At 41.7% G+C, this 71498-nt stretch overlaps 5 protein-coding genes across 8 annotated transcripts; 3 read left to right on the forward strand and 2 right to left on the reverse strand.

The window, feature by feature from the left end:
* The first annotated feature begins 5730 nt into the window (after positions 1-5730).
* On the forward strand, positions 5731-22878 carry pcgf6 (polycomb group ring finger 6). 2 transcript variants are annotated; one of them, XM_083695036.1, is made up of 10 exons: positions 5731-6249; positions 7365-7464; positions 7587-7683; positions 17301-17356; positions 17466-17525; positions 19338-19455; positions 20078-20105; positions 20329-20435; positions 21697-21783; positions 22142-22878. In XM_083695036.1, the coding sequence occupies exons 1-9, from the start codon at positions 6055-6057 to the stop codon at positions 21743-21745; spliced, it is 810 nt and encodes a 269-aa protein (XP_083551162.1). In that variant the 5' UTR covers positions 5731-6054; the 3' UTR covers positions 21746-21783; positions 22142-22878. The 2 variants fall into 2 exon arrangements, with proteins under 2 accessions (XP_083551162.1, XP_083551161.1); XM_083695035.1 differs by having other exon boundaries at positions 20329-20427.
* An 875-nt stretch (positions 22879-23753) lies between these two features.
* inaa (internexin neuronal intermediate filament protein, alpha a) lies at positions 23754-26937 on the reverse strand (the record flags this gene model as incomplete). Its single annotated transcript, XM_083696174.1, has 3 exons — positions 23754-23973; positions 24633-24757; positions 25870-26937. 3 exons carry the CDS (start codon positions 26935-26937, stop codon positions 23754-23756), a joined length of 1413 nt encoding a protein of 470 aa, XP_083552300.1.
* nt5c2a (5'-nucleotidase, cytosolic IIa) lies at positions 25124-51623 on the forward strand. Of its 3 annotated transcripts, XM_083695032.1 has the most exons (19): positions 29644-29662; positions 38120-38241; positions 39536-39574; positions 41214-41287; positions 41779-41896; positions 42453-42548; positions 43304-43395; positions 43739-43796; positions 43926-44019; positions 44380-44433; positions 44904-44987; positions 45088-45129; positions 45239-45346; positions 45447-45513; positions 45700-45870; positions 46031-46082; positions 48545-48605; positions 48797-48973; positions 49275-51623. In XM_083695032.1, exons 2-19 carry the CDS (start codon positions 38141-38143, stop codon positions 49512-49514), a joined length of 1728 nt encoding a protein of 575 aa, XP_083551158.1. In that variant the 5' UTR covers positions 29644-29662; positions 38120-38140; the 3' UTR covers positions 49515-51623. The 3 variants fall into 3 exon arrangements, with proteins under 3 accessions (XP_083551159.1, XP_083551158.1, XP_083551160.1); XM_083695033.1 differs by lacking the exons at positions 29644-29662; positions 39536-39574 and adding an exon at positions 25124-25174; XM_083695034.1 differs by lacking the exon at positions 39536-39574.
* Positions 51624-61309: 9686 nt separating this feature from the next.
* Positions 61310-63574, reverse strand: borcs7 (BLOC-1 related complex subunit 7; the record flags this gene model as incomplete). Its single annotated transcript, XM_083695040.1, has 5 exons — positions 61310-61778; positions 61899-61919; positions 62062-62105; positions 62431-62493; positions 63431-63574. 5 exons carry the CDS (start codon positions 63572-63574, stop codon positions 61727-61729), a joined length of 324 nt encoding a protein of 107 aa, XP_083551166.1. The 3' UTR covers positions 61310-61726.
* Positions 63575-65028: 1454 nt separating this feature from the next.
* cyp17a1 (cytochrome P450, family 17, subfamily A, polypeptide 1) lies at positions 65029-68549 on the forward strand (the record flags this gene model as incomplete). The annotated part of the gene is made up of 8 exons (XM_083696175.1): positions 65029-65340; positions 65549-65687; positions 66015-66247; positions 66698-66784; positions 67159-67377; positions 67589-67758; positions 68076-68179; positions 68269-68549. 8 exons carry the CDS (start codon positions 65029-65031, stop codon positions 68547-68549), a joined length of 1545 nt encoding a protein of 514 aa, XP_083552301.1.
* Positions 68550-71498: the final 2949 nt, after the last annotated feature.

A 71498-nucleotide genomic window follows, 5' to 3' on the forward strand; every position in this document is an offset into this window, starting at 1 on the left:
CACAGCAGCACTACAAGTATGTCTCCTACAGGAGAAGGGAGGTGGAGAATAATACATTCGCCACATCTCACATGTAGTACGTTAGATAACATGAAAACTAAACTAACTATTCAGGTATGGCACTGACCATCAGGTAGAGCTGTAGGCTGTCACTCACTGAGCCTCCAGGCACCAGATCCAAGAACAGCTGGGAGTAGTCCTCCTGTTTATAGGAATTCATACCACAGCTGTAGAAAAGTGGGAGAAACACACACATGCATGCACACACACATCACAAGTTACAGACACGCATCACAAAGTCACAAATATACTATTTAAACAGTGTACAGCTGAATATGCGGTTGTGTGTTTGTTGTATATGAACATTCCTATTCCTGTGTGTGTGTGTGTGTGTGTGTGTGTGTGTGTGTGTGTGTGTGTGTGTGTGTGTGTGTGTGTGTGTGTATCACCTGCAGCAGGTTCTGGTGCTCTTCATCTGAAAGCCCAGGTGACTTTCAACAGGGTCTCAGGAATAGGTCCCACCCACAGCCAATGCTGTAGCCTGCAGTACTGGGGCCAGAGCTGACAGCTGGGACAGAAGACAGCTGACAAACTTGTGGGCATCCTAAACACACACACCACACACACACACACACACACACACACACACACACACATATACAAACACATACTGTAGCACCAACAATTGGAAAGAGTATTGCTCCTAGTCTCGTTGAGACTAGGCTTTCCTAGTTGGGAAAGCCTGGTGAAATCTAAAGTTAGCCCTGTGCAGTGTTGGGGAAGCTACTCTGAAAATGTATTTAACTAGATTACCAATTACTTTACAAGGAAAGAAGTTGAACTACACTAAAGCTTCTCTTGAGAGAAATATAGTTTGTAAAACTAAAGCTACTTTGAAAAGTAGATAATTACATCGAAACTACCTTATCCAACACACAACAGTCAGTTACTGAAAGATGAACAGTCCATGTGGCAGAAACCGTGTGACTGAAATCACTGGGACAGAAAGAAATGGTGAGGTGGAATGCGTGTGTGTGTGCCCGTGCATACATGTGTGGAACTGATGATGTTGATGGAGGGGTCCAGAGTCCACACTCGGTGCTGTCTGCAGAGGTCCTTGCAGAAGCTCATCAGGCTGAACAGACACTGGAGCGTGGAGTTCAGGTCTGTGCCAGTTTTGGTAACCTGGGACGGAAAAACAATGTGTGAGGAGAGAGACAAAGCTCATGTCTGAAATTGAGTTGATTACACACATATACTTTGGCTGACCACATCATTTCATTCTGGTGTGTATTGTTTAGATATTATTCACACACTACTTACCCTAAGCAGATGAGCTATTGGACGGTCAGTCTGGCAGCAGGGGCGAGGCGTTTGTGTCCCTCCTCCATCTGGCCTCCTGGCACCTTGATTCTGGCCTAGTCTAGCTGAGGCATAGTGGTCACCAACCAGTGCCAGGGCCCATTGTGGTCCTGTTAGGATGAGAGTTTAAAAAAGGATTCACTTGATGGTGAATTAGGGGAGCAGGAGGACATATGTTACATGTACTTATATTTTAAATATTGTACCTATTTATCATGGTATGTTAAATTATTAAATAATAAGATTATTTAAAGTCAGAAGATGGGGGGTGGAGGTGGTGGAAAGTGTCAGGATAGTGTCAATGCAATAGAATGAATGGTATGGACACAAGGTATGGACACAACACACATAACATGCAATGAAGACATAATAGCAAAATGACAGAGAAATGCACTGCCACACACCTTCCTGGGCCCAGCATTTCAAAACGTTTAATCTGGATCAGACTGTAAAGGCCTCTATATTGCTATCTAACTGAGCGAGGTGTTACAGCATTTTGTTTATCCAAAAACACATGAGTGAACTACCTGAAGAAAGGTAGCGAAGACAAAAAAAAAGACAGCTTGCATGTCGCTTGTAAGTAAATGTATTCACTCATCTGCATAACTCATAATATAACACATTGACCAAATTCAACATGTGACTGGATAACTCAAACAAAATTAAATACTATAACGAACCTGTATTTAACATGCATATTTTTTCCCCAACATCTCCATAGCCTATTCATATTTTATTGGTTATGCATTAGTGACTTTCACCTTCAGAATTCACCCAGATTCACCCTTCCAGTGGGATCAAGATGATTTTTTTGGCATCAAAACTATCCTAATCATTAGCTACCTTTGACTCGAATGATTAGAATCAAATGTTTATGGTTTGAAATACCGAATTCGACGATTTAATCTAATCCAATTGCTGAATTGGGATTGAAACATTTTGAAAATACTGGGCCCAGGGATATTAAAATTAGCCAGGAATTTAACAAAATCTTATCCTATCTTTTACATCTTTTACATATTTAAAAATACATTTGTTTCTCAAAATCTATAGTCAGTACTTATTCAGACATCCACAATAGTTGTTCTCAAAATGTTGTGAAACCCAATGAAGAGACAGCCAGGATTGGCAAAGGAGTGCTTATCTTATCTATTATTACTGTTGTTAGTTTTTTAAATGACAATAGTATCAGTATCAGAAAGCTTTTATCTGGGTTGATGATGATTTTCTAGTAGATGGAAAGATGAGAAAGGAGAGATATAGAAAGATCAAAACATTGAAGAGGTTAATTAGGATGGGTTATACTGAGTGAAACAGTAGTGACTTGTGAAGGATGATGGCCAGGTAGTTGTTAGATAGATATAAGGTTGGAAGCATAGAACGATAGATAGATGGGATGAGCCACTCCAATGGCTCATGGAGTGGGTAAAGAGTTGGTTAGTTGAGTGGTTGAGAGTGATAGAGTTGGTTGGTTAACCGGATGAGAGTTTTTGGAGTTACAAAAAGCTTAATAGGTATCAGAAAGTTTTTTCATCTGGGTTGATGATGATTTTCTGGGCAGTTGAAAGAAAGTGAGATAGGTTGGTTGGTTGTTTGGTTGATTGGATGGATGAATGGATAGATGCAAGAGAGGATGGATGGATGAGAGAGGGGAGGTATAGAAAGACCAACACAATTAATAAGTTAATCAGTATGGGTTATACTGGGTGAAGCAGTAGTGACTGGTGAAAGGAAGAAAGGATGATGCTAGGTAGTTGAAAGGTTAGATAGATAGAAAGTTAGATAGACAGTATGTTAGAAGGTCATAGATAAATAGATAGGATGAGCCTTGGGTAGTTCAGTGGAGTTGGTAGAGGGTTGGTTGGTGGAGAGTGGTAGAGTTAGTTGGTTAAGGGGTTGAGAATGGTTTTAGTGGGGTAGAACTGGTAGCCAAGAGAGTGCATTGTTGTGTAATCATTCTAAGAATTTGTTCTGCAGGTCTCCTGTTGTTTTTATTTCAGGGTTGTGAAAGTTCCATAGCAGTTGCAGTAACAATGGGGCTCTCAGAATGCTGGCCCAAATCAACTTTCCACCATGTTAAAAGATAGGGTTAATAATGGGTTGTTCAACCCAACTCGAACTCCGAGTGGGAAATTTCCACTTGAACGGCTTTCCAACTGGTAACTACAAGTGGGAAACTTGGGGATCATCCTTGTGCTCCGAGTTTCCGACCTGCAGTTCTCTGACACCATGTCAACAAGAAAGTAACTGCGAGCATGGAAGCATTTTCAGAAGCTTACGCTAAGTGAAGTGGAAATATAACAACAATGTTTTTCTAAGCTGTTGAATGCACCCTGTAGTTTTTGTAAAATGGCTCTTTACTGGGGCAATACAGTTCAAAGCCGAATAGAGTGGTACCAGAGATTAACTGATTAACTTAATTTGTACATACAGTGCCTATAGAAAGTCATCATACCCCTTTGAAATAGTTACTATATTTATTGTACAGCCTGAAATCAAAACCCATTAAAAAAAACCTTTTTCCAGCTTTATGTACAGATTTAGCCATACAACATCAAACTAATGAAAAAAAAGGCAACAGTTCTGAAAATTTATAAAAAAATTAAAAACAAGAATAACAAGGTTGGAAAAGTCATCAGTCCCCTGATTTAATACTTTGTAGAGCCACCTTTTGCTGCAATTACAGCCGTCAATCTGTTTGGATACTACTAGCTTTGCACTACATCAGTCTGTTTGGTCTCTACTAGCTTTGCACACCTAGATTGGAGAATATTTGCCCATTCTTCCTTGCAGAATTGTTCGAGTTCAGTCAAATTCTGTGGTGAGCGGCGATGGACTGCTCTCTTCAAGTCCATCCACAGATTTTCTATCGGATTTAAGTCAAGACTTGGCCACTCAAGGACATTCACCTTTCTATCCTTAAACCACTGCGTTGTTCTTTTGGCGGTATGTTTAGGATCATTGTCGTGTTGGAAGGTGAATGACCTGCCCATCTTCAGCTGTCTAGCAGAGGGACGCAGGTTGTCCTCAAGAATTTGGGTGTACTTGGCAGCATCCATTTTCCCTTCAATCCTGACCAATTGCCCAGTCCCCGCTGAAGAGAAACATCCCCACAACATAATGTTGCCACCACCATGCTTCACAGTAGGTATGGTGTGTTTTCAGTGGTGTGCTGTGTTTGGTTTTTGCCAAACATAGCGCTTGGAGTTCAGTCCAAAAAGTTCAATCTTATTCTCATCTGACCATAAAACCTTTTTCCACATGGCAACAGAATCTTCCAGGTGTCTGACTGTGGCACTTTTTCAGAAAAGGCTTCTTTCTTGCTACCCTGCCATACAGGCCAGCTTTGTGTAAAGCTTGTGTGATTGTTGTCACATGCACAGACAGACCAGTCCCAGCCATAAAGACTTGTAAGTCCTTCAAAGTTGCCTTTGGCCTCTTGGTAGCTTCTCTGATCAATGTCCTACTGGCTCGGTCATCCAGTTTGGACGGACGGCCTGATCTAGGCAAGGTGTTGGTGGTGCCATACGCCTTCCACTTCTTAATGATGCTCTGAACGGTACTCAGAGGGATAGCTAAAGCCTTCTAAATCTTTTTGTAGCCTTCACATAACTTGTGCCTTCCTACAACTTTATCCCGGAGGCCTTTTGAAAGTACTTTTCCAACCATGGTGAATTCTTTGCAGAACCATGCACTTCTAGTAGTGGAATCCTCAAGAAACAGCTGGTTTTATTCTGAAGTAATCAAAACCACTACAATTGATGTCAGGTGGGGGGCAATTAGCCTGAGGTTTGATCTGGAAGTTGATTGGTTGCACCTGAGCAGGTTTATAATGGTATACTCTAAGGGGCTGATCACTTAACCAAACCAGGTATTTCACGGTATTTTCACTTTGATGATGAGGGTTATAATGTGTACATACAGCTCAAAAAAGTTAGATTTGATTTATTTTAATTTCCAGGGTGTAATGTGACAAAAGGTAAAGATTTCACAGGGTATGATGACTTTCTATAGGCACTGTATGTGTGCCCGTATGTGTTCTATGAAGTTCAGAATAGTTTTGTACAGTCCATTATACGTGTCCTGCGTGGCCTATTCTGGGGCAATACTCAATTCATCAGGGTATTTGGCATATAAGAACAATTTCAAACCCTTGTGGGACAATACTGTACCAAATATTATATGGTGATATATATATATATATATATATATATATATATATAAAAAAGATAAGTAGCATTATTTGTGGTTCCGTGATACCTATTTACCATGTTTAATAAAGTTTAACTTGGACGGTATTATTTTTAAGAAATCCTCATTTACCTACATTTACATTGACCGGAAGTTCCACTATTGGAGCTCAGAGAAGTCAGATAGTGATACTCGAGGGAAAATTAGCAGCTAACAAAAAGTAATGACGGGTCGGTTAACATTTTGAATAGAAGTCTGTTTCAGGCTGAGAGTAGCTACTTTTCGGTTTAAGGTCGGGGTTTCAGACTAGAGTTTATGATATAGCATAGGGTGTACTTCAATAAAGTGGGACTTTTGTGCTTCTTGAGCTAGCTAGTAGCTGGCTAGCTAGGTGGCTCTCTAACGTTGTTGGCCAGGTAGCTAGCTAAGGACCGGTTAGCACCCTGCTCCAGTCACAGAGGGCGTTTTTTCAATGATCGATTCGAAAGTATTCTTGGTTTGATGAATCCAATTTCCAATATCATCATGGAGGAAAACACTACGGAACTCGAAAGTTGCTTCAGTTTTGGGCACCAGTTAGGAGAGGCAACACCAACTGGTGATAGCCGCCGGAGCAGCGAACTGTACGGTGACAACGGTGGCTCGGATGACCAGGATGGGTCATCAAATAATGCTGATACCGATTCTGAGGATGAGGTATCTAGCTGGCTAACAGTTTATTTGCGTGAATATGGAACATGATGTGATTCATTACTTATACTCCTTTATTCAGTGGTGACATTCATAAGTGGGCAATTGACGTGCGTGACGACGTCATGATATGACATCCAAGCTTACACTGTGATGGACCTCTGATCCAGCAGAAAGATAATAAAAAAATATTGAGGATCATGTTCAGTGTCAAACGGGGTAACCAGTGAAAATGTGATAACATGTTGTTTTTCAATTATTTTATCTTTTATTATAGAGTATTAAGTATAGAGATACATTTCCCCAAAACTGCTCCAAAATATGTTTTAAAATAAGGGCACTTTATCTCCATTTTGTGATTCCCAAACAGGTAAATAGAAATGGGAGGGGAAAGCTGATGTTAAACTGAGGGGCAGTTTAACATCACTTAAGTAATGCACACACTCACTCCAAGTTAACTTATCAGTTTTAATAGATTACCACTTACACTTATGTGGCTATTGTGGATGCATTTTACTTCGGGTAATGGTTAGGGTATGTGTTTTTCAATGGTGTTGGTAAGCTGCAATAGGCTATATTCATCAGCACTTAAATAACATATGTAATGTTTACATATAAACATTACAAATTATTTCAGAATTATTCATAAATAATAATTATTTGAGGAAATCCAAGGCACTGCCTGCATCCCATTTCTCCACCCTTCTCCTGAAGTGTGCACTTTTCCACACAGATTGAAAAACATAATCACAAGTGCACAGGAGAAGGGTGGCGAAATAGGACGCACATGCAATGTCAAATCTGTGTGTAGTAAGAACTAGGCCTAATTCTTAAAAAAAAAAAATCATCCATATTTGTTCCTAGCACAGAATATGCCTTCTAAACTTGTGGTTATCATAGGGGTATGCATGTGTTGTGAATTGCTTCATTAATTCACTATACTATATGCTCTAACATAGTTACTCAAATTTGGATTTGAGATCAAATAATGAAGACTTGGAGTATAGAGCCAAAATTTGAATTTCAGGCAAACTGTCCAGACACTTATGGTACCACTGTAATGTGATACTACCTAACTAATAGTGACTTCATTGTCTAATGATGTTGTCTTCTTTCCACAGTGTAAACTCCCTCTTAATCAGTTCTACCCGTACATCCGCTGTGCTCTCTGCTGCGGGTTTCTCATCGATGCCACCACAATTATAGAGTGCCTGCACACCTGTGAGTTACACAATGACAAACATCAGCTTTGTTCAATCCAGTTTTTCAATCTGAATATTGAATTTACATTTTGGAATGTGACTGTCACAACAATTGCCATGTTATTTTCTCTCTTCCCCCAGTTTGCAAAAGCTGCATAGTGAAGCACTTTTTCTACAGCAACAGGTGTCCGAATTGCAACATTGTGGTCCACCAGACACAACCACTATACAATATAAGGTATGTCTCACATCAAGGCATCGGTAACTGCACATAAATATCAACAAGAACACAGATTCTTGTCTCACCATAATGAAGATCATCAAAATGTATAAAACAGGGTTTAAGACTAATGTGTTGCACACTAATGTGCATACCACATAATCGCAAGGTTCCTGGTTCGATTCCGACCCTTGACATATCATGCATGTCATCCCTCCTCTCTCTCACCCATCCTTCTTGTCAATCTCTACTGTCTCTATCCCAATAAAGCAGAAATGCCCTAAAAAACAATGAAAAAAACAAGACATTCCATGAGGGCCTGTTTCCATGGTCACCCTATCTTTTTTGTGTACACTGTAAAAAAAAATCAGTTGTTTTTACGGAATAATACTGGCAGCTGGGGTTGCCAGAATTATTCTGTAAAAAATATGGCAACACCGTAATCTTCTTTACAGAACAATCTGTAAATATAACAGTTTAAAAATGTATAAAATAACATTTTAAACCAGTAAATTCAACATTGGATTTCTGCTAAATTAGCATAACCATTATGCTATTTAACTAAATCTTTCAGTAAGATTTACATCGAGTTGTTGCTTATTGTACATCAAATCCCATTCAATTTAACTGAAAAAGAACAAACAAACAACATTATTTAACTGTAAAAGCCTCATTATAAGACTGTCATTCAACTGAATTTTCTTGTAAATTCCCCTAAAAAAAGTCTATAATTTACTGTATTTTGATGCAATTATAACAAATGTTTACAGTAAAGGCAACATCCAAATACTGCAATTTCATGTAAAACTAAAGGCATTAAATCTTGTTCTATGACTTCTTTCTAATATAAATCTTAATTTGCATTAGCTGTTAGTGTCACCAGTGTTGCAGGAGAGGGGGGTAATACTCTACTACACCTAAACTAGTAGCCCGCTAACGCTATGGCTACACGAACACTGTCCCCTTAAAAGTTACTATACTGAAATATTTGTAAAAAAATCCAATACAAACTTGTCTTTCCAAGAATTTATTAGCCACAAAGCCGTAGACAAAAACATCTGTCAATTATCAATCATAACAACTTTATAAAAAACAATATGGAGAGAAACTGTAGGAAAGAAAGGCAATGCCTTAAGTAAAAGCTCAATACAAAAGCAATAACACTCTGAATATTGAATATAAACAAAATTGAGAGATGAAACTAATGGTCAAACTGCAGTCAAAAACATCATGAAATCTTACTGCCTTTAGTCAATATTCAGACATCACGCCACTCATGATCAGAAAGATCCTGAATCAAGGTCAGGACTCTGGGGTTCACATGAAAACGGGATGTGCTTGTCCTCTCCACTTTTGTGCCCTTCTCTGGGTTGATAGAGAAGAAACACCTTGGGAAATTGAAGAAAATAGACTGTATTAATAATAAAATAGCTTAATTACAAACACACACACAAAAAAAAACCATAATTATTCTTATTTTAGCTATTATTTTAAAGCCAATGGTAATAGGTGAGATGACAAATCCCCTAAATCACCGTAGCAGCTACTTTATATTAGTTTCAGTTAAATAAAATAATCCAAAAAGACACACCTCTGCAGAAACTCCAGGGTTGACGCCAGCTCTGATGAGTAATGGATGTTGAAGCAATAATAGCTCCCAAACATCATGCACAGGGCAGAAGTGAAGGAGTGGATGTTGTCATGTACAACGGTTCGATCCACACTCAGCATGAAGCGTCTTGAAGAGTAGCAGGATTGTCCTTAAGAAACAAACAGAAACAAAAGAAAACATTTTATCTCAATTAAAAACAGTGCTTGTTTTCATGAGATGTTTCACAAAACAACATAACACAAAAAAAACATTATACAACATGAATTTGTGTCCAAATAAACACAAAACTGAGAAGGAAACAGAAGAAAAAATAGAGATATTCAAAAGATAGAATGAAAGAAAGTCCAAAAAAGGAAAGAAAAGTTAACTTACCACACACAACAATGGTTGGAGTTAAGGGAACTTGGTCGATCTGCACCTCCCCAGCAAGGCATGTGTCCTCCACATAACAGAACATTGCATCTTCTTTCTCATCAAAGTAAGAAAGCAGAAGCAACACCATCTCTTTGATGTTTTCATGGCAACCACTCAGCTCTCCTCTCATAACTTTATTCTTTATCACAGCCTGTAGAAACTTTTTGCTGTTCTTCACACAAACAGTATTCATGTAGTTCAGGAGACGTTTCCCCTTCAGATCCACATTCCGCGTGAATGTTTCTTGCAGCCCAATTCTGGTGAGTTCCTTAAAGTGAACTGCCATGCCAAGTTGGTCAAACCAAAATGGCCACTCTTCCAGGAGGTATTTTATATCTTTCCCCTGGTTGACTTGTTTACGCTGTGTGTAGAAAGTCGACTTCATTAGTCGTTTGACCTCCTCTGGACTTGCATCAGTTTGCTGACACATATTTTTCAGCTTTTCTTTACTCTGCTGCTGGCTCTCTGCAGTCTCTCCAAGGGGCAGGAATTTAAGATCCCAGTTGATGCAACCATAAGTGTCCTGGATGGCTGCTCTCTTCTCTGGAGGAATTTCATCTGTGTCCGAATCATCAGCGCGATGCTTTCGTTTTCTGATTTTCGGGGTCGTAGATCGCTTCACATTCTCAATCCTATTAAGTAGTTGCTTAAGGAGAGAGTAATAGCCTGGCCCAATAACGTCTCCCTCTATTATGTCTTGTAGAGATTTGGGATATTTTGCCACCATCTTTTTGGCAACTTCAGTAGAGTTCCTTTTACTTACGGAAGAAGTTTTTTGTGTCATCTCACAAACCACAATCCGAACCAACTCCCTCCTCATTCGTGGACTCGGTCGTTTCCCCCTCTCCAATGCCTGCATCAGTTCCTCTGGGAACTTCTCCCATGGTATGATAAACGTGTCCACCCAATCTATACCAGGGCTTTGGCAGCTGCTGGAAGAGGTTGAGGCAGAACTTCTGGGTGAAAGAGACTGCAAGGACGGGGAAGGTCCTGGCGAGGCACTAACAAATGAGCATTCGGAATCAGGAGTGTGGCCTGCAAAAACACACACATACACACAAAAAATGTTGAGGAACAATATGTGAATGTTTTTATATTTAGGACTGATCTTTTATGTAGGCTACTTTCAGGACTGGTTGCATCCTGTACTGCAATATTTTACTTACATTTTCGCTTCTAGGCAGCAAGGAGTTTTCGAGCTTGAATTGGCCGTAGGGCTGACAACAAATCAGCTTCCTCAATGAACTGAAAATCATTGTATGTCTCCACCCCAAGGGATTGTAAGGTCTCTTCTAGAATGTCTTTTGACACCTCTGGAAGCTTGGGCAAGACTTCAGTGATTGCTGTGCGTAGAAATGTTTGTTCCAAGTCAGTCATTCCTGCTATTAAGGAAGACTGACATCAGTTTTCTAGATTAAAAATGAAAAAAGACAATAGTAGTTCAGACATATAGACAGGCAACATGGTACCATATACTGTATTTAGATAAGAGGCGTCTCTACTTTGAGTATATGTGACAGTGAGAGAAAATGTACAACTTTTTTTTTCTGTATATCTTAAAGGAAAAAATGTGGTCACTTTCTGAGGAAGTAATTTCGAGTAAGCATACATTTGCATTTTTAGACCGCATTCTCTGGCCAAGATCATATTTATTGTTCCAAAACACTGTGTTTCAGTGGAATTACTTGGTGCCCATCAAGCATGTACAGTCATGAGAAAAAGTTAGGACACCCCCCAAAATATTAAGTTATTCTCTTAAAAATATGGACATATCAATATGTTATCTTCTTTCTAACAATGTCTATAGATAAAGGGGATGTAATTGAACAAAAAACTATGAAAATGTAACTTTGTAATCATTTATTTAACGGAAAATTAACAATAATGCCAATTCCTACTGAGGAAAAAGTTAGGACACCCTATGCCCTAATAGCTAGTATTGCCCCCCTTGGCTGAAATAACCTCAATTAGACGTTTCTTATAACTGTCTACAGGTCTCTGACATCAATTGGGAGAAAGTTTTTCCCACTCCTCCTTGCAGAATTCTTTCAGCTGTGTGATGTTCGAGGGGTGTCTTGCATGCACAGCCAGTTTCAAATCAATCCACAGCATCTCAATAAGATTAAGATCCGGGCTTTGACTTGACCATTCCAGAACTTTCAATTTATTTTTCTTGAGCCATTCCTTGGTAGATTTACTGGAATGTTTTGGGTCATTGTCATGTTGCATGGTCCACATCTGCTTCAGCTTCAACTTTCGAACAGATGGTCTCACATTTTCCTCAAGCACCCTCTGATACAATACAAAATATGTGGATCATAGTGGATTCTATGATGGTGAGCTGACCAGGCCCTGCGCGCAGAAAAGCAGCCCCAAACCATGACATTTCCACCCCCATGCTTCACAGTTGGTATGAGGTTCTTGTTCTCAAATGCTGTCTTGGTTTTGCGCCAAACATGTCTACTCTTACTGTGCCCAAATAGTTCAACTTTGGATTCATCTGTCCAAAGCACATTGTTCCAGAAGTTCTGGTCTTTCTCTAGGTGTTCTCTGGCAAACTTTAGTCTTGCCCTGATGTTTTTTTTTGACAGCAGGGGTTTCCTCCTTGCACACCTCCCATGTAATGCAAACTTGTTCAGTCTCTTTCTTATGGTGGATGCATGTACTTTGACATCAATTGTGGCAAGAGATACCTGTAGGTCTCGTGATGACATTCTGGGATTGTTGGAGACTTCTTTAAGCATCTTTCGGTCAGCTCTTAGGCTGAACTTGCTTGGGCGGCCTGACCTGGCCATGTTGGTGGTGGTTTTAAATGTTCTCCACTTGTAAATTATTTTCCGGACAGTGGAATGGCCAATTTCGAATAGTTTGGAGATCTTTTTATATCCCTTCCCAGACTCATATGCATCTACAATTTTTCTTCTGAAGGCCTCAGAGAGCTCTTTTGATCTCGCCATGGTGATGCAACTCACTTCAACAATCAAGAGCAAACCAAACTAAATATCTGAGGTTTAAATAGGACAGGCTCCTCCAAAATCCTCTGTAACGCTGTTCTAATCATTTGCACCTGATGTGGTGCTCTTTATTATAATTTTAGGCATTTTAAGTGGAACTAAATGTGGGGGTGTCCTAACTTTTTCCTCACAAGAAGATTGCATTTCTATTAATTACATTTTACCAATCATTTTTTAAATAATTTGTTTCAGTTGTATTTGTTTAGTTATATTACCTCAATTTTTCAATATTGTTCAAATGAATATCAAATGTCCATATGTTTGAATATGTTGAAGAAGACAAAGGTTTTCATAGGGTGTCCTAATTTTTTCTCATGACTGTATGACGGTAATGGATAAAAATCTACCAAGTCATTTATGCTAACACACTGCATCCTTGTACTCTGTTTTGTTACCGAGTACAGGTGGTATTCAGTGTGATAGTCAGATGTATGTGTGTCCATCACAAAATACACAGCTAAATTATTTTGAATTAAAATAATGACAAGCTCTCCGAACTCCATGGACTCCTCATTTTTTGATGCAATGAAATGGCCTTTTTTATATGTTTTTTTATAAGATGTACCTTTCAACTGTATTTCTGTTGAAACACTGGTATCATTTTCTGAAAAGCCAAAATCGCTAACTGCATGTTTAATTGGGTCACTGTAAAGGTTGGGGAAAAACGTACAACTGTCTTTGACTTGCAGTAACTGACTGCATCCTGGCCCAGCCGAAAGATATGCCTGAAACATCTGATGTCTTTCGGATAAAGTTAGGCAGATGTTTTTGAAGTTTTTTAAATGTCTGGCACATCTCTTGAAGTAGCTGTGTTTGCTTTCAAAACGCATTGTCCATACTCTGATCAGGGGGCCAAATTTTAAAGTTAGTGCTGGATAGTGCCGCAAGAAGTGGTGTTTTGGTTTTAGTGGACTCTCAGGAAACAAACACTTTCTTGAATCCAAATACTCTTGGATGATAATATCAAGATAGGCTACCTGTGACAATGAAATCTTTTGTGCACAAATCATATCGACAATATCCTTAAGCTGGAGAGTTAACTGCCACACATCATCTTCTGGATTTTGCACTTTGTCACCAATTAATACAGGTAGCAACCTCAAGAAATTCCAGTTCTGGATGGCTTGACCCGAAAGTTTGGACACCTCAGAGTTGACAGCACATGGTTTTGTGAGTGCATCAGATCCTTTGTACTTGAACTGCTTGATGCGCCGATTCAAAAGTGAATACGTAAGCCATTTCTTTTTCTTAATGAAATACTTCAAGTACAGCGCAACATCATAGGATAAGACACCATAAATATGTCATGACCTAAACAAGGTGGGAGACCAGGCTGGCAAACATGAAAAGATTTCAAAGCATTGAAAATAGAGTTTACCTTAATTCCTTTGATGAATTGACTGTCTCCAGCTTGTAGCTCACCAACAGCAGTATCGTAACTTTCAGGGGTGCGCTGTGGACCACAAACATTTGGATCATCACTCTGAAATTCACTTCGTGTGACTTCACAGTATCTACAAAAGTAGTGCGAACGACTGAAGTTTTCAGTAAACCCACCATTTTCTTCCAAATCCTTTAAATCCACTAACATCTCAGAGAAAACCTTAGCAAATCCAAAGTGTTTTAGGTCATTCTCTCCACAAAGCAAGACAAGGGACATGTGATCAGTATTGGACCGCACATGAACAGGTAAATTTGCCACAGAAAGATAGACTGCAACAACCTTGTGTTTTTTCTTAGCAGAGCCGAGGGGATTGACAATTTCAAAAGCATCCTGGTACAGAATTAGCTTCAGGCATCCTGGATTGTCAATGAAGAATTGGTTTGACTTAAAACTTTGTCCATCAATTATGTCACCAAAACCATCTGAGTCTGTTTCACAAGATTGTTGGGACACTGAATTCTTCCACAATTCTGATTCTAACAAGTTAATTAACGTTTGCTTCAGAGGTATGTAGTAAGCAAACCTTTTTGTCAGATTTTCATCATTTCCTAATGTAACTTTTCTAGGAACTATGTATTTGAACATACTTTTGAATGTCTGAGCTCTTGAATATATTGTTCTCAGTGGTCCCTGGTGACAGGTAGAGAACAGATCGGAATCCTTCACGCAATCACAGATTTTAGCAATAGCATCATCTGTTAGACTCATGTCATGTTTTAAAAGTGAATGCAGTTTACTTAATGTGTAATCCTGCCCCAACTCATGCAGATTTTGCATCTCTTCGACAATAGTCTGTATTGTTGAAGCTGGAAGGAGGAGCTGCCCTTGCAATTTTAGGTAGAATAAACATATATTCCTCATAAAAGTTTCATTGAAATCCTGTGGCAATTCAGTGATTTCATTTGTTGTACTAGCTGAGCTGTGGGAAGCATCTTCACATGCTGCGACATAAGACTGCGAAATAATTTCTCTGTACATGTCACTTATACTATTCACTAAACATTCTCTATGTTTCCTGGACATGTGAGCAGTAAATGATGATTTCACGGTGAATGCATTTCTACAACCAGTTACTGGACATGCCACAGACCGCCCCTCCACTAAATGTTCTTTCAAGTGGGATATAAGTTCTTTCACGGTCTGAAATTGGCGCTCACACAGAGAAATGGCGCATTTAAAATGTATTACGACGGCTGTAGCAGTAACAGAGGGTGCAGGTACATTGTGAACCCGATAAAAATGAGCTTTAAAAGCTGCATAAGTGCAAAATGTCCGTTTGCAGTCAGAGCCATCGCATTTGAAAAGACAATGCGGTTCGTTCCTATGAACTCTACAGTGCAGCACATAACCCTTTAACGTTTCTAGGGTTTTGCTGCAAAAACGGCAGGTAATCATTATTAGCTATGCTAACTATTAAAACCACATGGAAGACACCAAAATACAAAACGGCATCAAAACAGCCTAGTGTCTTTCTGACAACAAACTGCCAAATTTGAAATAAATTAAATGTTAGCTTACCACTCGCTGCAGCTTGTTGCATATGCGTTGTTGTCGTCTTCAGATTATCGTCTTCTGGTTATCAGATCTGCGTGTCCTCTCATCCACCAGCCAACGTCAGTGTCAAACTTTCCTCCCGCTCTCATTCACGAACAAACTCATGGTCAAGCTACGATCACGCTCTCATTCACGAGCCAAACTCATGGCCAAACTCCCGCGATAATGAAGTAAACCAATAAAAGAACCAAAAAACACTCAAGTCAGTTGAGGAGGCAGAGCCCAACTAGTTTGAAACTCAAACACAGCCGGTAATTTCCGTTGGAATTTCAAATGTATATGATTACTGTTAGGTTTAAAAAAGCTTGAAAATGTTTCCAGTCAGCTTACCAAGTAGCTCAAACATTCAAGCACTTAAATGAAGATCTACAGTGGTCTATTTGCCCTGGCTAAATTCGTGTTACATGTTAACAACATTTAGTGTTGCAGTAGACAGTAATTATTGATCAGACAGTATTTAATCATACCAAACAACATTACACAGGCTCTCATTAGCATTAAGTTGGGGATTCGCTCTCTCAATAAAAGTTGAAAAAAATATCTATATATTATATAGATAATATATTACATACAGTCATGTTAAAAAGTTAGGACACCCTATGAAAACATTTGTCTCTTTCAATATACTCAAACATATGGACATTTGATCTTAATTTTACTTTAAATGGAGGTAATATAACTAAACAAATACAACTGGAATAAAAGATCTTTAAACATTTTGGTCAAATATAATTAATAGAAATGCTTTTTTCTTGTGAGGAAAAAATCAGGACACCCCCACATATATTAATACTTAAAATGCCTATAATTAGAATCAAGTGATCCACATCAGGTACAAATGATAAGAACAACTTTCTTCCAATCGATGCCAGAGACTGGTAGACAGTTATAGGAAACGTCTAATTGAAGGTTATGTCAGCAAAAGGGGGCAATACCAGCTATTAGGGCATAGGGTGTCCTAACTTTTTCCTCAGTAGGAATTGGCGTCTTTGTGCATTTTCTATGAAAAAAATGATAACAAAGTTACATTTTCATTGTTTTTGGTTCAATTACATCACCTTTATCTAAAGATATTGTTAGAAAGAAGATCAAATATTGATAAGTCCAATTTTCTTTTTAAAGAACAAAATATTTTGTGTGGTCTCCTAACCTTTTCACATTACTGTATAAGTATAACATATGCATTTGTTAGCTGTAATAAGGTTTCTTTATATATAACAAAATTCTACTTGACAAAAACTGTTATTTTAACACTATTATGTTGTCATTTAAACTGCATTGTATTGATTTTTGTATTACGGTTTTTCTGGGTTAAAACTACAGTAATAGGTAATTTATACAAATAAATATACATATTCTTTCTGTAAAATTAACAAGTATTTTACTAAATATTATTGTAAAGTTAACAGTGCTAAGTTGTATTTCCAATTACAGTTTTTTTATGTGAGGATTTTACGGCATTGCAGTGTTAATCCTACGGACATTTTTTACAGTGTATGACTGGAACAGAACATACCTATTTGAGACACAAAAATGATATTGCCCCTGCAACGCAATAGATGTTTATGTGTACAGTATGACCTTTGCATCTCCACAGACCTGATAGGCAATTACAAGATATCGTCTACAAGATGCTGCCACAACTGGAGGAAAGTAAGCCTCTGAAAGCCCTCCATTTACTTTTCCATGGCAATTGAAATCCCATTTCTGGCCTCACTGTCTCATGATTCATATATAATATATTTATTTATTTGCTTTGCAGTGGAGAGAGCACAGATGTGTGACTTTTACAAACAGAGAGGATTGGAGGTGCCTAAAACAGGTATGGTCAGGAACGGTCATTGACGACATCTGTCTGTATTGTTGCTGTTTTTGTTTGTTTTTCGATCTTTTAATAAAGCATTGTCTATAATGGTATGATTTGGTTATTTGAAGATCGGCATATTACACTGCTCAAAAAAATTAAGGGAACACTTAACACTTAAGTCAGTTAAACTTCAGGGATATCAATCTGCCCATTTAGGAAGCACAAGTGATTGTGAATCAATTTCACCTGCTTTGGTGCAAATGAAAGTGACAACAGGTGCACTGGAGAGGCAAAAGCAAGACAACCCCCAAAAAGGTAATGGTTTTGCATGTGGTGGCCACAGACAATTGCTCTCTCCTTATCCTTCCTGACTGATTCTTCTCTAGTTTTGTGTTCTGCTAGTGTCCTCGTCACTACTGGTAGCATGAGGCGGTACCTGCAGCCCACTCAGGTTGCACAGGTAGTCCAGCTCCTCCAGGACGGCACATCCATACGTGCGGTCGCAAGAAGGTTTGCTGTGTCTCCCAGCACAAGTGTCAAGAGCATGGAGGAGATACCAGGAGACCGGCCGTTACACGAAGAGAGCTGGACAGGGTCGTGGAAAGGCATCAACACAACAGCAGGAGCGGTATCTGCTCCTTTGTGCGAGAAGGAACAGGAGGAGCACTGCCAGAGCCCTACAAAATGACCTCCAGCAAGCTACTGGTGTGCATGTGTCTGACCAAACTGTCAGAAACAGACTCCATGAGGGTGGCATGAGGGCCCGACGTCCTCTAGTGGGACCTGTGCTCACTGCCCAGCACCGTGCAGCTCGATTGGCATTTGTGAGAGAACACCAGAATTGGCAGGTCCGCCATTGGCATCCTGTTCTCTTCACAGATGAGAGCAGGTTCACACTGAGCACATGTGACAGGCGTGAAAGAGTCTGGAGACGCCATGGTGAACGTAATGCTGCCTGTAACATCATCCAGCATGACTGGTTTGGCGGTGGGTCAGTGATGGTCTGGGGAGGCATATCCTTGGAGGGTTGCACAGACCTACATGTCATAGCCAACGGTACCCTGACTGCTGTTAGGTACCGGGATGAGATCCTCAGACCCATTGTCAGACCTTACGCTGGTGCAGTGGGCTCTGGGTTCCTCCTAGTGCAGGACAATGCCCGGCCTCATGTGGCCAGAGTGTGTAAGCAGTTCCTGGATGAAGAAGGCATTGATACCATTGAATGGCCCTCTCGTTCCCCTGACCTAAATCCAATTGAGCACCTATGGGATGTTATGTATCGGTGCATCCCACGCCACCAAGTACCGCCACAGACGGTCCAGGAGCTCACTGATGCCCTGATCCAGGTCTGGGAGGAGATCCCCCAGGACACCATCCACCGACTCATCAGGAGCATGCCCAGACGTTGTCGGGAGTGCGTACAGGCACGCAGGGGCCATACACACTACTGAATCACATCATGAGTTGCCGTGATAAAATTCACACAAGTTGGATTAGCCTGTGATTTGAATTTTTTACTTAGATTTTAGGTGTGATTTTGAATCCAGCCCTCAATGGGTTGATGATTTTGGTTTCCATTGACTGTTGTTATGTCATTTTGTTCTCAACAAATTATACAATGTATATCAGTAAAGATTTTCAACTTGAATAATTCGTTATTTCAAGATCTGATGTGTCCCTTAAGTGTTCCCTTAATTTTTTTGAGCAGTGTAGTTGCTACTCTACGACTCTTTCTCTTACGGTTAGTCCTGTCTCCGTGCTGTCTGTCGTAACATTGTCTAAATACTGTTGTTATGTTTCCCCCTCTCTCCCTCTCTGTGGTTGCAGTGCTGGCGTCCCCTGCGGTCCCAGTGCTGAAGAGCCAAAAACAGAAGCAGCTGCTGCCTCAGTCAGTCTTCACCATCCCCCCTGAGCTGGACGTTTCTCTGCTGCTGGAGTTTGTGGGGTAGGTGAGGCTCCCACTAGGCTCTCAACATCAGCATTACGAGTTTGAAGTCAGATCTGATTGACTGGTTGAGCTTCCGAAATTCGTTGGTGATGTTTGGCTCTGGTCATTCTTGTCTCCACCAGTAGATGGTGCTACATACAGCACTGTACCTAATTTTTACACTTGGGAGTTTTGTAGGTTCATCCAGACACATTTCTCTCATCCAAACACTCAAGTGAGCAACATTTAGTTTTTAAATGAGCAACAATGGTCTGGTATGCAGATGTAATGAAAGATTAGTTTCAAAACAGGAAGTATTCTCAGTTTTAATAATTTACCTTTATGCTTGTAATAGTGGAAATAACAAATTGTGTTCATATCGACATGCGTGTAAGGTATGAGATGGCTGTAGAATTTCTTGTGGAGATGTTTATAAATATTCATACGTATAGCATGCAGGTGATCCCATTCATGGACACTGGTATTGCTAAATGCTAGGCCCGAGAAAGCTCAAGAATGGAAAAAGTGTCTGGAAGAGCCTACAACACTCCAAGTAAGTGGAAAATGAGGTCTAAAATTGAAAAACCCTTTAGCACTTGAAGGTTGTATGTAAATATGTGTTTTGTTGTGTTGTTCCCAGAGCTGAAGACGGCATTGACAATTATAAGGTAATTACTGCTCACTCTTATCCCAATGACGGTTGTTGTGTGACACCTGTAGAAAACGTTAACAATGATAATGCTATTCAGCCACTGGTCTAGCAATCGCTGTAAAAATAAAGGCAGCAATGTTCATGTAGCTAGTGCCTAATGGAGTTGTAGAATAGTCATATTTATGTAGTGCCATAAGGAGTGTGGCATTGCGAGCCCTAACACCACTGTCCCTTGCCAGCCATTGGAGAGGCGGTATGTGCGGGTGTCGGGGGAGGCCACCATCCGCCATGTTGAGCTCTTCATCAGGAGGAAGATGGAGCTCAGTGCCACCTGCCAGGTGGGTGGGTGGGTGCACATTAGTGTGAAGTGTGTGTGTGGGTGCAGGTAAGGGTGCACTGGGTGTGTGTGTGCGTGCGTGCAATTCACATTTCATGAGGGTTGAACACCTTTCACGCGCGTGTGTGGGTGGTGGAACCCATTTTCATATTTCCTAATAATGCACCCTAGTGGGTTGCAGTGTTGTATCTTCCCTCAGGGGCCAGGTAACTAGGTAAGAGGAAGATAAAAGAGCTGCCTTAAACCACACCTGAAGATAGAGAAGAGCTCCTGGGCCTACTGTGAGAGAGTGCATGGTGTAACCAGGACAAAAAATGAACACCCGCCAAATGCGGGTACATTTTGGCATTGGAAGGTAAATCTTACCAGCCACTTTGCGGGTAGCCAACAAAGGTTCGCGAATATTGTGCTTCAATTTAAAAACGAACTGATGATCCACAGTTATGGTCACCTTTGATTCAACATTTGTGACAACACTCCTCCTGCCTCCTCCAGCTGACGGTAACCACTGCCCACTCGCGCTTGTCCTGACTTTCAAACAAACCCTAGAGTCTATGAGCTTTCTTAGTTACAACAACGTCTCTGGTTACAACCTAACTACATATGACTGCACGGGATGGCAACGTACATGCAACCGTGTGACAGAAAACTTGCAGGGGAAAATATTTAGCAGTACCAAATATTTAGCAAGACCAAAAAGTTAATTCTCCTGGTGTAATGTTCTTAGAGGTCCTCCACCAGGGAGCAAAGCCGGGGAGCACACTTGGATAGAGATTAGGGGCTTAGCCTGATTTCTCCCCACCCTGTCGGAGGGAACACAGACAGGAAGAGCTGGAAGACAAAGGAAGGATAACTCGGGCTTGGCAGCAGTAGTCTTGAGTAAGAGGAGAGTAGGCTGGAAGATTTGTGTCAAGAATAGAAACTATAGGCCTACTGTTGAGACGTCTTGGGTTCGGTCAGAGTGCTAGACCGGGTTCTTTGGTCTTCTGGTTCTATTTCCTAATTAACCTAAAGTACCAATTCTAACATCTGTGTCAGATTCAAATGGGTATGTAGGTTAAGGTTAGTCTTCTATCTTTTTTTTTTTTTTTTAATATTATGCTACTGATCATCTTCCTGCTAAACTGTAGGTTACTACTATAGGCTTTTCCCTCCTTGGGAAGTATACAGTATCTAACCACCCCCCATTATATGTGGTCATGCAGTGTGTTGCTCTGATGTGATGCCATATAGTAGTTGGTTTGTGATATTATGCCATCTTGTGGTGCAGGTGGATGTTGTGTGTGGAGATCACCTCCTTGATCATTACCAGTCCCTGAGAGAGGTTCAGAGCTCTATGGGAGAGGTTGCACTACAGGTGGGTCCATTTTTTCCAAAAACATAATTTAAGTGTTTTGCGTACATTTTTGTTTTGTTTTTTTGGTTAACTCGCGTTTGGTTCTGGTAACTGTTTCTCAATTATTCTGTCTCTGTCAAAACTTGAAAATCAATAAGCTAACTTAGACTAGAGATAGCCGACTTGAAGACTAATCATACCGAGTTAATCAAACAACAAACTGTAAGCCTATATGTTACACAATGCTTATATTAGCTGTTTGAAAAAATCCAGATGGAAAAAATGAAAGGGGATTTTCGGCTTAAGTTCAAACTACATTCTGACGGAACGTTTCAAAGCTCTTTGGCTTGCTTTTGCACGTCTGATTCTGTTTCATCAGGATGGTCTCCTGGTTCTCCACTTCGGGCTTGTCCTGCCCACCCAAACTTGAGGAGGGGCAATAATACTGATGCTGAGCTTCACACTGTGACAACCACACTACCATAGTCCCATGAGAACACCAGCCAGCCCTGATTGTGTGCTGCTCATTCAATCCAGAGACCTTTTGCTGTGTTTTAGGTGGTAGCATTAGGATACGGTTGTGGTTAAGTTAGAGATTGATCTACTGTAATTGAGTGAAGAAAAAAAATACTAAAGAAAAACTCCACTGAAGAGGGTCTCTTGATCAAAACGTCAGTAATCGTTAATAAAACGCAGTGATTTTTGCAAGTAAGCAGTGTTGCATGGAGTTTTTCTAAACAGTTTAATATGTATTCTCTACTTTGTTTCCACCTGCAGTGACAATATCAGGTGTACAGATATTTTCTTTATTCAGAGATCAAAAAGAGCTGCACCTGTCTGTCATGCTACTACTACCAAATATTTTTTGTATATGATTTACAACACTGTAGTTATGTGTTTGATGCACACTGTATCTGAATTGTTTCCTCCCCATTGTACATGCATTCATCATTTAGAGTTAGAAACCTTTGTACAGACTGCTAGAGCTCATTTTTTATTTAATTGATGGCTCTCTGAGATACAACTGTTCGAAGGGAATTCAAATTGAGGCCTTTTATTTGATACAACAAACCTTTCTTACGTGCAGTTTTTCAATATCAACACAAATAAAATAAAAACTATGCAATTCTGTTTGGCTGTTCCTTTTTTACATTTGGTTAACAGGTTTGAATATGATAATTCTTGATGAAGAAAAGGAGTTGTGTTCAGTGGGGTTTAGATTAGAATATAGCTGTGTTCCAGGCTTGATTGCATGTCGTTATGGTTTGAGCTTGTTCATTAAAATGTAGGTTAATAGCTGGAATTAGGTTATGGAAGGTTATGTTTGGACCTGTGGCTCTGAAGCAGGAACATGGCTGGTGGTGTGGCTCCAGTAAGGACGGCTCATCTGTGCAGTGTCGTCCTCTTAGAACCACTGTGCTTGGACTGACCTCACGCAGGAGTCAGTCTCTTTCAGAGAGAGAAGGAGACCGATAGGCCTCTTATCACTCTACAGCAACTAGAATTATAATTCAGAGATAGTGGTTTTGAACAAGTAACTATCGAAATTATTTTTCGTAGTGTTTCAGTTCACATATGTTAGTCCATTAGCCGTGCAGTTAATGACCTAGTTGCTCAGTGTGACCTTGATGGGAATCGAACCTATTTTCTATCTTTATACTTCTGCTCTGTTCAGAGGTGTGTCCATGCTGTAATGGCAATCATGGGATTCTGAAGTTAAAAGTCCCAAGTTGTATTCATCTATTGGTCAAAATGTCATATCACTTTTGAACAACATACCTTCCTGACATTCACCCTGGGTTATATATTTACAGTATATCATAATATAAAAACAATAAATGTTAAGCCCTCCCACTATCCTGTAGTTCAGTTATACTGAATAGTTTATGTGAAGCACATTTCATTATATTAGTGATCTATGCGGACATACATTTACTCTGTGACTCTTTTCAAGTTTCTCTGGTTTGTGTGGATACGTTGAGTCTCCCTAGTTATGAGTTGATGTCTGCCTCATCATTCTTCCCCGCTTTCTCCACAGTCATGTCTTTGATGCTCTCTTTCCGTGCTTTCTTTTCCGTCTCTTTCTTCTTCCCGGTACTCCGAGAAGAGCTGGGGATGCGGGTTTGGTATCCATAGTGACTAGAGCCGTGGTTGGAGGTGGAGAATGATATCCCTGTGCTGAAGTGAGTCTCTTCCCCTTCCAACAGCTTTCTGAGGACCAAACAGAGAGTAAATGAAAATGTCCTATGTAATCATTTCAATTTATGTAAGTATAAAAATGCGTAACACATTATGTCAAGGTCTATGATAGGCCTGATAGATATTGAACCATTTTTGGGTTTTATTTCAATGTGGAAGTGGGGTTAGGAGGAGGAAAACATTACCTTATATTATGGTTAGTCTCGTTTGGTCTGGAGAATTTTAGATTAGCCGATCTGGTTTTAATTGAACTGGACTGAGCGATGGGAGAATATACTTTTTAGTGAAAATTTTATTGGATGTTACATTCCAAGAACCCTCCCCCAACATGCCCGTAGAATGGTTGTTGTTACTGTATGTGCGTCGTCTTTTCAAACAGGGTAGGATTTTTGTAGAGAGTTGTTGCCTATGCTAGTGTGCAACATTGAAGAAAATGTGAAGGAAAAACTAATTCAGTTTTTTTGGAGCAAGGTATTTGATTGATTTAGCGTGTCACAAGGCGTCACTCATTTCAAATGGGTTTTCACATCTTTGTAGCTACTTTCTGCAAATGATTCCCCAGGCTTTCTGAACTAGGAAAACCTGGTCTCAATAAGGTTAGGCCACTGCTAACCTTTTGCCAACAGGCCCAGATGTGGAAACAGTGGAGATATGGCGGAATAGTGGCCTACCTGTAGGCAGCAATTTCAGTGTCCAGGGCCATTTTGACATTAAGCAGATCCTGGTATTCTCGCAGGTGCTGAGCCATCTCATTCTTCATGACCCGCAGCTCATTGTCCAGTTGGCCAATAGTATCCTTTTTAAATGAGAAGTAGAATCAAATTAGACCTTTATGTTCTATGCAACAACAAAAAATAACTCATACATAAACTGAATAGACCCAGTCTCTCTGAACTGGCCCAGATCAATCAATCCCTTCTCCAGTGATGGGCTTAATTTGGTTCCATGCCTCATACCTCAAGTGTGTAAATATAGGCCTACAGTGTACTGCAGGTCCAAGTCACTTTACAGTGGCCTATGTGATATATGTTTACTGTTAGTACTTTCTGATATATCCAAATGCCCTACATGTATTTTCTACAACAACACAGTGTTTCTCAATGACGTTTGGATTTGAACTTTTCTTTCTCCATCATGACTCACCGTGCGTGACTGTCTAAATACGAGGTAGAAAACGGATAACCACTAATCCGATTTAGTGTACGGGTCAAGGGTTAGTACAATACAATGGGTTAGTTTAATGTAATGCACTGAGTTTGGTCATTCGGTACACAAGGTTTTGAGGCTATGTGAAACGACTACGACATGACATGAATTGAGTCATGGCTTTTTGGATCTGAGACTAGTGGCTAAGTGATGTAGGCTGCCGACATACCTGCGACCAGTCCAATAGTTTACCGTGGCATAATTCGAGCGGGACTTGACCCCGTTATGTAAGTGCCAGCAATCCTCTTAATTTGGAGAGCGCGTGGGCGGTGCTGTCTAATGCAGGCCGGCGCGTGTTTCAGCACCAAAGACAGAGAAACATGTCGCTTCAAAGGCACAATGTTTCACACCAAAGCATGCTTTTAAAACAATTAAACGTAGGGAACGTTTCGAAAGGGAATTATATTCATGTGACAGAAAATATATTTGCTATGCATGTTCATTTTGTCTTCTTTTGATGCATTTGTTGCGTAATCGCGCATACCAAGGCAAATGGACACGCACTCAAATACAATGTTTGCCTTAAAAATACTTATTTGCCAGTCTTTGCGTCGCCTCTGTCGCCTACTTTGCAATTGTACACAGTGAGGCAGGAATTTACAGTTGTCTCCTCTCTATCATCACAGGCAAACGAATAGACTATTGTCTTTAATGGCGCGGACTGTGCCAAGGTGTGCATGTGCGAGATGTCAAGTGCTTTACCTGAAAACCGGCAACTTCCACATTGTGTGTATCCTCCATCTCTCTGATCTGTCGTTCCAGAGTCTCGCTGGTCCCCCGCAGGGTGTCCATCTCGATAGTCTTGGACTGCAGTTGCCTCCTGAATTCCTTGATCTCCTCCCTGCTCGCCCGCACGACCTCATTACTCCTGGTGGCCTGCTCGTTCAACTTGGCGAACTTTGTCTTATACCACTCGTCAGCGGACTGTAGGTTTTTGGACGCAAGACACTCGTACTGATTGCGGATCTCCTTCAGAGCCGAGGTTAGGTCGGGTTTGGCCATCTCTACTTCTACTGATACCTGAGCCGCCTGCATCATGTCAGCCAGCTCAGCCAATTCCCCGTCATGGACCTTTCCTAGGAAAGAAATCTCATCCAGGAGAGACTCTACTTTGCGCTCTAGCTCCAGCCGCGCCACTGTGGCGTCGTCCACGTCCTTCTTGAACGACCTCAGGATCTGTTCGGCCTCTTCGCGCGCTCTTACCTCCTCCTCATATTTGACACGAAGCTTATGCAGGTCGTCGTCAATGTTGTCCCGCTCGATGAGGCTGTGGCATTTCTCATTGCTCATCTCCTCCACCTGTGCGCGAAGCTCGCGCATTTCTTGCTGGTACAGGTCCGCGATGCGAGAGGGCTCGCGCTGTCTCTGGCGCAGCGTTACCAGCTCGCTCTCCAACACGTTGTTCTGCTGTTCCAGGTTGCGCACCTTTTCAATGAACATTGCGAAGCGGTCGTTGAGGCCTTGCAGCTGCTCCTTCTCGTTGGTTCGAGTGACTTTGAACTCACTGTTCAGAACAGAGGTCTGAGTCAGGTCAAGGCTGTCGCTTGACACTGGCGAGAAGGAGCAGGACCGGCCGGACTTTCTGTAGTAGGACGCGGGCGTGGATGCACTGCTGCGGGACAGAGTCAGGGACCTGAACTCGCTGGAGGACATGTTGCTGCGTGACGACGCACTACTCGGGATACGAGATGGCGAGGCTGAGAAACGAGGAGCACCCCCGAATAACTTTCGGTAGGACGACGAAGCGTAGTGATCAGATCCGTAGCTCATCTTTGCGGTTGCCGAGAGGGGATATGAGAAGCTTTGCTTTGGCTTTTATAACAACGGTTTAGGCAGGCCGATCCAATTACGCAAGCCATGGCTATCACCTATTCACCAATCATACTGTAGGCTATAAACGCCGCTGGATTGTTTATGGTTTAGATTTTTGTTCTTAAAACTACTTTCTCAGTAAAATGTCACGCAAATACGAAAAAATAAGAATAATCCAGTCTTGCTCATAAGTAGAGTTCCCCTTCCGTGCGTGAAGCCTCAGGTGGAACTGTCCATGTAGAGGTGCTGATGTCAGAGAAGATTTTAACTCGTGTTTGCAGGTGAGCTGCAAAACAGAGTCTTCTCAACACTCGTTCGCCAATTCGTTTGCCATTTCCATTAATGTCTCTGGGAGTGAAGGGCTAAACGCCAGCCCCCTGCACCCAAAACATATTGCCATAGCAACTAGCGACTTTTTCAGTGGCAAAAAGTGGATTTTTGACTGGCCAAGTCAATATTCAGATTTAAATCGAATTGAGGTGAATTTAAGACGAACAGACCTTAAAACAAACAACAACTAAAGATGGCTGCAGTACAGGCCTGGCAGAGCATCACCAGAGAATATGCCCAGCGTCTGGTGGGGTCAATGGGTCGCAGAGTTCAGGCAGTTATTGCGTGTAAGGATTGTCGACCAAATACTAAACATGAGTGCTTAATTTGGACTTTATATGATGTGAAAATAGTATGTTTAAAATAAATGTACTTTCTAAATTATGAAACCAATCTGAAAGAAAAAAAATAACATTAGATTAAAGCTAAGAATCTCTACTTTAACCTCATAGTAATTGTTTGATTTCCAATCCAAACTGTTGAAGTATAGAGCCAAAAGAAGACAGAATGCTTCCACTTTACAATACTTATGGAGGGCACTGTATGTGGTCAGGGTCACACTGGAATCGCCATGAGTGATCCCCTGCATGCCGACGTTTGGAAGGCCCACCTTCACCTGTGTTGGCTCCGGGACCTCTTCCGGATGAAGTTGTGGAGGACACAGGTAGCCTCCACACAAGCCTCCACATTCTCCAGACTTCAGCCCAATGACACTCCTGTACATCCGCCACTGAGAGCAGAGGATGCCAAAAGTGCACTCCACCACTAACCTGGCCTGTGAGAGGCGGTAGTTGAAGATGCAGTGACATCTGGGCAGGTTGTGTCCTGGGTGGGGCCTCATGAGGTTGTGGAAGGCTTCATCACCCACAAAGACATGGGGGACTGGTCCCAGGGAGCAGTGCCTCAGGTGGGAGCCCCGGGTTGCCGTCTTAGAGCTTTCTTCCAAATGCAGAGCTGTGCAGGGTCACTGGCCTTGCCATAGGCACCGATGTCAATCACCCAGAATCAGTAGTTGGCGTCCACTACTGCAAAAAGGACATTGGAAAAGGTTCCCTTGTAGTTGTGGAACATCGACCCAGAGCAGGGTAGTGCCTTCCCATTGATGGAACTTCCCCAACTGCCGAAGATCCATCTCTCCTTGAACCCCTCCGCCATGCCCCTCCAGTCTTCCTCTTTGGGAACAGGCATCCACTCCTTCACAAGACCATCCCAGATGGCTATTGCCACCATGGACACAGTCTTTGCCACTGTTGACCAAGGCAATGGTCCTGTAGGAGTCGCCAGTCGCAAGGAATCTGTTATTTTTAAGCTTGCTATTACTGTGCCAAGCTGCCTCTGTATATATGTTCAGGATTTCATTTAACAAGTAGGCTATACAGCATCAGTCATTTCAACCTTTTATCTCTGTTTTGCTATAGGCCTATCTGTATTTCTATTTATGCTGTTTTACTTGTACCTTTCTTTTTCTATGTTGAGTGTATTGAGATTGTATAATGCACTTCAATTAAACTGCCTTGACTTCACTAATTGATTATTATTGATTTCAAGTGTTCAATTTGACGATGAAATCAATAAATCAATCAGTGAAGTCAAGGCACAGTTTATTTCAAGTGCATTATGAAATCTCAATAGATTTTATGCAATTCTCAATTAATTGATTCATTATTGATTTAGGGTTAGGATTAGGATTATTCGGTTAGGTTTATTCGTGAAATTAAATTGTAGCTTCAAACATCGATAATGTAGCTTGTTATTGCCATAGGCAGTTGACATATCCACTTATAGTAAAAGAGACAAATTGCCAGCCGCTCTGCTGGGCTAATGCTCTTCCAGTAGTTCGACTTCTTCCCTGCGATGCGAGCTTCGGCACTCTTTCGGAGCTGGAGGTTGATCCAGCCGACAGTAGTATCTGCAGAATCGGGTGAAGCCATATGGACCTTCTGTCTCTCCTCTGACTCAGCAGGGCGATGACAACCAGTTATCTTGGTGTCATTGTTGAATGAATTGCAAATGATACCAACATTTTTTATACATTTAGACCGTCATACATTTTGGAGGGAGACAGACTTTTTTTTCTATAATGTGTAACTATCACAAATATATTTTTTTTACAACATAGTCCCTAAAATGAATAAGAGGCATGATTGTACAAATTATGTTTTTTTTTTTTTTTTTTTTTTGATTACATATATATTGCATTTTGGAACACAAGTTTGGCCCACACTCCAGCACAGTAGGTGGCGTCCAACATTAACAACGTTGGACCAACCGCAGATAAATGTCGAAGAAGAAGAAGTAGTTTAGTCATAAGAAACACAACCGGACACCAACAACTCAGGTTTTGCCACCAGAGGTGAGTAGTCAGCCTTGTCCTCCGATAGTAGGAACGGTCATATTTACACCTGGTTTAATAAGCCAGACGTACACGTCAGAAACCAATAATTTCTGTGTTGTAGGAATTCTAATAGCGTATGTGTTGTAAATGTTAGGGCACATTAGAGTTGACTAGCTACTAGAGCTGTTAGCAGAAAGCTGGCCTAGTACTACCGTAGCTAAGCTAGCTAGCCAATGAGTTTGCGCCGTACTGGTTGCGGGACAAAGTTACAGTACTATGAAACTCTGCTTGCTACGCTTGCACAAACGTTAGCCTGGCATTAGTTTTTATTTTATTTTTATTTGCATTACCAGTTGTATACCTCTCTATGCTTCGTTGACAACACCAAATTAAAATATAGAAATAATAATTGACACAGATGGGGCTAGGAAAGCCCGAACCGCACACATACATAAACGATGTATAAAATAACCTTAATTAAAAAAAAAACCTGCTTCAAGTTATCCCTTGTTTGGTGTGTTGTTCTTTCTCGCGAAAAGTTTAAATGAAGTCAAAATAGTCACCTGTTTGACCCGTGTTGTCGTGTGGCTGTGATGTATCCCGAGTGCCGGGGTCGTGTCAGTATGTGTTTTCTTGTCATATAGTGTTCCCCGATAATTATGATTATTGTCATTATTTTATTCAGCACATTAATTTATTATCGCAATTTGTCAATTCAACACCATAATTGATATGTCATAGGCAAACATCAGCAATGTCTTACAGATGAATAGATTAAAAATCTGAATGTTTTGAATACATAATTATATTCTTACAGCCGACCTAAAGTGCATGGACATATCAAAGTCACTGTTATAATATTTACAAAAATGTGCCGAACAAGGGTATAGCATGATTGATATATAGTATAACATGATTGAGAATCATTACTGAAGTAGTAATTATAAATGCAGAAGTTTAGTAATATAACATTCCTATTCGTGGTAATTACTCATCATGAAACTGCTTTGGAGGATCACATGTCAAGTGTAAGCCAATATTGTTATTTTACAATAATTTTCATTAGATTACTCTTAAAAACAAACTTTCTGTCAGATCAGGAACACTGTCTGACACGCGAACACTATCTGGATATGACACTGGCTGTCAGTCGCATATCAAGGGGAATTAGGATTAGCCGGAGCCAGTAATACACCACCGCCACATAAAAAATGAAACATCTCATCTGATGAGTATTTTGACTTTATTTAAACTTTACGCAAGAACAACACAACAAGTAATTAGGATATTTTGAAGCAGGTTTTTATTCAGCGATAGAATGCGGCGGTGTGTTTTTCTGTTCTCTATGTATTTGTGTACATAGACGTTGTTGCTGCTAAGAAAATCCCCTAATAACAACTACAAAAGGACATTTCAATAGAAACTTTGTGTGCTTGCTTAGCAGGCGAAAATTATTCTAGTTATTAGTAGTGGAGGAAGTTTAGTGTCTTCCATATTTGAGATATTTTCAAGTAAGATAAATAAGCTTTTGGTGACCATTAAAACCCATGTACGTTATGAACCAAGTATCAAAATGATTTCTTCAGCTTTCTTAATTATGAGTTATGTGAACATTATGAAGTTGGTTTGGTGTTCCTAGCTTCAACAGTGTAAGAGCAGTAAGGTACGAAGAGCTTGGGGGTAGTTCAGTGGAGTGAGAGAGGAGGGTCTTCAATCTACTATAAGTAATTACTAAGTAATAAGTAACCTTAAGTAATACCTAACTAACCCAACAGTAAAGTTCTATACGCAAGTTGTTGAAGAAAGAAAGTGAGAGAGAGGGAGAAAACAATAAAAAGGTATGATACATTTTGACAGGTGGGCCTCTGGGGGATAGAGATGGTGCAGAGGTGATATTATGGGGGACACTGGCTGTAGTGGCCACGTCTGGCCACTATGGGTGAAATTGGGGCGCTGAGAAAGTGAGAAACCTTTGACATATCTTCCAAGTAAGAACATTGAAAAGTAAACTTGCAGTGACAATTTAAACCTAATGGAATGTTTATAGTGTTAAAGATATGTAGTATCAAAAAGCAAGTTTATAACATTTGAGCCAGAATACACATTGCACGGTTGAATTGGTGTTCTGGGTGTGCCCATGTTAAAAGATGAAAGACGAGTAGTGTATTCAATCTAGTCCTCCTATAAGTATATTAACCTTAAACTTACTAACCCAACAGTAAACATAATTTCTACTAAATGTGTTGAAGAAAGAGATAATGAGAGATAAGACAGGGAAAAACATGAAAAAGTAGGAAAAACATGAAAAAGTATATGGTATTACCAGGTTTACCAGGGTATATGGTATTACCAGGTTTACCAGGGTATATGGTATGACCAGGTTTACCAGGGTATATGGTATTACCAGGTTTACCAGGGTATATGGTATTTACCAGGGTATATGGTATTACCAGGTTTACCAGGGTATATGGTATTACCAGGTTTACCAGGGTATATGGTATTACCAGGTTTACCAGGGTATATGGTATTACCGTGCAAAAAAATAAAGAAATAACATAGTGTGGGGTTGGCGTGAGCAGTCTTTGCTCCTATATATTTAATCTACATTGAAAAATGTAATTGTTTATGTGGTGACTGCTATACTGTATGACATTTAGCCTAAACAATCATTTAAACTTTACATCCCAACCACAGCTTGACTACCCCACTGAACTACCCCCAAGCTCTGCAATTCTTCGTACCCTACTGCTCTTACACTGTTGAAGCTAGGAACACCAAACCAACCAACCACAGCTTGACAAACAGTTGGATAGCATAATATGATAGCTTAATAAGAAGCATCACACACTGCATTAGTAATAATATAACTTGTCTCATGTCCTATAGCCTACAGGCTATCATTTGTCTATAAAATATTGATTTAGTTACTGTTATGAGACTATGCTCTGGGAGTCCTAATTCCGCTTGCTTCTTTTTGAGCTCTCTTTTGGGACCAGCTGTGAGAGAAGGCGGCGGTAAAACAGATGAGCCCTGGCCAATTCAGGGCCCTGATGGCGGCTCTAATGTTAGCAGCTTTGTCAGTCGTTATGGCCGAGAGTTTAAGTGCCAGGCGGAGTGCATCAACAATGTTGTCCGCCGTGTGTTTTTTTTGTTGTTGTTGTTGAAAAACAGACTAGGAATTTTGACTGTAGTTTCCAGTCGGGTGTGACAAAGTGGACGGTTAACGACATGTATGGCGTCATGTCAGTGAATAGCTGTTTGAAGCCGACAGCAACTTGCATACAGACAGTGTTGCCAACTCCTCAGTAAGGAAAGTAGCTATTGGCTGTCCTAAAAGTCGCTAGAAGTCGCTAAATGACGTCATTGCCTAATTTGCATAATATCTCATTTGCATGTAATTGTAATGGACGCTGTAGGAGAGAGGAATAACGTAGTGGGAGAGACAAAAAGTGAGTGCTTTTTACCACACTCATCTGACTGAATAATCTCTCGACTTCAGCATTCGAGTGTGGCAAGGACAACACAGACACAGCAGCCATGGCAAGTTCCTGAAACGGGTTGATATCAGCTGCATCCCTGAACTTCTAAATCTCATTCCAGAAGCCCACTGTGTTTTTTGTTTCATCAATCTTGTCTATCTCTGCAGGAGAGTAGCCATGGAGCTTGGCTATTTTTTCTATTTCTCCCAGGCTCTTGTTGTGGTTTAGAGTTTCCTCTACATTGAAAACTGACATGTACTGCAATGCTTCGATGTTGTCCGGCAGTCTCACCCTCAACTCGTTAGTGAGGGAGATGGTGAAGGCTACACACCTCTTTTGGACATTGTTCTTGTCCTCAGGCGCAAGGTGGAGCTCAGCTGCCTTTTACTCAAAAAGGTAACCAAGGGATGGTTTGGGACTGATGTATCCATCAATTGGCTCTTTGAGTACATCAATATTTGCCAGTGGATTCAGCACCCTGCTTCTCACAGACTTTATCAGGCTAACCAAGAAGTTTAACAGGATCTACCTGCTCTCCCTCAAAAGCCTTGATGGCCAAATGTACCTCACCCAGCACTGACTTCAAAAAAGTCAGATACAAGATGTTTTGAGGATCACTGTACATGGAGTATAAAACCTATGCTTCCCCAATGTGATCACATGCTAGCATGGAACAGTGTTCAGCAATAGCTAATGCCATGGTGGCTTCAGCCTTTTTTGCAGTCAATTTATTTGATTTTTTTACTCATTAATGGCAGCTTGCTTTGGGTGGGACTGTTATAAGGCTTTGCCTTTTGAATATGTTTTTGAGTTGTCATGTGTTTTTTTTATATCACAAAGTTTGGCGTATAAATCAGCCTTACGATACATGCAGTATGCCCGTGTATCATCTCCAATAAACGGCTTCAACCAGCCTTTGAATTCAGGGTTTGATCCCCACTCCTTTCTGTATTTTTGAGCGTACAGTTTAGACATGATGAGCTAGCTAGCTAGATGTTTAGCTTATGTCACAGAGAGGCACACACACAGTGGACGAGGTGAGTAAGTGACTGAGGCTGTGTGAGTCAAATGCAGTAATTTATTTTAGTGTGACAGTGAAGAAACATTTACATTTACATCCTGCTCTGTAAACCAGGGCGGGATCAGCGGCGGCTTTGCGCACGCGCAATTCATTCACAAGTCTCCAAAACACCAGAAAAGTCGCTAGATTTGTCGCTAGTCGCTTTTGACAAAAAAAGTCGCTAAGAGGATTTGGAAAGTCGCCAGATTTAGCGAGAAAGTCGCCAAATTGGCAACACTGCATACAGACACGTATCTCATCCGTGCAGCTATTAATGGGTGTTTCAGTTTGAGGTGCGAGTGTAGATTATTTCCCATTAGTGTTCCCATCTATTTTTTCATGCAAATCTTGCAAATAACCTCGTCCAAATCTGCAGGCTCTCTTTTCTCGTCGGGTCGGAACCTACAATGCAAATGGCAGCAGTGGCATTGTTTTAGAGTCATTAGCGCTAGTCATCGTTTTTTCTTTGGTGGAAGAGGTCGTGCAGCAGCCTAAAAGTTACACTTGTAATTCTTTCTCCGACCACGCTGGCAGCGGCGCTGTTACACATTGTGAATTGACAAACATCGCTTAATTTGGCAGTTTGACAGATAATGGAGCAGAAATTTCATGTTGGTATGAAAAGCATACCGTGGACATTTTCAAATCCCGTGGGATACCATATTACCGTTCTACTGCTTAACCCTAGAACCCAAACGATCAGTGGCGAATTTACATTTGGGGCATGTGGGGCAGTGCCCAACCAAACTGGCGCTGTGGTGCAAGATACTCGTGATATCTGAACGTTGTGGCAACATGTATTTTAGATTTAAAACAAAATAGTGACTCAATTGTGAAATTGGTGTGTATAAATATAATAAACTTGACTCACAATCCTTATAGTGTTGTTTTTGAGTAATTTCTTTAGTGTGTGTGTGTGTGTGTGTGCTCGCTCGCAGTGCGGACTATCTCTCTACTGTGGGGCAGCGGAGCACTCTGCCCCATCGTTGCTAGGGGAACAACGTGAGCGTGATTGGCATAAGTAGGGAAAAACTCCCGCAAATTATATTTATATTATGTTTCTGCCCCTATGAATTCTGCCTAGCAACAGGTGGCGAAAAAATATTAAACGCTTATGTCGTTAACCTGGCCTGACGTGACAGGAAATAATCACAAAGCAATTCAGTTGATCTACTGTAAGTCTATCGCTAATGCTAGCTAGCTAAAGTTTTCTCAATTAATCGTGTAGATTAGTTGTTGACCGTGCGATTTTGTACATTGCCTTTGGAAGAGAAGTTGGAGATACAATGTTTAGGGCCAAACAGACCAGAAGACTTTGTCCTGCTTCAGGCTGGGGATAAAATGACCCGTACGTTCAAACAGGAATGGTTTGACAAAAAGAGATGGCTAACCGCTAGCACCTCGAAACATGCGCTGTTCTGTTTCCCATGTATGCTTCTTGGGGGGAGACTCTGTTGGGAGCATCGGCTGGATTCAAAGACATTAAACATCTGTCAGAAAGAACAACGAAGCACGAAAGCTCTGCGTTCCATCTGAATTGTGCCACGAAGTTGGGTTTACTAGGGCAGTTCAACATCCAGGCACAACTAGATGGTTCATATCGCCGTAGCATCGCGGAGTACAACAAACAGACCGAGGAGAATCGGTATGTTCTGTGTTAATGTGGCTTTTTTACAGTGTTATAGCCTCTGCTCTGGTGATATTTATTTTGACATTTAAAGAAATACAATTGATAAAACTTGATAAAAAACTTTCCTTCAAGTTAACAATGTATCGCATGCTTGTATTTTGATAAAGCATGCAAGTTATTGAAGACACGTGTCTGTCTAATCTTTTTACTTTGTTGCAGTATAGGCAACATCAATGTAGCCTTCTGTGTCGCGCTGAAGCGTATGAAGTGTATTCAGTTTAGTCATCTTTCTGCTCCCTGGCACTCACAGCGCAGCCCATAGCCTATGCCTACCGTAGACTACCTTTATTTTTTGTGATGGCGACGTCGTACAAAACTGCCCCCCAGAAATGCCATGCTAAAGTCGCCACTGCAAACGATACTGGATTTTTGGGTCCGATACTGATGCTCATTTATGGGGGGCAAAATTCACAGATAACCGATATAGTGTATATGCCGACATACAGTGCCCTGCGTAAGTAATGGGACAGTGAAACATTTTTTCTCTTTTTGGCTCAACACTACAAAAAGGTTTGATTTTAGGGTTAAATCAAACGATTACTATGAGATTAAAATAGAGATTCTCAAGTTTTATTTTATGGTATTTATATACATATTTGTTTCACTGTTGAGAAATTACAACAATTTATGCATAATCCCTCTTTTTCAGGGTACCCCCCCCCCCCCCCCCCCCCAAAAGCATTTCTGTAATCTATCTATGTAACGCAGCAATGTCCGGAGGTCCCATACTCTGTTATAGTAAACAGTAAACAATAGCCATGTGCGTAGTGCACAGTTTATCAAATTCGTCCTATACGCATCCTCAGATAATCTGTACTCTGCGTTTTTCAACGCAGTCTGAAATTGCAGCACCTCCAATTGAGCATCAGTTTTATTCTTTCAGCATTAAACTGGGCACAGATAAAATTCATGTCATGATAAAGGCTTTGTCATATAAAAAAAACGTAAAAACTGCAGACTGATGGGTATTCTTATAAGACAGTAAAGTACAATAAAACAAATTGATAGAAAGAAGGAAGACATGGATAATTGCATGTACTTACCTGTATTGTAGGCATCCACACTCCACAGCATTTATAGGCATTGATCAAATGATTGTGTCATGATGAATTATGTCATATTATCAGTAGATACAAGTTCAATATAAAATAAAGTATGTGACCACTGAATGATGGCATTACAACTACACACACTTTAATGCATTTGGAAAAGGAAAAGCATATTTTTTTGTGTGTAAATGAATTGCTTAGACTAATCAATGAATCAATAAAATAATCGACAACAGAATAATCGTTAGTTGCAGCCTTATAGGCTAGTCTTATTATGGTAGTCAGTGGAGTGAGTAGAGAGTGTAGGGTGGTTTTATTGGGGTACAACTTGTTGCCAAGACAGTGCATTGTTGTGTAATCATTCTAGAATTAGTTCTGTTGGTCTCATGCTGTTTTTATTTAAGAGTCCTGAATGTTCCAGGGCAGTTGCAGTAACAAAGGTGCTCACAGAATGTTGGCCTAAATAAACATTCCATGTTAACCGGATGAGATGTTTTGGACTTTCAAAAAGCTTCATAGTTTAAAAAGTTTAATAGGTATTAAAAAGCTTTTATCAGAGTTGATAATGTTGAGTTTTTGACACATTTTACAATTGAAATTGTGTTAACAGCTTCACAAGGTGTAAGATCAGCAGAGGTTAAAAAAATTTGCTGAAGGAAGCCCACTAATAGAAAATTAAGTATGACGAATGAACACTAGTGTGTTGCTTTGCAAGCACAAATAAATAGCCTGATGTCCACATTAATCCAATAGAGTTCCAAAGCATGCTGTCAGAATATAGTTGATTTTGAGCTTGTTGAACTTCCGATTCAAGCTGAAAATCACCATTAATTTTTCCCATCTGGATTTTTTCAAACAGCTAATATAAGCGTTGTGTAACATATATGCTGACAGTTTATTGTATGTTTTCTTGTCCGATTACCTAGTAAGGCCTCTAGGCTCTACACACATACATAGACACCGATACCTAATCACTCTGTGGCACGGTGGAACCCTTAACACTTGCTCATCGTATAATATCTCTGATATCCTCATGAAGGCCACAGTGGCCAAAACACCAATGTGTTAAGATCAGTCTGTTGTGTGGGAGGAGCTTGATGCAGTTCATTTTAGCCATGTGTTAGAGGGTTATAACATATCACAGCCTCACTTTTACTGACTACTTAGACTATTCTTGTCAATGATTCTTATCCACAGAAAACATTTCAACGGTTAAAGATGACGACTTCATGGAGCGACCGCCTACAGAACTATGCAGATCTCCCAGCTAATATGGACGGATTAGCTATGAAGAAGTATCGACGTGAGGCCTATCACAGGTACAGATATCTAACATACCAAAAAGCAAATACTAAATAATTGAGCCAAATAGGCCAGTCATTCTTAGGCCATTCCTCCCTCCACCTGAGTACATATGTTAGTGTGATCAACATATAGTATGTTTATGTGTGTCAGCATAGGAAATATATTGTGGGGAATTTGGGCAAAACACCCGTGAGAGTAGGCTAATCTTTGATTACTCTAGATTCAGTCTGTTGAAGCCAGAGGGAACTCTCGTGTTGACCACTGTCTCTACTCTAGACCTATATCATCACACGTGTGTGAAACACCCTTTCACACACTATACAAAATTAGACTCCATTTGTATAAACGAGTCCTTGTAAATTTGGAAGAGAACTGAAGGAAGACTTAGTAAGGATTTGATACAGTGGACCAAGCAGCAGTTTACCACTATGCACATCCAGAGACTGTTCTAGTCTTGTTATCATGGTGTGCACCTTTCTTCTTCAATCTGTAGTTGAAAAAATACACTCATGGAGCACTTTATTAGGAACACCTGTACACCTTCTCATGGTGGAGGTGGTGTAATGGTGTGGGGAATGTTTTCTTGGCACATTTTGGGCCCGTTAATACCAATCAATCATCGCTAGAATGCCACAGCCTATTTGAGTATTGTTGCTGACCATGTGCATCCCTTCATGGCCACAATTTACCCATCTTCTCTAATGGCTACTTCCAGCATGATAATGCACCATGTCATAAAGCAAAGGTCGTCTCAAACTGGTTTTATGCACATGACAATGAGTTCAGTGTTCTTCGGAGGCCTTCCCAGTCACCGGATCTGAATCCAATAGAACACCTTTGGGATGTGGTAGAACAGGAGATTCAAAGCTTGAAAGTGCACCTGAAAAATCTGCAGGAATTGCATGATGCAATCATGTCATCATGGACCAGAATCTCAAAGGAATGTTTCCAACATCTTGTGGAATCAATGGCACAAAGTTTTGGGGCTGTTTTGTATAGTGTTCCTAATAAAGTGTTTGGTGAGTGTACATGCTGGCTTCAAATAACGACAGCGTGAAACAGCATGCATTCATTACCTATTCAACAAGTCTAAAAGCTATGGCAGAACCTGATCTAGAGGGAGGAGGAGAAGGGAAGGGGAGGAGAGGAGAGGAGAGGGGAGGAAAGAGAGGGAGAAAGCACCCAACACACACACACACCCACACACACACACACACACACACACACTTGCATCACTGGAGAGCAGGCAACAGCAGCAGCTTCACGTTCAGTGGTAATGCTATCGCACATGTATTCTCTATTACAAAGCTTTCCAAGGGAACTGGCCCAATACCATCCTGCAATGAGGTACGCCAAACTTTTGTTGTTGAACTGCGATTACTGACTGAATTATCCAATTTATTTATTTATGTGTATTCTCCATTCAAATCCCATGAAACCCCATTTGTACTGACACTACTGTGTGCCTACTGGGTGGATTGGTCCCCTGAGGTGGTAGAACATGATGGGCGTGAGATCTTGATGGAGCTCTCTCCCCACTACTCTGTCATTCTCTCTCTCCATGCATCTCCTCTCTCACCCCCACTCCCTAACGCCACCATCTCCATCACCATCAGTCGGAAGTATTATGTCTTCAGGCCAGTTGCTGTGTCGTGAGAAACAGCAGGGATTTGTTGGAGTGAGGTTAGATGGGTTGTTGGGTCGCTTAGTTTCCTTTTGGCTGAGAAATACATCATCATCAGCATAACATTCCAAGGCGCATTGCAAGCTACCATTGTTTATATTGTGACCTCATATCAGAGTACAATATCCTTGTGGTCAACACTGGTGTTAACACGTCCTTTAGTGTCAGAATGAAATACAGTTACAAAGTGTCAGCTCCAAAAGATCAGTGAACATCAATAGTTAGAGTCCTTACAGAGGTGTGTGTGTGTGTGTGTGTGTGTGTGTGTGTTACCTTCTCTTCTGAATGACTGGTGATGCTCTATTCTCTTCTGTTGTTAGTTTGAGATGAGATTTGCTCTCTTATGTTACTTTATTGGAGTAGTGGTCAAATAGGGGTTGATTGTGCTGCATACTCAGAAGAGTTTATCTTTTCCAAAGCCTTTCAATCTGCTATTTGACAGCAGAGGACAAAGCACTTGTCTGATCTGATTTCCACTCAAGCGTGAGAGCGTAATTGACTCATGTGCGTAGGCTATGCATTTATGGTAACAATAATTAAATACAATTGAATTACTTATCCTAACTATGCAGTGTCAATTTACAGGTTTTGAGGGGGAAATGGGGAAATTGAAGTTTGAAGTTCAGATGTGTCCTGCAGACTGCGTAAACAATTTAGAACTAGCTTGTTATTGATATTGTTATATATTTTCATTTTGAGTGATACTTTGGTTGCTTCCTTCATAGTTCTTCATAAATGACTTCAGAAATGTCGTCTCCCATCCAACAACAATCACTTCTTGTGTGTGCCAAATGTGACAGAACAGTGTTGCAACTCTGACTCTTGTCTGTTTTTTTTTCTTTTTTCTTTTTCACAAAAGAAAAAAGTGATTCCTCTTTTGTTTCTGAGTGGATTTCAGCTAATTTCCTCCTCACTTGTTTATTTTCATGCAAAGAACAATCATTGTTGATGTACTATAGAGGTTAACAATGACATAATGATCTCACTCCATGGTTGACTGTTTTAATAGGCCTATTAGATGTTTTGAATAGGCTAGTAGAGTTAGTCTGTCTTGTCAAGACTTTTAGGCTCTACCCACTGTGTCTGCTTCTAAAAGACACAGTGGATGTGGAAAGACGCTAGAAGATCCTCAATTTACTCCTCTGTATCAGGAAGGAAACATTTACAACATGCAGTGGTCAATTTCTGAAATGTTGAACTTTAGCCCTTTTCCTTTAGAAACTTCTGATTTCATGCCCTCCCTATAGGATCATGTTCATTATCAGAGCTTCTTGCTGACTGTATTTTCTTCTTCTTTCTTAGAGTATTTGTTAACAGAAGCTTGGCAATGGAAAAGATTAAGTGCTTTGGCTTTGATATGGACTACACTCTGGCAGGTAAGTGCAATGTCATCAACAGTCATGTGAGTGTGTGTGTGTGTACATCTATAGTGCATATAGAATGTGTTCACTCCCTGGCATGTAAGGAGTCTCTCTATAGCTCTCTTCTCACAAGTGGCCCAGCTTTGCTCTTACATGAGACACGTAAACTTGATGACACCCACCCTACACAGACGTCACCCTCTCAATCCCCCTCCTTCCACCCTCCTCCCCCCTTCCCCTACTCCTTCACCCCTCACTCCATTCCTCCGCAGGGACTATGTACTGTAACCGAAGCTTCTCAGTTCCAGCTGTTTATAGGGACCTGCCTGGTCCATAAACAAGCTGTTGCTGAGGGGGCTGTAATTCCACACACTGGCCAGGGTTAAAGGGGTGTGTGTGTGTGTGTGTGTGTGTGTGTGTGTGTTTGCGTGTGTGTTTGCGTGTGTGTGTGTCGATATGTTTTACTCAGTGCTACAGTCAATTTATCTCTCTCTCCCTGTCTGCAGTGTATAAATCTCCAGAGTACGAGTCGCTGGGTTTTGACCTGACTGTAGAGCGCCTTGTCTATATCGGTTACCCACAGGAGCTGCTCAACTTTGTCTACGACCCCACCTTCCCCACCAGGTCTGTTCAACATACATGTCAGTTATTGTATTAATACTCATTTCAATATCTTAAGTTTAGATTAGATTTGATTCAACTTTATTGTCATTGAGATCTAACCAGATACTGCAAATAGTGGCTTAATGCATTATACAGTGGAACCTCGAGATACGAATTTAATCCGTTCCGAGACTTCCTTTGTAAGTCAAAACATTCGTATCTCAAAAAAAAAAAAAAAAAAGGGTTCGTGTGCAGGCGGCTGCCAGTTCTCGCGCGCGGCTGCCACTTCTCGCGAAAAAAAAGGATTTGTATCTCAAATTTTCATTCGTATCTCAGAGCACAAATTCTACGAAATTTCAATTCGTAACTCAAAACATTTGTATATTGGGGCATTCGTATCTCGAGGTTCCACTGTATGAGTATTAAACTATCTATTAAGGTTACTGTTTTATGGCAATACTTGAGTAAACAAAGATCTAAATAAACAGACCACACAGTCTCTCCCCCCCACATACACACACACAGACACACACACACAGACACACAGCTCTCATAAGCTCTCCCTCTCTTACATCAGGGGCCTGGTGTTTGATACAATGTATGGGAATCTGCTCAAGGTTGACGCTTATGGCAACATCCTGGTGTGTGCCCATGGCTTCAACTTCCTAAGAGGGTGAGTTCTGCTCTTCGTACAGTAGTACACTCGATAGTTTACACTCACATGCACACCAGGGTTTCCGTTTTGCTGCCGGACAATGTAACCGGCAACATTTTAATTTACCGGACATCCATATGTTTAATGCATTCTTGAGCGCACCCACGGTGCTCAGTATAATATAAATTACATTTTGATTATGTTAATTCATCTAAACAAAAGAAATTAATTGTAAAGCTGTAATAAAATAAAGTTGAACAATGTTCTTATTCCAACATGACATGTTTGATTGAAAAGAAAAACATTGCATCTTGCATCTGGACTCGATAAACAGCAGTAGCGTATATCAAATAGCGAGAGAGAGAGCAACATAATGTAAGATGGAGGAGGAGGGTGAACATTACCGTATTTTGGCTATTTGTCCCGATTCCCATTTTCCACAATAATATGTTGTTTTCACAGTCATGTTCATCATGGCACATTCAGTCATTCACTCCAATGTTATAGGTTAGTGCATGAATGACCTCTACAAACATCGGAGCGCGTGCTCTGGCATGCTGGACCGTGTGTAAAGTCTTTCAAAGCGCATCAGAATATTTGTTCAAAGCGCCTCTTTCATGAAGGCCTGCTTTAGAGGTAGGCATAAACGTCTATATTGTGTTGAGTCGAGGCTACAACAAGACCTGTCAGGTGTCTTTGCTCACTGGTCCATTAGGGTTTGGGTCTGAGACTAGAGAGCTCTACCCCACCAAGTTAACTTTGATCTCTTCTAGGCCTGAGACTAGAGAACTCTATCCCACCAAGTTTATCCAGCGTGGAGACATGGACCGCTTCTACATCCTCAACACACTCTTCAACCTCCCAGGTGAGAGAGAGAGCGAGAGCACGCACGCACGCAGTCTTCACTGTAGCCCCCTCACAGCCCTACTACACTAGGGAGTCACTCTGCGTGCCATGGCTGGGTCAGACTTAGGGGTGATGTGCATGTGCAGTGCTAGACCTAGTCCCACGGATGCTATCTGTCATCGTTGTAGAGTCCATCTCAAATACTCTACTCTGCTCCTGTAGTTGATTGTGTTCGGACACTGATGTTTTATGTCATACAGTATTTGTTCTGTGTAAGTTATGTGGGGGGAATATTTGTATTTTGTGTGCCTGTGTCCCGAACACTGGTTTGAAATTACATCATCACCCCTCTCTCTCTTCAGAAACCTACCTCTTCGCTTGCCTGGTTGACTTCTTCTCCAACTGCTCCAGATACAAAAGGTGAGCACAGGGATTCCCCCCCCTCTACAAGTACTGCAGCAGACACCCATGTTTTGTTCTCTTATGTGTGCCACTAATGTGCAGATGGAACAGTGAATGATTTAATTCCACATGTTATTCTGCCCTCAGCTGTGAGTCTGGCTTTAAAGATGGAGACCTCTTCATGTCCTACAAGAGTATGTTCCAGGACGTCCGAGATGCTGTCGACTGGGTCCACTTCAATGTAAGGAGCTAACCCTAACCCTAACCCTCCTTACTCCCACTTCCTTAAAGATGCACTGCAGGGGTTTAATTGTTCATTGTTTACCTCAAATTGTGTGCTGCGTTGAGTGCATGTTTATCATATATGATATATCAATATATCTCTTGCCACACAATCCTTAATTTTAGGCTTACAAACTTTGGCAAAATAAGATTATGCTCATGGGCATTGGGCAATGACGGCATTATTTCTGACTATTTAGGTGACTCCGTTTGGCTCAAGAGCACCCCAGAGGCAAAATCCTCCATAATGTAACTTGAACCCTTTTTCAGTCGGTCACTCTGCCTCTTATCTGTGTTTTATTACCTCCCCGTTTTCTAGGGATCTTTAAAGGAAAAGACAGTTGAAAACCTGGAGAAGTATGTGGTTAAGGATGTAAGTAAACCTCAAAGACAAAGTGAGATTATATACCCACAAGTATAATCCAACACGTGGCGGACGTGCATAAAGATATTGTTCCTACAGTTTCATGTCATTTAATGCTACGACCCCAGCCATCATTCATAACCATAATGCATCTTTGCTGATTTGAGCTGTCGCGAATGTGCAGCATAGGTTTCACTCTGTTTATCAATTTTTCGTTTCCGTGTAAGTAGGCTACAGCATGTTACCATCTATTGCTTCTGCACGTCAGAATCTTTTCAAAATGATGCACTGACATAATGTTCGTGTTGCACTGTGGTACGTGTATGGAGGACTAATGGCAATGATGGTAATGCTAAATGACGTCACGCCCTCTGTATGCATTATTGACTTGACTTGTAAACCTCACTTTACTATTGTAACACTTGTGACTGTCACCTGAATGAAGGCTATGAGATGGTGTGTTTTGTCTCTCTCTCAAGGGGAAGCTGCCTCTCCTCCTCAGTCGGATGAGCGAAGTGGCCAAAGTGTTCCTGGCCACCAACAGTGACTACCAATACACACAGGTGAGTCCCACTGATTATGGCTCAAACACACAATACATCTGTCAATCAGTCATTCAGTTCAAATCACTTGATCAATAACGTTATCTGTTTATTGTTTCAGAAAATCATGACATACCTGTTTGACTTCCCTCATGGTCCAAAAGTAAGGCAAAATGACTGGCTAAACGGCAACATTTAAATTTGTATATTGGTGCGGAGGATGCTCAGTTGCTGTGTGTGTGTGTGTGTGTGTGTGTGTGTGTGTGTGGCAGATGGGCACAGCCCATCGTCCCTGGCAGTCCTACTTTGACCTGATCCTGGTGGATGCCCGCAAGCCTGTGTTCTTCGGAGAGGGGACGGTGCTGCGGCAGGTCGACACGGTGAGTGTCTGTCAAATCAACACACTTATGTTCTCTTTGCGTGTGTGTACTGCATTTCAAGAGCTATGATGACCTGATGAGTATGTGTGTGCTGTTGCAGACCACTGGCCAGCTGAAGATTGGCACATACACAGGACCTCTGCAGCACGGCATCGTATACTCTGGAGGTAAGTAACACACTCAGGGAAATATCATCACATGTACACACACAGTGAACACACTACACTCCCTCATACATTTGATGAATTTAGTGTTGACTGTAGTCTGTAAGGATACACCACATGCCCTAGTGAGTGTGTGTCTGTGTGTTAGATTCAGCAGGAGTGTTTTATGTGCCATCTCTCCTTTCTCAGGTTCCTCTGACATAGTGTGTGACCTGCTGGGAGTGAAGGGGAAGGACATAGTGTACATCGGGGACCACATCTTTGGAGACATCCTAAAGTCCAAGAAACGCCAGGGCTGGAGGACCTTCCTGGTTATCCCTGAACTGGCTCAGGAGCTGCATGTGTGGACTGACAAGAGCTGTGAGCTTCACACACACAAACGCATACACAAATAATCAATACAAATACCAGATATCAAACTGATGATGTGGCACGTGAGAACAGTACGTATGTGATTGTTTGTGAGTCTCTGCTCTACTCATGTTTTTATCTCCCACAATCGTGTGTTTCTGTTTTTCAGCTCTTTTTGAGGAGCTGCAGTCTCTTGACATCTTCCTAGCAGAGCTTTACAAGTGAGTTTGTGTGTGGCCCCTTCGACAGTGCCCTGCGAAAGTAATGGGATAGTGAAAATGTTTTCCTTCTTTCATCTCTGTACTCCAAACATTTGGATATGAAATCAAACAATAACTATGAGGTGAAAGTACAGATTCTCAGCTTTTATTGTAGATATTGGTTTCACCGTGAATACATTATAACACTTCAAGATTCTTTATTTGTCACGTGCATACAAGTATACAGTGAAATGCAAAAGTGACAGTGCCACAGAGTAGTGCAACAATACAATACGTTTTAAAATAGAATAAAATAAAAATAGAGGTACTAAAAAATATACAGTATGGACAGTATTAACAGTATAAACAATATGAACAGTATCAGCAGTAAGCAATATAAACAGCAGATGGATGATTATGTGTGTGCATATGTGTTATGATGTCAGTGAGTGTGTGAGTGACTTGAGGGGGGCACTGGTGGGATCATCGTTGATGATTCTGATGGCGTGGGGGAAGAAACTCAGCCTTAGCCTCTCTGTTCTTGCTGCATGACAGCGGAGGAACAGTCCGTTTTTCGGGTGGTGAGGGTCCCTCATAATCCTGTAGGCTCTGGTCCTACACCTCCTGATGTACAGGACATGGTGAGGGGGGGTTGGAGCTCCCATTGTCTTTTCTGCCAGGCGTACCACCCTTTGCAGAGCTCGCCTGTCCTGGGCCGTGCTTTTACCGTACCAGACGGTGATGTTGCCAGCCAGGATGCTCTCCACAGCTCCTGAGTAGAAGGACTGAAGGATCCTCCGGGAGACTTTGAATTTCCTCAGCTGCCTGAGATGGAACAGGTGCTGCCTTGCCTTTCCCACCAGAGAACTGATGTGGGTAGTCCAGGTCAGGTCTTCTGAGATGTGGACTCCCAGGTATTTAAAACTGCTCACCTTGTCCACAGCAGTCCCACCAATGTCCAGGGGTGTGTTGGACCTTAGTTGTTGTTGTGCTCTCCCGAAGTCCACAATCAGCTCTTTTGTCTTGGAGACATTCAGGATGAGGCTATTCTCCTGACACCAGAGTGACAGGTCCGCCACCTCGTCCAGGTAGCCTTTCTCATTGTTGTCAGAGATCAGCCCCACCACGACCGTGTCGTCCGCAAACTTAATGGTGGAGTTTTCGCTGGACTTAGCCACACAGTCGTGGGTGTACAGGGAGTAGAGGAGGGGACTAAGGACACAGCCCTGGGGGGACCCTGTGCTCAGTGTGAGTGAGCTGGAGGTGTGTCTACCCACCCTGACCACCTGTGGCCTGGCCATCAGAAAGTCCAGGATCCAGGCACACAGGGGAATGTTCAGTCCTAAACCAATCATCTTATCAGCCAGTCTGGTGGGGACTATGGTATTGAACGCTGAGCTGTAGTCTATAAACAGCATTCTCACATAGCCCCCCTTCTGACTGTCAAGGTGAGAGAGAGTGGTGTGGAGGACCTGGGAAACTGCATTGTCCGTAGATCTGTTTGGTCTATATGCGAACTGCAGTGGGTCCAGGGTCGGAGGGAGGGAGGAGCACTTATTATACTTAATCCCCCTATTTTAGGCCACCAAAAGTGGTTGGACAGATGTAATTTCCAAATTAACTAAACTTGTAAAACTCATGTTTAGTATTTGGTTGACAATCCTTTGCATGTAATGTTTGCATTGCCTGCCAGGCCTGCAATGCAATCGTTTTGAGGACCTTTTGCCTTAATTCTTCCTTGGTCTACCAGGCTGTTTCTGAGCTCACCAGTGCTTTCTTTCATTTTAATGATTTTCCAATTATGATTTGGTAGGGTTAAGGTTTTGGCTTTGTTTCTGATATTTTTTTTCTGATATTTCTGCCTCATAATGGCTTTCATTGATGTCTTTTTGGTTCTCATGTTGACAGACATCAAAGGCAAACGCAGAGCCTAGAATCAATACTAGCCATTGATAGCTCTCTTATGACTGCACAAATGATGTGACAGAACACACCTGTCAAGCCAATTGGCCCATCACTTTTGGCACCCAGAAATAGGGGGACTATTCATAAAAAGAGTTGTTATTTATGAATGGTGAAACCAATGTACACAAATACCATCAAATAAAGGCTGAGAATCTCTGCTCTAACTGCATACTGTAGCAATTGTTTGATTTAAAATCCAAACTTTTGGAGTGTAGAGCCAAAAGAAGAAAAAATGCCACATTTCTTACGCAGGGCACTGTACCTCTCCGACATGCTACACACCCACACTCCTACCCTATCTATGCCCGTAATTCCCCAAGACTGTGCTCCCTAACCCTAACCTGCCAGCACCATAGGAAGTGTTGTATCAACCCAGTGTACATTCTTATCTACCCCACCTCAAAATGGTGAGACGAGCACAAATCATGATAATTCGACCCGACCCCATAAATCACTCTCTCTCTCTCTCTCTCTCTCTCTCTCTCTCTCTCTCTCTCTGTCTCTCTCTCCATCCATAGACATCTGGACAGCAGTAGCAACGAGAGGCCTGATATCAGCTCCCTCCAGCGCAGGATCAAGGTACACAGCTTGTTCTGTGTCACACACAAACACAGTATATATGCATGCACCACGCACACATTCATACTGGCACTGCATCAATACACACTACACACCACTCAATGTGTGCACAAACCAAACTCACATTATGCATATCATCCACACTATGTAACTCCTCTCTTTCTCTCGATCTTGCCCTCTCTCCTCTTAAGAAAGTGACCCATGACATGGACATGTGCTATGGGATGATGGGGAGCCTGTTCCGCAGCGGCTCCAGACAGACCCTGTTTGCTTCACAAGTGATGCGCTACGCAGACCTGTACGCCGCGTCCTTCATCAACCTGCTCTACTACCCCTTCAGCTACCTGTTCAGAGCTGCGCACGTACTGGTGAGTGGGGGTAACGCTAGGTTACACTTCATATGTGTGTGTATCTGATGAGTCTATCTGAACAAATACGGTCCACACGTCACAAACTGCAGAATGTAAACAAAACTGTAGACACTGGAGACAGGCGTCAGTGTTATGATTGCTAGCAAAAGAGATTCAGTGTGGTAATTTATGGTTAATTACGCAATTTACCTTACCTGCAAGCTTTGTAACTTTTGCTAGCAATTATAACAATGATGAGGGTTTGTGACGTACAAATATCCATAGCATATTGAGAGCACCCCCCTCCACACCCTTTCAGATGCCCCATGAGTCGACAGTGGAGCACACCCACGTGGACATCAACGACACAGAGTCGCCACTGGCAACGCGCAACCGTCACGACATGGACCTGCACGACTTTGAGTGCAAACGCCACCAGCTGACCCGCTCCATCAGTGAGATCCAGCCCCCCCACCTATTCCCCCAGACCCCGCAAGAGATCACCCACTGCCACGACGAGGATGATGATGAGGAGGAGGAGGAGGAAGAGGAAGAGTAGGCAGGGCGAAGAGGCTCAATATGGAGAGGGATGTTAGTATAGCCAGATCACTGAATATCCACAAGAAAAGGGAATGAGGGCATGGGAGCTACCTGGAGTGTGAGCGTGTCACTGTCACACATTGATTTTACTTGACCATCTTTAACTCTTTATTCTGTTTTGTTATTTTGCTTGGTGGGTTTCCAGTTTCACAGACCAAACAAAAGAGACTGCTAATGATGCTGATGATGCTGACAACAAGGTTCCTCCCACTTTGTATGCGTTGTCTCTTGCACCATTATGCATTCACTATTTCATTTATCAGCCATGTATAGTAGCTTACTACTGCTGCCCCCTACCAGTTTGTGTTTCACTGAATGTCCTTAGCTGACTAAGTGCACCAAAAGAGTACCGTTCCCTTGGGTAATGTTTCAACCACCTAAGGCACAAGTACAGAATTGGACATGCACTACTAGACTATATACAGTTAATAGAGTGATTTTTCTCGAACCGTTGCTGAATAGTATTTTTACAGGAACATGTAGACTGCTGAGGTACAGCACACGTCTGTGGTACAGCACACGTCTGTCTCAAATGTGACAAATAGACATATCACATGACATGGCAACTGCAGATCCTGCAGTCGGAATTCTGCTCCAGAACTCCTTTAGATATCGGGTTACCTGCTCTGGGAAAACTCCTCTTCCTACTGTACCCAGAAACATCCCCCTCTAAATTGTAGACTACATTTCCCTGCATTCACCTGTATCCTGCAGCTCAGCCAATCAGCTTTAATATTTATCCTGCCTCTGCTGAACCCCTACCATCTATGTTGTACTCTGTGTACAAATCATGGCAATATTTTTACTCAGACCATTTGTGTCTCTTATTAAATGCTGGTTACCAACTCCCTAACACGGTTACTGCCTTAGTCTTGTCTGCCTCTGAAACCTGGATTTGTGAGATTTAATGTATATATGCAAGATTAGTAAATTTGTGTGTCTTTAATATTAGCCTAATGTTTGAAAGAGAAACACTCCAGGTGACAGCAGGTACGCTGCTTCTGTTAATTACTGGAAGGGTTCTGGACGTGATGTGTTTAACTCTGTGGAATTGGAACTAGTTGCAATTTGTTACATGTTGTCTTAGTTCATCATGCAGATGTAAACATTTAGAAAATGTTAGTTATTTTGTTGAAAGCTTCAAAGTCTCTCAAACATGGTATTGCAGTTTCCTGCATTTCCTCAAATACTAGCTTTAACTACTGTAAGTATTCAGCTGCATGAATATCTGTCTGAGGCTTGTTACAAATCTGACTCACCGGGGCCTTTTAATGTATAGAGACGTTACTATATCTGGATTGATTTAGAGTCATAGTAAAAAAATGTTTTTATTATGCAGTATGAGGAGTCATGTTATAAGATATTAAATCCTGCACTGCGAGATTCTGCAATATGAGCTCAGATTGATATACAGACTTGTTTGAATATATATGTTTGTGTGTAAGTATGTCTATAAGTGCTTCTGATTCACGTTAAGTTGCCTCAACCCATTTCCCCCAAATGGTTTATTTTTTACCTCCTAATGTGGGTCAAAGGTTGTGCCAACGTTTGTCGGTAAGATACACACTCAAATGAATGGTTGTTTATAAGGTTGTTTTATAACATTTTGACTTGAAATGTTTTCACTGTTACTGGAACGAGTCTGTACTGCCTCTGCTGTAAGTTGAATACTGTTGACAGACATTTTGAATATAGAGGTCTCATTTTTATGTGGTGGATTTACCTGCACAGTAATGAATGCCATGCCATTAATTTTGAAAATATGTTTTCCCACTTTTTAACTGTTATAATTTTGTTGTTGATATTTGTTGTTTTTCAAGAATTGTTTGAATGTTTTGAAATTGAAACAACAGGTTTTTTGAATTTTCTGAGAACTCTTCTTTCACCGCATAGTAATTGCTTGATGATGGAGAGAAAATGCTTCACTATCCCATTACTTTCGCAGGGCACTGTCGAAGGGGCCACACACAAACTCACTTGTAAAGCTCTGCTAGGAAGATGTCAAGAGACTGCAGCTCCTCAAAAGAGCTGAAAAACAGAAACACACGATTGTGGGAGATAAAAACATGAGTAGAGCAGAGACTCACAAACAATCACATATGTACTGTTCTCACGTGCCACATCATCAGTTTGATATCTGGTATTTGTATTGATTATGTGTGCTTGTATGCATGTGTGCGTGTAAGAGAGAGAATCAGAAAAAACTGAAACATAGCCAAAACCTTAGGCTTGCCAAAATCAACAGTTTGGAACAGCAAAAAGAAAAAAAAAAGTACTGTTGAGCTCAGCAATCGCAAACTGGCTGGTAGGCCAAGGAAGACTTCTACAGTTGATGACTGAAGAATGATCACCATAATTATGAAAAAACCCAAAACATCTGTCCTACAGATCAGGAATACTATCCAGGAGGTAGCCGTGAATGTATCAGAGACTACCATCCGCAGAATACATCACCAGCCGAACTACAGAGGCTTCACTGCAAGGTGCAAACCACAAATTATCCTCAAAAAGGATGGTCAGGATACAGTTTACTAAAAAAAAAACTAAAAATCCTGCAGAGGTCTGGAAAAAGGTGTTGTAGACAGATAAGATTAATCTTATCATAGACCAAAATGATTGCAAGAGGAACATTTGGAGAAAAAAATGATTTACAGTATATCACCTCATCTGTGAAACATGGTGAAGGAGTTGTTATGGTTTGGGCATGTATAGCTGCCACAAGAACTGACTAACTTGTCTTAATTGTTAGATTGTCAAGTCAATCTTCTGTTTTAAATCCAATTGAACATGCATTTAATTTCCCGATGAAAAGATTTTAGGCAAAAACGACCTAAAAACAAACAACAGAAGATGTAGTACAGGCCTGGCAGAGCATCACCAGAGAAGATACCCTGCGAAGACTAATATCATTACTTTTGATGCCCTGAAATATGGGAACTATGTATACAAAGTGTTGTAATTTCTAAATGGTGAAACCAATATGCACGCAAATACCATCAAATAAAAGCGGAGAATCTATACTTTAACAATAGTGATTGTTTGATTTCAAAGCCAAACTTTTGGACTGTAGAGCCAAAAGAAGAAAAAATGCTTCACCATTACTTACGCAGGGCACAGTAGATGATAATATATACCTTCTATCATGTACTGTAGATAGATTATAGAAGGAAAGATAGATGAGAGAAGTATAGATAGATAATAAATACTACATTTGTTGTATATATCGCTTTTACGTATTACTTAGTACTCAGAGACTTTACATCCATGGAGAAGACAATAAACAAATAAATAAAGCAATAAAAACAAAAAGCACACACAGCAAAAAAAACAGTCAGGTACTAAGGAAAAGTAGCTTACTTGACATTAAAAGCAAGTTTAAAAAGATGGGTTTTGAGGGAATGTTTGAAGGAGGAGATTGCGGTGGACTTCTTAATGTGCTTTGGTAGAGTGTTCCAACGAGTAGGGGCTGCAGTGGAGAAGGCCCGGTCCCCCCAGGTTCAGTGTTTAGTCCTGGTGATGGGGACAAGGAGGTTGCCATCAGTTGACCGGAGGCTGCGGATGGGGGTGTCTTGATGGAGGAAGTAGGGGGGGTGCCATGTTGTTGAGGTCCTTGTAGGTGGTGAGGAAAATCTTGAACTGGATTCTGAATCTGACTTCCAGCAGTGAGGTGCACCACAACTAAAAGCGAATTTATCCAATTCGGTGGAGACTAGAGGAACCTCAAGAGTTAACCAGCTCTGAGAACGAGTTAGGTAATGTAAGGTGATGTTCTTGAATTTCAGTAATGAGGTTAGGTAATCTGGGACTGTAGCCCAGAAAGAGCCTGGTCAGTTGTGGGGGGCAATAGCATATACAGCACTGTCATCGGTATATACACTCACTGAGCACTTTATTAGAAACACTATACTAATACTGGGTAGGGTCTCCCTTTGCTCTGAAAACAGCCTCAACAGTCCATGTTGGAAAAATCCCTTTGAGATTCTGGTCCATGATGACATGATTGCATCACGCAATTCCTGCAGATTTTTCAGGTGCACTTTCAAGCTGTGAATCTCCCGTTCTACCACATCCCAAAGGTGTTCTATTGGATTCATATCCGGTGACTGGGAAGGCCTCCGAAGAATACTGAACTCATTGTCATGTTCATGAAACCAGTTTGAGACGACTTTTGCTTTGTGACATGGTGCATTATCATGCTGGAAGTAGCCATTAGAAGATGGGTAAATTGTGGCCATGAAGGGATGCACATGGTCAGCAACAATACTCAAATAGGCTGTGGAATTCAAGTGATGATTGATTGGTATTAACGGGCCCAAAGTGTGCCAAGAAAACGTTCCCCACACCATTACACCACCTCCACCATGAGAAGGTGTACAGGTGTTCCTAATAAAGTGTTTGGTGATTCTAGATTACAATTATTTACAGATAATCCAATATTGTTGATGTAAATATTAAAAAGAACCGGACCAAGAATTTTCCTTGTGGAACACCCTTTGTTATGTCCAGAAAACCTGACCATCGGTTATGACACACTGTTCTGTCCGTTAAATAATTTTCAAACCATCTACATGAAACCTGATCCAGGCCTATTTCAGACAACCTCTGAATGAGTAGGTAATGGTCGACCGTTTTGAATGCTTTGGAGAGATCTATAAATAAGGCAGCACAATGTTTTTTTCTGATCTAGGCAATTTAACACATCGTCTGAGACGAGTATAAAAGCTGAGACTGTGCAATGACCAGGTCTAAAGCCAGATTGGTGCACATTTAGAATACAATGGGAAGATCAAATTGTTCTTAGCTGGGAGTTGACCAGGGACTCTAATATATAGGAAAGGCAAGATAGCTTGGATATTGGGTGGTAGTTATCTAGGTCAGAGGAGTCACCACTTTTATGGAGCGGGAGCACATGGGCTGCCTTTCAAACCTTGGGGATAGCACCTGAGATAACAGTCAGATTAAAAATATGTGTCAATGACTCCAAAAGCTGCAATAGGCCTGGATCAAGCAGATCAGCCCTTTTTTTACGTCAATTTTAAACTGGGCATCTTGTATATCACAAGTAGAAAATTGTTTAATTGAAAACAAAGATTCGCTAGTAGTTGACTGATCTCCCATCGAGAACTAGGGGCTGGGAGATGAGAGTGTAGTCGACCATCTGATCAGGGTCAGCCAAACCACCATTTCTCTCAAATAAAAAGCTTGCAGAGATAAAATGCTGATTAAAGGCATTACTTGTGAATTTTCTCTGTAATGAGGCCAGAGTCTGACAAGGGCGTTAATTGTTTTCCAAAATGTTGTAGGATCACCAGCAGAATCCGAGATAGCACTTAGGAAGTAGCTTGATTTAGCTTTCTTAATTGATGAGGTGCATCTATTTCTCAGTTGTCTGAGAAAGGCAGGACAGGCAGGATGCACATGTTGATTGCCATGATGATGTTGTGAGGAAGCGACAGTGATAGGGCACAGTCTCTGGGTGGACCCAGGGTTTCTCACCTCAGCAGTTGTTACACTTTCAAATTTGTATAGATTAAAAAATATAATGAGTTTAAAAATATATAAATGTAAGCAACTGAAGTTGATAGAAAGGGAGATAGTAGGATGGACCAATGAATAAAAGATGGTCAGAGGGTAGTGTCACGGGGCGAGGCAGATTGATAGAATGGATAGATTGAGTGGGTGGCGGGGCGATTAGACGCACCAGCAGTGAGTTGCTAATCAGACAGGTAGCTGGGGATTGGCTGTTGTTTCCCATAAAATCCCTGTGTTGTGTGTTGTTCTCTCTCATGCAGTTGGACGGGGAGATCTATCTACGTCGGATTGCCTATTTTTCCTTGTTTGTCTGTCTGTGTGTTTGCCGTGCTCACGCTGAACCGCTGTCTGTGGTACGAGGAGGCTACCGGGGAAAGTAAATGAGGAAGCGGCCGCGCTGGTGACGAGTGGATTTGCGGAATCTGAGAGTAGAGGACTGAGAGAGACATTGGTACATCGCGTATCTGGGATATTTTAGCTCCACTAAGGGATGTGATACTTCCGGTGTGTTTTCCCCTACACTTCTCCCTTTAAGTAGTGCGGATGCTGCATCCTTGTAGAGGCGGCCAGCCGAGGTGGAAGAGCGGTGTGATCCGGCAGGGGTTTGGGGGCTGACCATTGCTTGCAAGTAGGGACGGGCTGTTCCCTTTGCCGCCCGGTAGGCGAGCACCAGGGTCTTGAATCTGATGCGAGCTGTTACCGGGAGCCAGTGAAGGGTGCGAAGGAGGGGGGTGACATGGGAGAATTTGTGATTAAAACCAGACCGGCGGCAGCGTTCTGGATGAGCTGCAGAGGCGGGGAGCCCGGCCAAGAGTGCGTTGCAGTAGTTTCAGCAGGAGGTCTGCTGTCTATCTGTCCCCTTCAGTTCTGGAAGTGGGGCTAAGACGTCGCGAAGTAGTGTTCCAGACCGGGTGCGTTCCAGGAACCGCTTGACCACTGCAGACTTGAAGCAATAGATGGAGAACGTGCTGTATTATGGCAGGAGATAATACAGATAAGTAAGGGAGGTCAGGTAAGGGAGGTCTTGGTAAGGGAGGTCAGGTAACAAGTGACTCATTCAGCACCAAGAAGAAGTCTGCTGTTGTGGGAAACTGCCCTCATATAGATGTGGAGGTAAGTGGGGTAAAGATACCATGTATGTTAGATACGGGGTCACAAGTAACAATGTTCAGTCTGTTCAGTTTCTTCCAAAAGTGGCTAGGCCACCTGCCCATGCAAGACTCTAACTCAGCTGGCTCATATTGAAGGCAGCCAACGGCCAAAACATCCCCTATGTTGGCTATGCTGTCGTGGACTCCCACTTTGTTGTGGGAGGGGTACAAGTCCCAGGGAAGGGGGTAGTGGTAGTCAAGGATGACTGTCTGGGGGCGGACCAAGGGGTCCTAGGGATGAATGTTATAGCCCAATGTTGGAAGGAACTGTCCCAAGGCGTCACCCAGAGTGCTACTGTGGGGGCGGCTGCCAGGAAGGAGTGGCAGAAGGCTTTTGCTGTGTGCAGGAGAGTCGTGCAGACCAATGAGCCTGAGGGGGAACCCGGTACTGCACGCCTAACCAAGAGTGAGCAATGAGAAGTTGCTGTGGGCTTGTTGTTGAGGGAGCTCCGGCAAAGACTATTATGCCCTGTTGGAGGATCCAGGTAAGGGGACTGAGTGGCAGGTTGCTCACACCATTGTGAGAGTACAGGGAGGAAGGCTACCTCTGCGACTGCTCATCTTAAACCCCCATCCCCTTGAGCACCCAAGGCGACGCCCACTGGTCACAGTGACCCCCTTGGAGCAGGTCCCTGGGGAGCGTGACCTGGTCCTGAATGCCTAGACACCAGATGAAGTTGAGGTGGATGTGCAGACAGTCTAGTTGCAGCCTGATGGACTCTCCCGAGTAGATATCCCACCAGTAGAGGGTTTGGAGCCAACGCAGCAGTAAAGGCTAAACGCCCTCCTAGCCCACTGGTCCAGTGTGTTCTCTGCCCATAAGGAGGATTTTGGTAAGAGTGACGCAGTCCTATACCATATTCCCACAGGTACTGCCCACCCTACCAGCCGATCCTGCCCAGCCTGAATGCAGAGCTCAGATCAAAGACTATTGGCAGGTATGGTAGAGGTCAGCAAAGACAGCTTGAGTCCCTGGGCTGCACCAGTGGTTCTGGTCAAGAAGAAGGGTGGAAGTTGGAGGTTCTATGTGGATTACCGCAGACTCAACGCCCTGACCCACATAGTAGGCTACCCACAATAATAATAATAATAATAAAAATACTACTACTAATAATAATAATGTATTACATTTATAAATCGCTTTTCATTACACAAGAATAATCTCAAACTGCATCAAATAAAATGTATCTATCTATCTATATATATATATATATATCTATCTATCTATATATATATATATATACAGAACAAGATATAGATATAACCACAAAACAAGTGTATATATAACCATATCATAAGCAGCAATCAATGTCTCGGAGGAAGGGTAGGCCAGCCGATAAAGATGCATCTTAAGGCCTGCTTTTAAAACCCCAACAGTTTGAACAGCCCTTAGATTGTCCCTTAGATTGTCAAGAAGAGAGTTCCAAAGGCGTGGTGCGTGGGAGCAAAAGGCACGGTACCCCATTGTTCGGAGTCTGGTTCTGGGTGTATGAAGCAGTTTGATGTGGCTTGACCGTAGGGTGCGTTGAGGTTCACAGTGGGACAGTAGATCCGACAGGTAGGCATGTCAGTTGCCATTTAGGGCTTTGTAGACATGGAGGAGAATTTCTAAATCAATTTGTTGAGGAACAGGTAGCCAATGGAGATGAGCAAGGATGGGGGTGATGTGGGCAGACATTTTGGTTTGTGTTGCAATCCTTGCAGCTCTGTTCTGAATGAGCTGCAATTTATTAAATGAATTTGCAGCCAGTCTCCTAAATACTGCATTCCCATAATCAATTCTGGAGAAAAGGAAAGCTTGGATAAGCTTTTCCACTTCAGAATTGTCAAGAGAGGTCTTAGGCGGGAGATGTTCTTCAGGTGAAAAATGTACCTTTTACTGATGTGACTAATGTGGGCATTGAAGGAGATAGCAGGGTCAAATTTGATGAAATCGGGGTTAACCAGAGGTAACGACAACTTCATGATTTCCCTTTGATTGAAGATTGAAGTAGTAACTTGCTAGGGATCGCATGAAATACAAGAGCAAACTCTTTCGGAGTTTCAGGAAAACCATATTTATGTAAAAATCCACAGTATGTAAAGAGTTTACCGGTATGTACGTTGAGGGTTCAGTAGTTGGCTAACAAGTAAAATGGTTTTATGAAACCAACCTTTATAAAAGGAAGGTGAAATTGCCCATCATTACTGAGTTTGACGCCCCCAGCTGGTCATCATTGGCAATATTGCTGGGCGTTAAAGGAAATGCATGCATGGTCAAAACCAAATGTTAAGAACAGGAAAATGTGTCATGGTAAACTGAATCCTCAAGTTGAAATCATAGACTTATTATTAAATACAGTATATGAATACAAATAGTTAGTTAGTTTACATCGGGTGCTTCGGAGGCAGGGCACTGATTGTGTGAGATTGCGTAATATAGGCTACTGTCAGTGGCAGCTTGTCGCCTTTTCCAGTGGTGCCCGTTTATTTGATCACTGTGGAGTAAATTCAGAGCTTAAGCGAGTTTTGATTATTGTGAATTAATAATCTATCCATTCATCCATCCAATCAATCAACCTAACCAACCTATCTCACTTTCTTTCAACTACCCATAACATCATCGTCAACCCTGATAAAAGCTTTCTGATACCTATTACATTTTCTAAACTATTAACTAACTCCAATAACCCTCATGCAGTTAACCAACCAACTTTCTTCCCACTCCATGAGCTATTGGAGCCATCCTATCTATCTAACCTTTCAACAACCTGGCCATCATCCTTTCACCACAACTGCTTCACTCAGTATAACCTATACTGATTAACCTCTTAATTGTTTTTATCTTTCTATACCTCCCCTCTCTCATCCATCCATCCTCTCTTTCATCTATCCAATCCTCCATCCAATCAACCAACCCAGAAAATCATCCATCAACCCTGATAAAAGCTTTCTGATACCTATTAACCCTTTCAAACTATTAAGCTTTTTCAAAGTCCAAAAACTCTCATCTGGTTAGCCGATCAATTCTACCACTCAACCCACTCCATTGAACTACCCAATGCTCATCCTATCTATATATTTATCAATCTAACATTCTATCCATCCAACCAAGCAAACAAAGAATCTCTAACTTTATCCGCTACCATAACAAGACTATCTCTCTTTCAACTACCCAGCAAATCTATCGAAACATCTTTAAACCTTTTCCACTACGAAAATAACACTTTGCAAGCCCAAAAGGTTTCTTCTTTATTTATTTTTCTAGTTGGACTTGCTGTAGCAAGCCCACTAATAATAAGTAGGAAGAAATTCAAGATTTGGACTTGCTTGAAGCATGCCCATCTGTTAATAAGCATGAGCAAGAACAATAGTTGGACTTGCTGAAGAAATTACATTTAAAGCATACTGCTCTAGAGCTTAAAAAATGCCAGAAAATTCAAGCTCGACCGGGGCCCGACATCACCACTGACCCGAGCCGAAAAAACCCTGAATTCTATAAAACGGCCGTGTCTTTATCCAGAGCATATCTTGCAGCCACATCTTGCTTTTGTTGCCTGTTGTTTTTGTGTGTTTGTAAGTGTTGATGCCACATTGATAGCTTTCTTTAAGAAGTTTCATGCACTCAAACATAAAATGCCAATGCAGTCAGACTCAGTGCGACTTTATTTATTTTTTTGCCATGCAAAAATAAAGGCTTTTAAACTTTTTTAGTTATAACAGACTCCCTCAGATTTTTTTGAGTTGGTTTTGTGCGTGAGAGACTGCTGGAAAATTATCCTTAGTCATGATGAACAACTGTTATTATTGCACCTGCCTTTTTTTGAAGACATTATATATTTAGAGAAATTACATTTAAAAATCTATACTGCTCTACTCCTAAAGAGTGTCAATTACTCATAGGGTTCAGTGGAGATGGTTGTACTTAAGTGGAGTCACTACAATATTGTGCCAACAGAGGGAGCCAAACTATTCCAGAGAATAGGCATACATCAGGTGCTGTGCTGAGTACTTTTAGTTTTTTCTTAGATTGATGCAAACTGGGATCCTTGGGACGGCCCGGCTCTGATGTCACCCCCTTGAATGGGAGGGTTGCACCCTCTTTGGTTAGGGTTAAGACTTGGGTCATCCCAACAATCTCACTCAACATCAACCATTGATTGATGGGTAAGGAAGTGTGTTGGATTTGTCTCATAGAGGTTAGAGGAGGAGCCAGCGGTTAGGAAGTATAACAAGAGTGTTTGTCCTTGCTTTACTCTGTTTCATTGAAGTCTAGTTTAATCCAAACAGTGTGTGCACCAAAGTGTAAAAAACAGTCTTAAACAGCATTTACATGAGAAGATCTTATCTTAGAACTTAGAATGGCCCATTATTGCAAATGCAGGTGCTGGGGCTAGGGGGTGTGTCTGAAATATTAATTAATTTACTAATTTCTGCCCCTGCACATGCCCTGGCCATGTCTGCCAAAAGGCCTTGGAGGCTGATAAGATGGGATTCTTGCTTGAGGAAGAACATTCTTTCAAGCTCAAGGTTCCAAATCTTGGCTCCAACAGTCTACATGGAGCGCTAATGGGGGCCTCATACCCAACCCACCTACTTTGCAACACCCCCCCCTCCCTACATCTCCCCAGCACAGTCAACTCTTCTAGTGCGCTTGATATCACTGAAAAAATAATGGGACATGCGCAACCATCAAACTGGGGTTGAATTTACAAATTGGTTAAAATGTGGTTTAGGTTAGGGTGAGTTTTTGGTTTTCACCAAGTCAGGCTGTCAACGGGATGCTGGTCAAGAAGGTCCTTTTAGTCTTACCCTCAACACATACTCTGATGTAACATGAAATATGTGTCAGATAGAATGCAAGAGACACATAGCATTAGACCTGGCCCTTGTGTGTGTGGAGTGGTGCCCAGGGTCATCATCTAGGACAGCCAGCTGCTTGGCCTTCAAATACTGCTGATACCGTCACCCAGGAAACTTCTCATGTGCCCAACTTTAAAGTACAGTTCATATACTATACATTACTTTTGAACAATTTAAGGTGTTGTATCTCAGATGGGTACAAAGAAAACAATGATATGAGCGTCAGAAATATAAGTACACATGTTTATTTTTATAACTCACCTTAAAATAAAAAAGCAAAGAACTGGTGAAAAAAGAAATTCAATCAGTAAAAATCACATATCTTTCAGTGGAGAGAAATGCCATGCTTTCTTAGTGTGTTTACTTGTATGTGCTGTCTACGAAGATAGACATACTAAACAGTATACAATAGGTAGTTTTGAGAACAGCATGCTTCTGTCAAAGATTCCACAAAACTCTTTCCATCAGACCTGTATGAGTGGGCCAGGGACAATTCACCCAAGATTCAACATAGTTTCCACTGCTATGGTGTTCAGCAAAATAGACACTGATCTTAGGTCATAGATCAAAGTGTATGGGGCTTCATCTACTCCAAAATAGACAGATGCTGCTCTCAGTCTTTCAGTATCTCAGTCCTTCTGTCCTTTCATTTCAGTAAGTGTCTCAGTTGATCCTGAAGGTTCTTAGAGTGTTCAACACTGGTGAGAGAGCACACAGAGAGATACCATTGAGCTTATAATGTCAAACACTGTTTTGACTTGGTATTTAGACAGTGATGCAAAACCATTTCCATAAACAGAGTTTCTATTTTGACTTACTTCTTTTGGATGGCCTCTTGTCTGGATGATAAAATAAGAGACAGTGATAAGTTTTTGTTTTTTTTAGCATTCAAGCATTACATTTCCCACAAATGGCACATGCAAACTGTCTAGTTCACAGGACATGTATATCTTGTGAAAAAAAAATAAACAGGGTACTCACTGATATTGCAAATGGGTGGTTATGATGGACATCTTCCTCAGACTCTGCAGAAACAAAAAGAAATGCTGTTGAATTCATAATAAATTGGGTCATCACAATACTGTTCTTGACTATTACTGCTTTATGATTTTACATGATCAGTGCCACCATTGGGCTGGGAAAACTTGACCTGATGAAGAAAACTCTGGGTCTCATTTAAAGCCAGGTCACATGATCAGGAAAAATTCATGGCCCTTATACACTTACAAAGGTTGGTTAGTGTTAGTAGTAGCGCTGACTCTCTTTTGTTAGCAATCATAATACTGACGCCTGTCTCCACTTTTGTTTGTTTTATTCTGCAGTTTGTGACGTGTGGACCTCAGAACTTACATCCTCTGAGTGCAGAATGGCATCCTCCTGAATAACCATATTTCTGGCCGCTTGACCGAGGAGCTGAAAAAGACATTGGGTGGTTCTTATTTGATTGAACTTAACCTCGGATCCCAGAATCTGGAGTCTAATTTAAGCTCTCATTTTGCGTCTCCTCCATCGTATGTATTGTTACTGCACTGTATGAACTAGCTCCGACACGATACTCCATACTCTTCATTTCATGAGATGGAATGTAGTGGTATTGGCTTGCCGGAGTTTGCGACTTAATTCAACATGAGTGCTATGAGTGTCAATCCATACAAATTAACTTTATATCCGTCATTACCTGAAGCCACGGTGGAAAACTGCAAACATGGCATTCCAAACTGCAAACAGTGCCATGTTAATGACGTTTATACAGATAATCTGTAAGATATTTAGCAGCCTTTTGGATATTTCGTGCCGTCGAAGAAAATCTCCGATGATGGAGAGTATAAATGAAATGAAATGATATGGAGTGTCGCGTCCGGCTATGTATGAACCTGACAAATAAAAGCAATACTAGCCTACCAGGTAGCAATAATAGAGCAGACTAGAACCTTTGATTAAACTAATGTTGTCCAACCACTAATTTGTTTGCTAAATTAGCTATAATTATTCACATGATTCGGAAACAAGTATCCACTTGCTGTGAAATGTTCAGTTTGCAGCCTCATAATATTTGAAGTGTAGCGTACATTAGCTTGCTAGTACAGTTTAGCTAACGTAACGTATGTGTGCTAGCTAGCTAGCTAGTTAACAGTTATGCTGGCCAGACCAGAGATTTTCGATATTATTAAAAAGACGCTTTGACTACACGCTGCTAGATCCATCACAGTTATGTATCACACAGTGGACTGAGTCGCGCTAAGACAATGCTGATGAGACTAGAGTAGCTAGCTAGTCTAGCTTCAGACATAGCAGGGTCTCCGAAAATAGTTGATACTACTGATAGACGATTTGAGGCGAATCTCTTTACCTCTTGACTGCGTGATCCTTTTAGTACCTGGCGGGTCAGGGCGATCACATCCCCGCTACAGGAGCCAACTTTATCAGACAATAAACCTTTGACAGACTGGCCAAACCTCGGTTGTGACTCTGAAGAAGCCATTGCAAGAGCCATCGCATGTTGTGATACGGATATGCATGAGGGACAAACAAGTCCCGTTTTTTCCTCACTAAAAAACTATGACAAAAAACCCTAATAATAATTGCCTTCATAATAGTGAAACCCTAAATAAATATATCATATGAAGATACAGATCAGTGTTCACAAGGCAGCATCTTGTGGCAAGGTTCTAATGGTTTGGATGGCTCTCCCTAACCTGAAATGCAGTGTTGGGGAATAGTTCCACTACATGTAGCTCAACTATTAGTTTAACTGTATTTCGCAGTAGCTTTGTGGTAGTTAAACTAAATTAAAATCTTAGTAGTGTTTTCAGTAGTTAACAACCTTTTTGCCACGTAGCAGTGTAATGAGCTACTGTCACTGCATCCCCCTGCCGAAAACATACAAAATGAATATGAATTTAACTATTATTCCAGCCCTTGAACTTCAAATGTCCCTACTATTTATTCCCTCACTGCTTCCCGTCTCCCCACTTTGCTCCACCTCACCTGTTTTTATCTTTCTCAATGATTTCACAGCATTTTAGTATGTAAACTAATTGGTAATTTAGTTAAATACATTTTCAGAGTAGCTTTCCCAACACTGGAGAGGGTTCTACCATTGTGCCAAAATTGTTCTATGTAGAATGGTTCTATGGGTTTTTTTTGGGGGGGTTTTTATTTTTCTTAAAGTGTTTTTTTTTTGTAATGGTCTTTGATGGTTTTTAGTGTATGTCCTAAAACATTAGGCCTACAATACGTGGTTTCTGTTTTCTAATGGTGTCTATTGGTGAGGTGTATGGTGTGTTTTGAAGGTGCAATCTGTAATTCAAACAAAAAACAACTTGTTTGGTAAACAGTTGAGGGATGGGGTTGGAAATGTAACCACTCTCAATTTCATAGACAGAGCTACAGTATGGATGCAAGGACTGACCATTCATGAGATCAAAATGATAGTTTTAACCATGTTTTTTAAGCTTGACAGTGTCTGTTTACAATTGCATTGTTTACAATCATTGGAGTAAAACAAGATCATATTTTGGGTTCTGATGGTGTAAGACAGTTGAACTAAGCTCATGAGGAATTTATAAGTTATATTATTCAAGAATCAATGGCTATATATCATTATTTAAAAGTTAAAAAATGTATGTACCAGTTACAGATTGCCCCTTTAAGGTCTATATTGGTAAATGTAAAAACACTGATAGGCCAATACACAGAACATTTTATAGGCCTAAAGCAAAAGGCTGAGCAAAACAGTATCTAGGCAAAGTTTAGCCTTTAGGCAAAACAGTATTTGCCAAATTGTTTGGTGCATCAAAGTTAAACGAGCTTATCTTGTTTAAATTGGCATGAACTGTTAAAGATAGCACTTAAAATATTTTGGGTCAAGGTGATGGCATTGAAGGAGCAGCATAAAACCATCGGAGGTTCTGTGATGCCTGGTCTCGGTTGGTCTCACCCACAACTATGGCTTGGTTTCTGTGCGTGTGTGTATTCTCTGCCGTCGGGCTGGTCCTGCTGCTTTTGCAGGAGAAGCTCCGGAAGTCCCTGGTGGGTCCTGGGGGCCCTCCTTGCTTGCCTGTGTTCCCACTCATCGGTAGTCTGTTGAGTCTGCGAAGCGAGCAGCCGCATGTTCTCTTCCAGGAGCTGCAGCAGAAGTACGGACAGACATACTCCCTGATGCTGGGCCCACACATGGCCATCATCGTCAACCATCATCGGCATGCAAGAGAGGTGCTGCTCAAAAGGGGGAAAATCTTTGCAGGGAGACCGCGTGCAGTGAGTGACTGCATGCATTTTCATTTAAACAATTATTCCATTGGGTTTAGTTTTTACTGTTACAATGTCATATTATTCAATAAATATGATATTTATTTGCTGAAAGGTGTTTTGTCTTGAAGCAAAATGCAAATGTGCCTGAAAAGCTATTTAAGCTTTATCCATTGCTCTCCTGTAACTTCTACAATGCATTTTTGTTTTTATTAAGGTGACTACAGACATATTAACGAGGGATGGTAAAGACATTGCGTTTGGAGACTACAGTGCCACTTGGAGGTTTCACCGCAAAATTGTGCATGGAGCCTTGTGCATGTTTGGCAAGGGCTCTGCCTCCATTGAAAAAAATAGTGAGTATCAAACAATGCTGCTGTTATCCTAAATTTTATACAATTCATTATTGTATTTTATTGAGCTCTAATAGACTGAGTCTGAGTCTGTAACTTCCGGTGTCCACCGCCTTTGGTCATAACCTTTACGTATTCCCTTCTTCCTCTCTCTGTCATTTATCATTCTCTCTCCACCACCCTCTTTTCATCTCTTACTTTCCCCCATTCTTTCTCACCTCTTCCCCCTCCTCTCTTCTCTCTTCATCCCAAATCCTTCCACATCTTTTTACCTCTCCTTCCATGCCTGCCTCCCTCCATCTTACTCTCTCCTTCTTTTTTGGTCTGCAGTCTGCCAGGAGGCCCTCTCTCTATGTGACACCCTGGGCAACATGGCGGGGAGTGTGCCAGTGGACCTGTCCCCTGAGCTGACGCGGGCGGTAACCAATGTGGTCTGCTCGCTCTGCTTCAACTCCTCCTATCGCCACGATGACCCTGAGTTTGAGACCATGCTGCAGTACAGCAAGGGCATTGTGGACACCGTTGCTAAGGACAGCCTGGTGGACATTTTCCCCTGGCTACAGGTACAGTGAGCAAGGCAAAGGAGGCCCACACAGAAATAAGGAAGCACAATAAACGGGTGCTTCGAAACTTGATTATAGCAGCCCTGTCCTGGGTTGCATTTCCTTCCAAAACATTATTGTCCTCTCCCCTCTGCCCTTGTTAAATCACTCCACTTTGCCACTTTGTGGATCTTAGGCTAACTTAGTAACTAAGCTTCATCTAGTTTCTGACTGAAGGAAGGGAACACCTTTCTGACGTAAAATGCAGTCCTGGGTACCGAAATGCAAACTCCAACTGGATCACATTGCTCTCATTTTTTTTATGTACTTCTCTCTTTGCCTGCCTGCCTGCCTGCCTGCCTGCCTGCCTGCCTGCCTGCCTGCCTGCCTGCCTGCCTGCCTGCCTGCCTGCCTGCCTGCCTGCCTGCCTGCCTCTCTCTCTCTCTCTCTCTCTCTCTCTCTCTCTCTTAGGTATTCCCGAATGCAGACCTTCGCCTTCTAAAGCAGTGTGTGTCCACCAGAGACTGCCTCCTTCAGCGGAAATATGAAGAACACAAGGTAGGCCTCTCTACACGTCAGTACAGTTGACAAAAGAACATCAAGTAAAAGCATAACAGAAAATGAATTTGTGTTTCTTCACTGTAATGAAACAAGAGTGTTTACAGTGTGACTCTGCAATTACTTGCAGATGGCTCATGAGAACATACCATAGTTCAGGAAACAGTTTTCACTTTCTTTCATTGGTGAACCAGAATTCCCTCTTGCTCAAGGAAAACACCAGCTGAAACCCCCCCGCCCCAAAAAAACCAAACATTTTCAACCACTATGGTTTTACAGGCTTAGCACTATGTAAACCATAAACAATACCTGGAGCTCTGAGCTATAAGTCATGGTGTATGATTGGTGACACAGCGCCTGATCTACCTCCAAAGGAGGACTACAGCGATCACGTGCAGAGAGACCTGCTGGACGCGCTGTTAAGGGCCAAACGCAGCGCAGAGAATAACAACACCTCCGAGATCACCACGGAGACTGTGGGCCTTAGTGAAGACCACCTCCTCATGACCGTGGGTGATATCTTTGGAGCTGGTGTGGAAACCACAACAACAGTGCTAAAATGGGCCATAGCCTACCTCCTTCATCATCCACAGGTGCTGATAATCTGCTGTTTATCTGTTGTGTATGTATCCTATGACTGCGTGTGTGTGTGTGTGTGTGTGTGTGTGTGTGTGTGTGTGTGTGTGTGTGTGTGTGTGTGAATTATGTGACTGTGTGTTAATTCACGATTTTTGTTTTGACTTTGTGTACTGTGTGTGTGTGTGTGTCCTCGCATGTTTTACAATGTGTTGACTGTGTTATCAGGTGCAGAAGCGGATTCAGGAGGAGCTGGACAGTCAGGTAGGGGGAGACAGAACTCCCCAGCTGAGTGACAGGGGGAGTCTGCCTTACCTGGAGGCCACCATCAGGGAGGTGCTACGCATCCGCCCTGTCGCACCGCTGTTCATCCCCCACGTGGCACTCACTGACTCTAGGTACTTAACAAACACACTCACTGACTCTAGGTACTTAACAAACACACTCACTGACTCTAGGTACTTAACAAACACACTCACTGACTCTAGGTACTTAACAAACACACTCACTGACTCTAGGTACTTAACAAACACACTCACTGACTCTAGGTACTTAACAAACACACTCACTGACTCTAGGTACTTAACAAACACACTCACTGACTTCTCCTTCACTTACTCTTACATGGGATACATGGGACCATCACACAGGCAAATGCATGATCTTACTCTGAAAGAGTTTGCCAGTATTGGTGAGTTGTTGATGTGTTTTGCAGTATTGGGGAGTTTATTGTGCGGAAAGGAACTCGTGTCATCATCAACCTGTGGTCCCTGCATCATGATGAGAAAGAGTGGAAGAACCCTGAGCTGTTTGACCCTGGTGAGAATAAGTGCACATTAAACAGATAAGATACATGTCTCTCTCCTGAGTTTTCTCTGTATTCAGTCTTTCTCTGTGCAAATATGCAGGTCGGTTCCTGAACACCGAGGGGACGGGTCTGTGCGCCCCCTCACCCAGCTTCCTCCCCTTTGGGGCAGGAGTGCGCGTGTGCCTGGGGGAGGCGCTGGCAAAAATGGAGCTCTTCCTCTTCCTCTCCTGGATCCTGCAGGCCTTCACGTTGACCGTACCCCCTGGCCAGCCACTGCCTAGCCTGGAGGGAAAGTTCGGGGTTGTCCTCCAGCCAGTGAACTACAAGGTCAACATCACACCCAGGATGGGCTTTGAGAGGAGCCAGCCTCAGCAGTGTTAGACTCGCCCCCTGTCAGTCACACATACCCCCACACCAATGCTGTAGATATCTGCTGCTCTGTGCCATATTTACTGTTGCTTTTGCTGAATACAATATAGTTTCTTTCAGTGAAAAATCAAGATAATGTTATGGACCTATGATAGTCTGTTATTGATGACTTGGATCAAATGCAGGTCAACTAGCCACATTGTTCCTATCTGCAGAAAAGCTGACGGTGTGAGTGTGTGGCCAGTGAGAGAGATTCTTCTGTCTATGAAAAGTTAACTGTGGACAAATGTTATTGTACTAAATAAAGCTTTGCTAGACACTTTGATAGCAATGTTGTAGAGCTAGCAATTGGAACTTACAATTTCGAAAGACAAACAAGCATCCTGCAGCGATATTTAGTAGATAAACAGGAATGTTTAGGTTGGAATATAGCAGGTAAAAGCAGCCTCATCAGCTTAATTCATGCCTGTGATATTGCACAAAACACTGTGTAGCATGATTAGGTAAACGGTTAGGATTTTAGGGTCGTCCCAAGGATCCCACTTGGCAACTACCTGTTGCATAGCTGTCGTTTTCAGAAACAACGACCAAAATTAATGTCGGGCAACAATGGAATGTTCACGAGGTCTTTACGACTTGTTGTGTCACCCTCTGAGTATAAACTGTAGTAAAAATCTATGGTATAAACCAAGTCAACGTGAAAGGAAGTTTTGCAGAAGCCTTTCCAGCCTACAGCTTCCATCAAGGTGTTCAATGGAGATAGTCAACTAAGATAATGCCAATGCATGTATAATTTCTCTATAAACACACAGAATGTTAGTGCCAAAATGCTGTAAACAAATGAAAAATAATCCACAGATGCAATTTGATTCGCAAATGTAGACTTGACAGTTCTATTGCTAAAGTCTTGTATTGAAATAATTGTCCCCCACCGATAAAATCGGAGAGGGGACTATGATTCGGTCTCACATTTGTGAGTTGTACTCTATTTATTTACAATAATATTGGCAGCAATCTATTTCCATACTGGATGATAACCACTGGGGTTGTGTATCTGTGTGTTTGACTGTATCTGTTTCTGCATGAGGGTGTGTGTGGGTCTGAGGGCTGCACCTATCATAGGAGTCCTCCACCTCCCCTCCCAGAAGGCCATGCTGCTCCCACTGCTCATGGCTGTTGCACACTTCAATACCCGAGTCACCTGTAAAGAGCAGGAACCTGCCCGGTGTCCAGTCCTTGTCACTAAGACAACCTTTGCCATGCTCTGGATGTGTAGACACAGGGGATGCAGTGAGTGGAGTGGTGAGGGTCTATGGGGGAAGAGGCTGGGGGCAGTTGGAGGGATTGCTGGGCAGAGTGGCAGACTGGAGGGGGCTGTATGGAGGGGGAGGCGTGGCTGGGTGGTCAACCACCTGTTCATAGGCTGGCAGCAGGTAGTCAGGAAGGAACCCTGCAGAGTGGCCGAGAGAGAGATTGTAAATATGCACTGAAAGAACTGTGATCCAGAGAGAGAATGTTATGGGCAATTCCACAGCAACAGAATGACACTGGGACTCAATTTTTCACTTTCAAACGTATGCCAAATAAAAACCCCTGATAGAAAAGTTTAACAAACCATACAACTCTATACAGAAAGACTACTTCTAACAATTCCAACTGAAAATGAAAAAAAAACAATTACTTTAAGAACTGTGCAGATTTAAAGTTTGGTAACAGAATGACCATAAAATCTCCCTGGGTTTCTCCAAAACTCTGTTAAATATCTGCTCCAAATTAAGATTTGCAGAATATCTGCAGAAAGAGTGGCGTGTTAGCTACCATATGATACATTGAGTTTGAAAAAATCTCTTGTTTCTTGTTGTCTCTCTGGTTGTTGAGCAGTAAGTGAAGTGGATTTACATCTGGTGAAAGAATGACAGTAATAGAATGATTAAATGGGTCCCCCGCAGAACTGCATGATTTATGGATTTTAATGTCATTCTGTACATGATTTAGTTAAAATAGGGAAACAAAGATATAAATATGCAGTAGACATTCTCATTAAGGTAATAATCTATTCAGTGCCATGCTTAAGTAATGGGACAGTGACGCATTTTTTCTTCTTTTGGTACTATGCTCCAAAGGTTTGGATTATAGATTGTCAGCTTTTATTTAAGGATATTTTTGTACATTTGCATACATAGTTCCCCTATTTCAGGGCACCAAAGGTAATGGGACAGATTTATATAATGTCAAACTTAAGCACTCATGTTTAGAATTTGATGCTCTGCCAGGTCTGTATGGCACCTAAAATGGACTGTACAGAAATATATTCAATTATTTCAACTCATCTCTTTTACCAGTCTACTCAGCAATACTTCTAGAATGTAGATCAGGTGAGTTTAAGTCTAAAGCCAGACTAAAGAGAAAATATGTACTTGTATTGATAAGGGGAAATTATCTTTTTACACACACCCCCTGAGACAACACATCCCCAGGGAGAACAGAGCTCTGGGCTCTGGGTCAGCCATCATCAGGCACCCATGGCACACTTTAGGGGTGCTCAAGGGCACAACAGCAATGTAGGCACATTAGATATGATGCCAGCACCCTCCAGTCACCAGCTCACATCCGGTTCCCTCCTGGCCACTCTAACCTGTAGGCTACCTACTGTGGTGTCTTAACAAAATGTTGCTTACATTTTATTGTAGGCAACCAGCTTACAGCACTGGACTGAATAGAGCACCAATAATGGACTCAAGTCGTATATTTTTTTTATCATTTCAACTCATCTCCATTCTGGTACCAGTCTACTTGGCAACACTCCTAGAATGTAGATCAGGTGAGTTTAAGTCTAAAGCCAGACTAACCAATTGTTGGCATTTTACTGGGGCCATAGAGTTTCTTTTTGAGGTGTTGTCTAAGGTACTGAAATCATCTAGTTTGTATGATCAATAGGCACCTGCTTTTCCTGATCAAAGA

The sequence above is a fragment of the Argentina silus genome, assembly GCF_951799395.1.
Source record: "Argentina silus genome assembly, chromosome: X".
NCBI classification, from domain to species: Eukaryota; Metazoa; Chordata; class Actinopteri; order Argentiniformes; family Argentinidae; genus Argentina; species Argentina silus.

Excerpts from the sequence above, each read along its gene's own strand:
- pcgf6 (XM_083695035.1), top strand. The coding sequence starts at position 6,055 with ATGAATCCAATTTCCAATATCATCATGGAGGAAAACACTACGGAACTC. Across the intron at positions 19,456-20,077 it reads CTGCTGCTGGAGTTTGTGGG|AGCTGAAGACGGCATTGACA; the intron begins GTAGGTGAGGCT and ends TGTTGTTCCCAG. Across the intron at positions 21,784-22,141 it reads TGGGAGAGGTTGCACTACAG|GATGGTCTCCTGGTTCTCCA; the intron begins GTGGGTCCATTT and ends CTGTTTCATCAG.
- nt5c2a (XM_083695032.1), top strand. The coding sequence starts at position 38,141 with ATGACGACTTCATGGAGCGACCGCCTACAGAACTATGCAGATCTCCCA. Across the intron at positions 45,130-45,238 it reads ACTTCCCTCATGGTCCAAAA|ATGGGCACAGCCCATCGTCC; the intron begins GTAAGGCAAAAT and ends TGTGTGTGGCAG. Across the intron at positions 48,974-49,274 it reads TCAGAGCTGCGCACGTACTG|ATGCCCCATGAGTCGACAGT; the intron begins GTGAGTGGGGGT and ends ACACCCTTTCAG.